The following is a 71,840-nucleotide window of genomic DNA, read 5'->3' as shown; positions in this document are numbered from 1 at the left end:
ACCAGACACTGTCCGGTGGTGCACCGGACAGTCCGGTGATTTATAGCGAAGCGCCTCTGAGAATTCCCGAAGGTGAAGAGTTTTGCTTGGAGTCCCCTGGCGCACCGGACTGTCCGGTGTGCCACCGGACAGTGTCCGGTGCACCAGACCAGGGCACACTTCGGTTATCCCTTGCTCTCTTTGTTGAACCCTTTTCTTGGTCCTTTTATTGGCTTTTTTGTGAACCTTTGGCACCTGTAGAACTTATAGACTAGGGCAAACTAGTTAGTCCAATTATTTGTGTTGGGCAATTCAACCACCAAAATCAATTAGGAAATAGGTGTAAGCCTAATTCCCTTTCAACACTTCACGTGCACACGTGTGACTATATGAACGTAGCACATACAACATACTGGTCTTAAGGACAATGCAACCTAATACATATCCATTAAGCTATTGCTATGGACCTATCCTTAGGCCCTTGGATGTGGGGTTCATCTCCTAGGACCATACCGTCTTTGGTGGGACTAGACACATACTTGTCTTTGCGATAGGATTCAACTTAACTATCCTAAGTGCTTAGCTCCTTAGGGGGATCCAAACTCTAGAGAGCCCAAGTCCCGACCACTCTCGGAGTATGAGGTTGGAGACTCTTTATGGACCCTAGGGCTAGCGAAGGGCCTCATACGACTAAGTTTTGTTGGTGCTCAGGAGATGGATTGCCTTGAGCACCCATTACCATATTAACCTAGGACACTAAGGGCACCTGAGACTTGGGATTATAGTGCCCCTAAACATAAGGAGCCCCGAAGACTTACGCTTATAAGTGATCTAGGACACGAGGCGCGGACTTATACTAATAAGTGTCTCGAGACATGAAAGACCCTGAAGACTTATACTTATAAGTGCCTCGGGACATAGGATGCCTCGAGGACTTAGTCCCATGGTGCCCTAGGGCATGGTGCCCCGAGCACTTGATCTCTAGTCAGTGCCCTATGGATTAAGGTGCCTTGGGGACTTAAATATTTTACCCTTAGAGTTTCTAGAGCACTAGGGGTCGAGGCCTCAAAGTATCTAGGCAGCCCGAAAGGCCACCGGACCCTTTTGCAACTGAGGAGTCATTCCATCTGAACATTTTTATATTATGTCATTTAGTATCAGGACTCCCATTTGGCAAAGGCCAGGGGAGGTTTCTAGGACTCAAGGCCGATCTAGGAGCGGTGGTCTTGTTATGATGGGATCTCAAAGTTAGTCTCTCGGATTAAACTACTTAAATGTGTTTTGACAACAACTAGGGGTATAACTTTCTTCGAGCGCTAACAATTATGGTGCCACTAATTTATCAATGACACTAGAAACCAAATAAAGGAAAGCATATTGTCATATCAACTCAAAGATCACCTAAAAAGGTCGATGGGTCAAAGTCAAATGGCTATGATAGTTAGGTGCTAAATTTGGATAGAATTAGAGCCAAGGTTCAAAACTAGACAATTACGTATGAAATGCACTTAATTCCTAATGCTTATGTCTATAATAAACTAAGAACCCCAACTCGTTTAAAATCAATACGGTTGGCAACTAATCCGCAAAATCCAACTTATATCACAATATGAACTCGACAACTCGGCAAGCATGATGCTTGATAGACTACAAAGCGCACCTCTTATGTCGCTTCATGCCGTGCTCAATTGCTTTCAATTCCGAGCAGTATATTACATCTAGCGGCGGTTGTTGGAACGAAAAACCGTGAGAAAAACACGGGAGCATTGAGACATGTGGCACGACAAAACAGTAAGCTGTAAGCGCAAATGCCGTGTCAAGTGTGTCATATGCGGTTACAGGACGAGGTATTTATAGGGGTAGACGGGGGTTGGTGGACCTAAGTACAGTAACGCCCTTGGATACCAACTATATTTCCGACATATACTGTACAACGAAGTAATTGAAGGATTGTAAGTACAAGTCTTCCTATTACACCAGAATTGGTACCCTCTCTAAACCCGGAGTGGTTGAGTGCCATTACTCTGTGATTGCACGATGCGAGGACCTAGCGGCCTGTTACTCTTGTTAACCCATGAAGCCGATCACCTTCGACTTTGTAAAACCTTTGTATGGTACTCAAAGGCTGACCTCTTCGTAGGTGAGTTCGTCCGATTGGCTTCGCCACTAGGGCGGTGGGGACGGATCCTATTGTCTTTGGGATCTTTTGCTAGGCCTTCGCTTCTTCCCTATTTGAATGGCCCTACGCCTAACAACTGTTCAGGAGATTAATGTGCAGAATAAAGAGATCGAGTGGTCGTTCTGTCTTCGCTCCAACAACTGTTCTGCTGAAATCCGCGAGCAATAATGCACCATCACCATGGATGGACATCTTGAACAGTTAACACGGGCTGGTCGTCGTTTCCTCAGGATCTGCTCGGGTTTCCAATGGAAGCGATATGGAACGTAAACAACAAGCAGCTGACATGGATGAAGACGCCATGCACTCAGATGCACCAAAGTTTACAATGCAAGGAAAGGAGAGTATACAATCTCCAAATTGGCAAACAATAGGGACTCGATACCATCCAGTAGCACTTAAAGTAAGGTACACAACAGGATAAGATGATCACTGCACATTAATCTGTGAGTCGTGTCACGTCAGCTTGCTGTTAGATTATAGTAGTTGGGAACCGAAGCTTGGACGAGCTCCATGGACATATAGTAGTGCACGAATCGCTGGCAGGGCTCGCATATTCGGATCTCTGCACATTATTCTCGCGTTGACAACTATGTGTATAGGATTATATATCTGTAAGCTGCCTGTAACGATCTCAGGCGTACTACTAACGCCGCAAATCAGTTGAGTTGTGATTTCGCCAGACGGATTGCAGCTCCAAAGTGGAAGTCAATGGCCAATTTTAGCTAGCTGCTGAAGATGTCAAATAGCATAAAGCAATTATTAGCTGACTATTAGAGATGATAATGGATCGCGATCTAAATATTTCTTCACAATTTGTTAAGTCCTAAATTAATTTTAGTTCAAAATTAAATAGAAACATAGTCCAATACTAATCCGATTCGATCCTTAAATTTTATAGCGTAAAGTTTAGAGCTTATTATCACCCCTACTAACTATACTACTGGTTTTCTGTATTGATTGTGTTTGTTGAAATTATCTGATATATTTCATGCAAAGTGAAATGGGCTATCCGAAATTACCTTACCTCTATTTTTCGTTTCTGATACTCACTTTTTCTTCGTTTTAAAAGAAATAGGATTATCAGGAATAAAAAAATAATATAAGTAACGTACAGACACCACGTCCCCGGTATCGAATTGATGTGAGAAAGCACCATGTATCAAATTTTGAGCTCGATCTCGTCGTTGTTATTTTCTGTGAGTTGCTCGTTTTCTACTGATATATGTTTGACAAATAAAGCTGTTGCTCTTGCCTGCCCCCCCCCCCCCCCCCCCCCCAACCCCCACCCCACACACACACACCAACCATTGCAACTTTGGAAGCCTAAAAATACCGTAGAAATTTCAAATACTTTTTTTGCATCAATATATGCTGCGTTCAGAACGCGGTTGCTTGCTGGCACTACAACAATGGGTAATGACCACAAAGTTCACCGCATCGGTTCTTGTGCCACCGGTTCAATGTCTATTTTGAAAGTCAAATCTTATAAACTCTCAACGATTTAACTAGGTGATAATATAAGCACCCTAACTAGTAGGAGCTAGTTTAATACTCACGCGGTCACACCGTCCTAAAATATAATTCGTTTTAGGTTAAACCTGCATTCATTAATTATCTTATAAATATAGTTTGTATGTATATCTATATTCATTATTATTCAAATGGAGACAAAAAGTTAAAAAGAATTACATTTTAAAATGGAATAAGTAATATTTATTCAATAATATTAACTTTTAGCAAAATAGCTCGTACCATTAATAATCTTACGAGATATTCTTACATAGTATGTGTTGGCGTCGATCTAGGCGCTAAACACTGAAACGAACTATCTGGCGGTGCTATCTGGGAGGCGCAAACGGTTCGCGACGCAGGGTTGGACGTTCCGGGACCTAGTGTGGGAGCAACTTCTTCTCTGCTTACGTCCGGACGGTCCGCGATGGCACAGAGGGTCGTTTTCTTCACAACATACATAGATCTCGTCTCCCGGGAGGGACCCTGTCGAGGAGGAGAGATTTTAGGGTGTGTCTTGGCGTCGGCATACCACTCAAGATGTCTCTAGTCGATGTAGAGTCAAAGAGGGGTAGAGATTCTAGGTAGAGGGAGGCTAAATTAGTGCTACTCCTAATGCATAAGGTAAAAACGATAAGTAGTGTTGATATGATCGATTGTGGGGGTTCAATCGACTGTAACCCTTCGTCTATATAAAGGGAGGAGGTCTGGACCCGTTACAAGTCGGTTCCCGAGTCAACCTCGCAGGTTTTGCTAACAAACCCCGGTAGAAATCTGGAACCTTAACTGATTCTACACATGTGTGGACCGTTCGCGTTACCACCACAGACCGTTCGGACCACGAACTATCCGGCCTATAGGGCCGGGCCGTCCGGTGTACATGTTTTAGTACTCGACATATACCCCCTGCCTTTTGGTGGAGGTTGACGAACCAAAAACATATGAGCTATTAGCACCCTTCGAGAAACAATATATCTCACAGGTCACTTTGATCTAGAAGTAAGAACTAAGCTCGATGCAGGTCACCGACTCTTCACTCTAATAGGGTGATTATTCAATATATTTCTAATGTATAAAGGCCATTTCATATTGCTTCTTTCTTGGCCATGGCCATCCCATCAATGGATCAAAAGGTATAAAATGGAGGTGCCCCCCACTTGAATAGGCAAAGAGACTATGTATGTATCATGGGTTCATCGTCGTACCATTTCATATTTGAATAGGACAATATATTGACGATGAGTAGGTAGGTGGGAAGTATCCTGGCATCACTGTATGAATAGGCGATGCTTGTTGCGTTGCCCTTTGGGCCGTTTTGTATTGGCGGGTGACCGGGGTTTCTTTGTTGGTTGATCGTGTAGAACGACTTTCTTGCTAGCATATTTGGAGAACAATTGATCAAAAGTAGGGCCGACCTTGATCAGTCGACCATGTGTGTTATATGTGCTTTGCTCCTATATCTCCTTTCTTGTTTTGTGTGGAGGCCAACGCCTCTGGCCATGGGCGGAGTGTCCGGCTGAGTCAGCTGGACCGTCTGTTTTACCACTGGACCGTCTGCTCATAGCTTTAGGACCATCCGTGATGCTCGAGTCATGGAGATTTGCCTGGCTGCTCAATTGGGACTGCCGCTGGTGCCTCCAGACTTGTGAGTCTTCCTGTCCAGAGCTTTTCGAGCAATCCCTCCTCGGCGTGCGAGGATCACCAATGACGATGTTTTTGCCTTTGCCTTTATCGACCACTTCCGTCTGAACCAAGACTTTTTTGCTCGTTAGTTCTATTACATTGATAGGAAATGGTTGTATGTCCACTTGCATCTCCTGAAAACTTAACCTCCCTCATTTATGGTTGATTGTATCTGTCGACAAAACGTTACAATCATTGGTGGCATGGGAAAAAGAATTATGCCACTTGCAATAAGCATGTATCTTTAATTCATCTAGAGGAGAAAGTGTATGATTTACTTTAATGTTACCACTTTTCACTAGTTCGTCAAATATTTTATCACACTTAGCAACATTAAAAGTAAATTTAACTTATTGCTGATTCCTTAGAATTAGCTGTGAAGAACAAGGTGAAGGTTTGGCCTTGGTTGGCCAAACAAGTTCAGCAGTATATATATATCTGTGGATTCGTCATCCGAATTATCGCGCTCCACTAGATGTATAGTACAACCGACCGATTTTGATGTCTCTTTACATCGGCTTTCACAGGCCAAAGCTCGCTGATGTAGCTGAGCTACTGAAAAGAATCGAGTGCCATCCAATTTATCTCTTAAGTAGGATAGCAACCCGTTAAAAGCGAGCCTTGCTAGCTCTTTGCTTGCGACATGAATTTGACCACTTCGGTTTCTAGTGTCTCGGAATCTCCGGATATAATCATTAACTAGTTCTTCACATCCTTGTCGAACTAAGGCCAAATCAGCCAACCCTAATTCATATTCCCTAGAAAAGAAATGCTTATAAAACTTACTTTCTAAATTATTCTAGGAATTAATGGAATTAGGAGGCAGAGTGACGTAACATGCAAAAGCGGTACCAGTAAGTGATAAAGAAAATAAACGAATATGAAAGGCTTCTCTATCGGCCAATTCACCTAAGTGTGCTAGGAACTGACCTACATGTTCGTATGTGCTTCTACCACTTTCACCAGAAAATTTGGAAAACTACGGTATTCTTTCCCCTTCCGGGTATGGGACAGTGCTGAACCAATGATCGTATGGTTTTTGATATGATTGCTCTACTTTGGCTACACTAACTCCGAGTCTACCCCGAAATAGTTCAGCCATCTCTTCCCTAATTTTCTCCATTGCGCCCGGTGGCAGAGCACCGAACCCTGGGCTGTGGGGCTCACTCGGTTGGGCGTTGCTATGCTGACCTCCTCGCCATGATCGATCGATAACATTGATTTACCTATGATCATATGGTGCATTATGGTTTAAATATGTAGGGGACGAAAGATACTACTGCTGTAATGTGTAATAAATTGATGTATTGTGCGCAACAGTAGGTTTTGCGTATGCATATACGGACTGTTCGACACAGGAGGTTGTACGGTCCGACGCAATGCCGGACTGTCCGATGGTAAATCTGAACTATCAGGTTGTGTTTGCCATTATCGATGCGCCATGTGGTGGACCTAGTGAAGCCCCAGACTGTTCGGCAGGAAAAGCCGGATGGTCCGCATAAGGGCCAGACTGTCTGGGCAAAGGCTCGGACGGTCCGACCGTGTCCATGGGCGCCGATCTATCAAGTAGGAATGACGGTGGTGATATTTACCCTAGATATGAGTTCATCAGCATACCATATTATGGCTGGGGCTGCAAATCCCCATTTGTTGCCGATGTATTAGACATATATATCGTGTTACTACTTTCAAATGATGGAAAACTAGGAGCAACAGATTTCTCCAACGAACGTGTTAATTTTCAAATTGATTCTTCTAACCCTCCAATCTATCGTTTATTTGATTCTGCTGCTGATCTACATATTGTTTAATAGATCAGATGTCGTCGGGTTTACTTACATTGGGATTTGAAGCGAAGATAGAAGAGATGCGACATCGGTCTCTCCATGTTTGATAACCTTCCGGTGGCGATCCACCGTGTATTGTGATAATAATTTCTCCTTCGCTTGATGCATGTAGTCTTCATATTGCTAATGCTCATCGACTCTCAAGCTTTCAATAGCTGGCTTCAGGATATTGTCTAGAGAGATATCAGTGTGATCTTTAGAATCAGCCATTTAAGGGCCAGATTTTTAGTAGATCTACCTGGCTCCCTAGTTGAGTCGCCAAAAAGTGGGTTGGCGCCAATCAAGGCGCCATACACTGGAATGAACCACATGGCAATGCTCTCCGCGGAGGCCTGAACGGTCCACGGCACAGGGTCGGACAGTCCGCGACCTGGTGCAAAAGCGGCTTCTTCTCTGGGTACGTCTGAATGGTCCGCGCCTAGGACCTGAACTGTCTGCGATGGCGCAGAGGGTCGTCTTATTTGCAGCAGACCTAGATCTCGCCTCCCGAGAGGGACCCTGTCGGGGAGGAGATATTCTAGGGTGTGTCTTGGCATCATCAGACCACCTAAGACGTCTCTCGTCGACGTAGAGCCAAAAAGAGGTGGAGATTCTAGGTAGAGAGATAGAGGCTAAACTATAGCTAAACTAGGACTACTCCTAATGCATATGGTAAAAACGATAAGTAGAGTTGATTGAATCGGTTGTGGGGGTTCAATCGGTCGTAACCTTCATCTGTATAAAGAGAGGAGATTTGGATCCGTTACAAGTCGGTTCCCGACTTAACCCGACAGGTTTTGTTAACAAATTTCGCTAGAAATTCAAAATCCTAACTGATTCTGTACACACATGGACCGTCTGTGTTACCACCGTGGACGGTCCAAACCGCGGAATGTCTGGCAATAGGGCTGGACCGTGCGGTGAACCCCTTTTGGTACTCAACAATATGTATATGAGACTAGCTTTTGATTAAAATAGTTTTTATTTTTAAATATATTAAAATATGCTTAGATAAGTATTTGACTTTCGAACACGCCAATCTTTTTTAGTACCAACATGTCAGCTTATCAGGGACCATTTTCGGTAATGTACGGAGCCATGCCAGACGCTATGCATGCAGCCCATATACAGGAGGTATTTTATACGTGCAACAAGCCAATGTGAGATTGGCGTCCTAGTTCGTTGTGTGCATCTTGCCAGTCTCGTTGCCTATATATACGAGACAACGATGATCAGTAAGCCGACCAAAGCAAGCAGTCACACCCATTTCTTGTGTCAGTCTCCCTCTCCCTCTCTCCGATCCTCTCTACTAGCAGAGAGGCAAGTTCAATCTTCTAGCTAGCAGCATCGGAGAAGGCAGAGCTCGACTGACACAATGGCGGGAGGCCAGCTCAACGTGCTGACCACACTCGACCAGGCCAAGACACAATGGTACCATTTCATGGCGATCGTCATCGCCGGCATGGGGTTCTTCACCGACGCATACGATTTGTTCTGTATCGCGCTCGTGACCAAGCTCCTCGGCCGCATCTACTACTCCGACCCCACCTCCAAGGACCCCGGCAGCCTCCCGCCCAACGTGTCGGCCGCCGTGACCGGCGTCGCCCTCTGCGGCACGCTGGCGGGACAGCTCTTCTTCGGCTGGCTCGGCGACAAGCTCGGCCGCAAGAGCGTCTACGGCTTCACCCTCATCCTCATGGTGCTCTGCTCCGTCGCGTCCGGCCTCTCGTTCGGGCATACGCCCAAGGGCGTCATCGCCACGCTCTGCTTCTTCCGCTTCTGGCTCGGCTTCGGCATCGGCGGCGACTACCCGCTGAGCGCCACCATCATGTCCGAGTACGCCAACAAGAAGACCCGCGGCGCCTTCATCGCCGCCGTGTTCGCCATGCAGGGGTTCGGCATCCTCTTCGGCACCATCGTGGCGCTCGCCGTCTCGGCGGCGTTCCGGAACGCGTTCCCGGCCCCGCCCTACTTCGTGGACGCCCAGGCGTCGCTCGTCCCGGAGGCCGACTATGTCTGGCGCGTCATCCTCATGTTCGGCACCGTCCCGGCCGCGCTCACCTACTACTGGCGCATGAAGATGCCCGAGACGGCGCGGTACACGGCGCTCATCGCCCGCAACACGAAGCAGGCCACGGCCGACATGGCCAAGGTGCTCAAGAAGGAGATCGAGAAAGAGGATGAGCAGGTGGAGCGCCAGGTGGTCGGCGCCGACACATGGGGCCTCTTCTCGGCGCAGTTCCTCCGGCGCCATGGCCTCCACCTGTTGGCCACCAGCAGCACGTGGTTCCTGCTGGACATCGCCTTCTACAGCCAGAACCTCTTCCAGAAGGACATCTTCACCAAGGTCGGGTGGATACCGCCGGCGAGGACCATGAACGCCATCGAGGAGGTGTACCGCATCTCGCGCGCCCAGGCGCTGATCGCGCTCTGCGGCACCATCCCGGGCTACTGGTTCACCGTCGGCCTCATCGACATCGTGGGCAGGTTCTGGATCCAGATCATGGGCTTCTTCATGATGACCGTGTTCATGCTCGCGCTCGGGGTGCCGTACGAGCACTGGACCAAGGCGTCCAACCACACCGGCTTCGTCGTCCTCTACGGGCTCACCTTCTTCTTCGCAAACTTCGGGCCCAACAGCACCACCTTCATCGTGCCGGCCGAGATCTTCCCGGCGAGGCTCCGGTCCACGTGCCACGGCATATCGGCAGCGGCCGGCAAGGCCGGCGCCATCATCGGCGCGTTCGGGTTCCTGTACGCGGCGCAGGACCCCAAGAAGCCCGACCATGGCTACTCGCCGGGCATCGGCATCCGCAACACGCTCTTCGTGCTCGCCGGAACCAACTTCCTGGGCATGCTCATGTCGGTGTTCGTGCCGGAGTCCAAGGGCATGTCGCTTGAGGAGATCTCCAAGGAGAACGTGGATGATGAAGCTGAGGCCGAAGTGTAGAGAGACCGTCTGCACCTCTGCGTGCAGATGCACATGTGAATTGTGTTGTGATGCACCGATGGTGTTGTGTGGTTTTGCTTGTGTCACTGTATCTGCGCATACGCTACGAATAACCGTATCTGGCTGGCTGGCTGGCCATGCTCGCGCGTGCGTGTCTGGGTGCTCGTGTGCAGCAAATCAATCAGCCGCTGTGTGATTTGCTACCTTTTGATATTGTTGCTGATTATGTAATAATTCAAAACTATTATGGGTAATTTCTCGATTTTGTGTGTTTGGTTGGTTAACACTCTCATCCGTCCTTGAGTGATGGTGATGGCCATCGGTCGCATACCATACACACGATCATACACATTACATAAGCAAGTTCAAGCTCAACATTACGTTATACTTCATATGTCGCAAATTAAATTTCGTTTGTCTTTCTAATGGATTCATCAATAATAAATGCATGTGTTTTATATATATGTCTAGATTCATCATTATTTATTTAAATATAAACATACAAATCGAGAACTAAAACTAATACTAATTTAGAAAGAAGTGAGTAGTTCTAACTTTTGCAGAAAAAAACATTCTAACACTTTAGGCATATAGGCGGGTTTATCCGTAAACCTGCAAATAGTCTCAATTCAACGAGTTAGTCATATAACCTGTTTAAAAAATTAAGCATATTTGTGTGTTTGCAGATAAAATCGGTTACACCCCTATCTCTAATTTTATATTAGTAGTGTATCTGTACTAAGGCCACAGTAAAAACAAATGGACAATATATATATATTTCTTGAAAATGAAGAAAATAGTGAGATAGATTAAGGTTCCAATCTAATATTTTTGGAACCCATGTTAGCAACTACGTACTAGCCTAATGTATTTGGAACCCATATATAGGCTTCGGGTCTATTACACGATATTTCTAGACTCCATATTAAGCATGAATAATGTAAAGTGATTCGGAAAAGAGTACGACAATAAAATCTGCACACAAACTATATATGTAAGGGCAACAAAATCTAAGATTTATAAAGGACAAAGGAATATAGCTCACATTGCTGCAACGTAAAATATCATACTTCATGCTAGACCAACATTCAAACAATTTTGCCAAATGCTTGATTTCTCGCTTCACACGATAGTGTGGGCCTCGTGCTTTTATTAGTAAAATAATAAGTATTATAATGAGTTGATTCACACTGAAACAATGAATGCTTGATGGGTTACTAATTTATTCTGACATCAACGATCAAACTAAAGTAAGAAACATTAAAAAATATTCCTTCACAGGACAAAAAAAAGAGCATATGCTAGCAATTTTAGAAGAAGATAGTAAAAATGAAATCAATAATGTGAAGGCATAGCCAAAAGTATCTCAACAAGTCAAAAAAAGTATTGTTAGATCCATTGGTTAGAGCTAGTTTGGAAACCACATTTTTTCAAGGGTTTTTCGTTTTCCCAAAAAAATTAGTTTATTTTCTCTTGGGAAATTGAAAATCACATGGAAAAATGTGGTTGCCAAACTAGCCCTTAGAAAAAACAATTACAATCGAGAAAACACTTTCAGCTTAAGAAAAGAAAAACCTCATTCAATTCCTTCGAAGCAACAAAAATGTTTGTACATGGTCTTCAAACGATCTGAGAGGAATCAACAAAAACATCATCGAGCACAAGCTAAACATTGGCTCATCTTTCAAGCCAAAAAGCAAAAAAAAAAAGAATGCTATCTGAATAAATAATATAAGTAGCAAAATCCAAAGTTCCAAGGGTGTTAGATGCCAAAGTCGTCATAAGAGAGGTTTAATTTATAACATGTCTAGCAAATATAGTCATGGTTAAGAAAAAGAATGGAAAATAGTGTGTTTATGCATAGGCTCTAGTGATTTAAACAACTTTCTTCTATTTTTTTTTTGACTGTAACTTTCTTCTATTAAGAAATGATATATTAGTCGATTCAGCAGCAGTGATCAGTCAAATGATTATCTTGACTGGTTCTCGGAGGATGAGAAAAGCACAAACTATTCAAGTAGCCGCATAAAAAGAAAATGCATTCCTTCACGTCGTGCTTTATTTTAGCTCTTATAGCACTAATGCTGAACTGTCAATAAGGGTTGTATCATTGATGATAAGTCATCGAGCCGAGCGCCATGTGAAATTGGCAGGCAGTTCTACATCTTAAGAAAGAAACACCAGTTAGCTGCAATGAAATTAACCAATGATATCGTATTTAAAAGCAAAGAGTGCTTAGGTACAGCTCTTTTAAAAATAACTCTGATTCCGACTTCTTTTCAAGAGCAACTCCTTTATAAGATCTAGTGGTTTTAACAAATCGTTTAGCAAACGGCTTCTCACGGCGCAAAAGAAGGGCGAGCTAGGAAGTGGAGGAGGAGCCAGTATTTTTGGCTCCGACTTATCCCTATAAAAATGGATCCGACTTCTTAGTGTTTTTTGTTAGAAGCTTTTTTTTTTAAGACCGTTGGCAAGGGATCTTGCTGGAGCCGGTTCGGCCCTCCCATGCTCTCCAAAGTCTCCAATGCACCTTTCTCGGTATTTGCTTCTTCACCCAGGTCACTTGGAATGATGCAGATATCGATCATATATATATATATATATATATATATATATATATATATATATATATATATATATATATATATATATATATATATATATATATATATATATATATATATATATAGCCCAGCTCAGCTGGTAAATCTGAAAAATGCAGATGCTAGGGAGGGATACGAAATAAAAAATGCAAAACAAGAGAAAAAAGCTGAGCAAATTGTCGTAGTCCAGAGAAAAAAACATGCTTGGAAGAAGTAAATACAATGCATATACATTCCTTGATTCCTAGACATAAGTTACTTCAGTGCATTTTCTAAATCTATAGATAGCAGTCAAGAGGTCCACGAGGGTGTATGGACCCATCGCAGACCTCACCTCGGACGGAGGCGTCGATGGAGACGGCAGAGCAGGAGCGATGTACAGGAGCGTGACGGTGCTCTGCGAACTACGACAGGAAAGGCCACGTGGTCGCCCAGCAGTCCACCACTTGCAGTTGCCATCTCTAACAAGGGTCTCAAATCAGGTTCTATTTTTGAATTATACGGCTCAAGGAGAAAAACAGCCTCCAACAGATGTCTTATTCTATCAAATTTCATCAAACCATAGGACCCCAAGACTTGATTCTAAATATAGTACCAGCTATCCGAGCTCTATTCCTTTCTCCCACGTCGCAGAAATTTCACATACACCGTCAGGTCCCGTCTCATCTTCCACACGCTGCCCCCTTCATCCACGCTCGTTGCCGCATAAGTATAGGTGAGACTTCCACTCTATCACAGTCACCAACTAGAGATCCACCGCCGTCGTAGCCTACGGAACATACATCTAGGGCGTCATAATGGACTCTAAATTTTATACTATAAAATTTAAGTATCGGATCATATTAGAATCAGACTCTATTTCTATTCATTTTTAAACTAAAATTAATTATGTTAATAACTTGTGGAAAATATTTGGATTTTGATTCATTGCCACCCCTACATGCACTTGCCTGCTAGGGACTGGGAGGTCAGAAGGGCTCGGAGGGAGGGAGAGAGGCAGAGAGTAATCGTTATGTATACAAAGTTAGCCTCCATCACCTCCATATCGAGGATGCAAGCTCTATGGCAGGCTTCCTTTGACGCCACAAAGAGAGGTAGCTTCTTCCCACAAGTCAGGCCCTTTGATGTGCTCTTTATCAAAGTTTGGTTCATTTCCTCGATGAAACACTTGATATGCCGCCCATAGATGTACCAACTAGATGGAAAACCAAATCAATAACTAGACTAGCAAGTACACATACAAATATCTGTAGTGTGAGAGTGCCCTGTTGAAACTATAGTGGAAATCCTGAACCTGCTCCCTGTGAAGTTGCTGCTTTTCCTTATAAATATCTGGGTCTTTCTCTATCTTTACACAAGTTGACTAAGTAGCAACTCTAACCTTTTGTTGAAAGAATTACTATTCAACTTCCTAATTGGAAAGTTTATTTGATGACTACAGCAGGAAGAAGAGTTTAAGTGCAACATGTGCTTACATGTATGACTGTGTACCTTGCAATGGCAATTGGCATACCCTATTGGGCCTTGGGTGTAATATAAAAAATAAGAAAGGGCTTTCTATGGAGGGGAAGAAAGGAAGTTAGAGGGGGACACTGTTTGTTAGCTTGGGGAAAAGTCTGTAGACCCCTACAATTGGGGGAGCTGGGAATCTCAAGTTTTTCTGAGTTGGATTTGGCCCTTCGAATGAGATGGCTTTGGCTCCAAAAAAACAAACTCTGGAAGGCCTTAGGCTGGGCTTCCTATCTAGGTTCCTAGCAAAGCCAGAGCTTTCTTTTCTAAGGTTCTTATCTCTGGTGGGGAATAGATCAAACACTCTTTTCTAGACTGATAACTAGTTGCAGGGTAGGAGCATCTCTACCTTGGCCCATAGATTGTTCTCCATAATCCCAAAGAGAATTTCTAAAAGGAGAACAATCCAAGAGGCCTTATTGAACAGAAGCTGGATAGCTGACATTAAAGGTGCACTCATGGTTGGAGTTCTCGCAGATTATCTGAAGCTTTGGGAATGCCTTTCTGAAATTGAGCTGCAACCAAATATTGAGGATAGACATATCTTCAGTGTTGCACCTGATGAAAAATACTCAACAAAAGCTGCTTACAATGGTATATTCTAGGTTCCTATATTTTTGGTTACTACAAGAGGGTGTGGAAAACCTGGGCTCCGCCGAAGTGTCATTTTTCATTTGGTTGGCTGCACAATACAGATGCTGGACTGATGGTAGACTGACCAAGAGGGGGCTGAGTCATCTTAACAGATGTCCATTGTGCGACCAGGAGCCTGAAACTCGTAACCAACTGCTGGTTTCATGTGTATTTACAAGGATTTACTAGAATTAGTTGATGAGAAAGTTTGGGTTACATAGTTTGACCTATGAGCCAGGACATACATCCTTCCTAGACTGGTGAGAGGGGTCTTATGATAAAGTTCATGGGATCGTTAAGAAAGGTCTGAACTCCCTTATCATCTTGGGGGCCTTGATGATCTAGAATCATCGAAATCGATGTGTCTTTGATGTACTGGCTCTTAGTCTTTCCTCAATCCTTGTGCAGACCGATGATGAGAGAAGATTATGGAAATTAGCTAGGACCAAGGGTCTTTCCTTTTTAGCAGAGCCCCTTCTTGAGGCTTGACTCCCATGACTCTTTAGTGGGTAATGTGTGAGTGTTTTTACATGGATCCTTTCATTTATGCGTGTTGTTGGGTCTCCATAGGGGAGTTTTCTTGTAACCTAGGTCTTCTTAGACCTTCTCTTTCTTCTTAATATAATTTAAAGTGCAGTTCTCCTACGCTTCCGAGAAAAAAAAAGAATGAGAGATTCAGATTTTTGCCATTACAAAGAATGAGCTTCGCAAAATTTCAATTAGGCCCATATTTAATGGACTCAGTTGGAACAACCTCTCATATTCTCACGCTATGGTTCCTCTTGTGCAGCATGATTTTTTTATACCGCAACGGATTTGAACCAATAACCAAAAAATTGTTTTACAAAGTTTCGGTCTAGACAAATTCATGTGTGCGAAAGATTTCAACGCTCTAAAACTTATTACACAATTGTTACTTGAAAGTTTGTCGACACCGATAATGAGAAGGATCTATTTGAATGTACTAGAGTTAATAACCAAAATTTTGTTTTACAAAGTTTCGGTCTAGACAAATTCATGTGTGCGAAAGATTCCAACGCTCTAAAACTTATTACACAATTGTTACTTGAAAGTTTGTCGACACCGATAATGAGAAGGATCTATTTGAATGTACTAGAGTTAGTTGGCTAACAAATTATACTAGTGAAATTAACTAGCTAAGAACATCTCCAAGAGTCTTTCTTAAATTTCACTATATAAATTATTATTTGAAAACTCATTAAAAATCGCCTAGAGGGGGTGGATAGGCGAAATCTGAAATTTACAACTTTAAACACACTACAAGCCGGGGTTAGCATTAGAACAAATGTCAAGTCCGGGAGAGAGGGGGAAAATAAATCAACCAAGAAATAAAGCGGATGAACACGATGATTTGTTTTACTGAGGTTCGGTTCTAAAGAACCTAGTCCCCGTTGAGGTGGTCACAAAGACCGGGTCTCTTTCAACCCTTTCCCTCTCTCAAACGGTCACTTAGACCGAGTGAGGCTTCTTCCTTAATCTCACGGGTCACTTAGACCCCGCAAGGATCACCACACAATTGGTGTCTATTGCCTCGCTTACAAAGCACTTGAGAGTAAGAAGTGAGAAAGAAAAGAAAGCCAAGCCAAGCAAACAAGAGCAACAAAGAAACACAAATGATCCCTTCACAAGTTCTAATGCGCTAGAGTTGAATCAAGAACTTTGAGTGGATCGATCACTTGAATTGTGTCTTTGAAGTGGAGTCTATTGCTCTTGTATTGAATGCAATGTGTTGAATGCTTGGATGGTTGGAGTGGAGGTGGTTGGGGGGGTATTTATAGCCCCCAACCACCAAACAACCATTGGGGAGAGGCTGCGGTCGATGGGCGCACCGGACGCTGTCCGGTGCGCCAGCCACATCACCTAACCGTTAGGGTTCGGATGCAGACGACCGTTGGAGCTTTGTCTTCTAGTGGCACCGGACAGTCCGGTGCGCCTCTGGCGGCTGCTCTGACTTCTGCGCGCACTGTCCGCGCACTATAGCGTTTGCAGGTGTCTGTTGCAGTCGACCGTTGCGCTGGTAGTCGTTGCTGCGCTGAGGCACCGGACAGTCCGGTGGCACACCGAACAGTTCGGTGAATTATAGCGGAGCACGACCAGAAAAACCCGAAGGTGAAGAGTTCGGAGTTGTATGGTCCTGGTGCACCAGACACTGTCCGGTGGCACACCGGACAGTCCGGTGCGCCAGACCAGGGCACCCTTCGGTTTCTTTTGCTCCTTTCTTTTTGAACCCTAACTTGATCTTTTTATTGGTTTGTGTTGAACCTTTATGCACCTGTAGAATATATAATCTAGAGCAAACTAGTTAGTCCAATTATTTGTGTTGGTCATTCAACCACCAAAATTATTTATAGGAAAAGGTTAAACCCTATTTCCCTTTCACTCATTTACATAAAACCATTTTTTATATCTTCTCAATTTCTAACAACTTTTATATATCTTGTTTGCACTCTAGAGAATCATTCACGTTTTTTTAAACCTGAGTTTGAATCAGGTGAAAGAAGCAAATTAAGCTAAAAAACTAGAGTCCAAATCAAGGAAGAGCCCAAATTTTGTTTAGACTTGTTTCACACAATAATCTCCCAGGGCCAAGAGTCATGACCCCCCTTCCATCAAAGACCATAGCGGCACAAGGGCGGCTGCCGCACCTGAACTGTAGTTGCCGCCAGATTCGCCTCCTCTCAATTTATGCACCATGGGGTTTGGGGAGCAGCTGACCAGAGATTAGTGATAGCTTCCTTGACTAGAGGATCCTCAAAAGGGCTTGTGTTTATAAAACTCGGCAAGATCCTCTGTCGTAACGTCTACAGATGTAGTCGCCGTCGGTGGCTGACATGTGGGCTCGATTATGGCCTAGCCCTGTCCGGCAATGGCGGGACATTACGGCAAGAGGAGCCACTTGCTGGTAAAACCATTTTTTGTATTTTAGCCTTTTTGAAAAAAAATTTAATGTTTAGATCCCTGAAGACTTCTTGTCGTTTTTGTACCATTTGCTCGGTGCCATAGGCCATGGCGCCGAGGTAACACTACTCGGCGCCACAACCTATGGCGTCGAGGTACCTATCGCGCTGGCACACAAGGGCTGACGAGGTGCTGATGTGCCCTTCTAGGTCAGTGCCACAGATCTTGGCGCCGAGCTAGGATTTAGGATCAGGCGGCGTCTCTCCTTTCTCCATTCTCTGCTCTCTCTATCCGAGCCTACGCTGCCCCGCTTCCCCCCTGACAGCTCGTCGCCCGCCCCACCGACCGGTCACGCCCCATCGGTCAGACCGCCTCATTGGTGCTGCCCGCCCCACCTAGCCCCGCCAGCGCCCGACCACCGCACCACCAGCGCCCCGACAGTGTCCGACCGCCGCCCCGCCAGCTCGCTGCGCCCAAAAGCCAGAGTCCGGCCGCCCGCCGCCCTGCCAGTTCGCCGCCCACCGCTCCACATTCGGTATTTAATATATTTTTATTAATAAATTAATATTTATTAGCGAAAAGTAGATATCGAGGGTCAAACTTATCAGGACCATCAATCCACTGGAAAAAACACCTCAAGTGATCCTACAGGAATGGAACGAACCATTAGTGCACATCTAGTAAACATCAATGACACACAAGTCATAAACTACGTACGTTAAAACCGCCACAAGTGTAGAAGCAGCGAGTAGCCATGTTTGGATGTTTGGATTGACATACCCAAGCGAGTTTGCCACAATCACAATTAGGCATAGGAAGATCAGGAGGAACAGAAGCATCCGTACTAGATACATTCAAATATAACTCCCAAGGATGACCTCTCTTCCGCCACAACGACTCCTGATACATGTCTTCCATCTAAGAAACGACTATATATTAACACAACTATAGAAAAATAGCAAAACTAATTTTAACTTATAAATAACATGGTATTCATAGTTTCATAACACTCAAGATTTTATAAACTTAAGATTCAAAACCTATCTAACAAACTGTAGCCGTCATATCAACCATATATTTTAGAAATCATAACTAATACCAATATGTGCACAAATGAAAACTAATTGATCAAAACCATACTAAGCAATATATGTAACAAACGAATCAGTGAGACACCATACCTTGGTCTTAAGCTATATGAATCAAATTAAAGTTTTCCAAATTGAATACGAAGATTGGAGCACCTCTCGACGGTATGGAAGAAGATGGAAACGAGAGTCAAATGACCAGGCATAGCTCTCGGCCAGGAAATGACCGATTTATAGGACTTCCTAGCTCGGCACCAAGATCTATGGCGCCCAGCTAGGGACCACGTCGTCACCGTGTCGGCCTTTTCGCTCGCCAACGAGGCAGGTACCTCGGTGCCACAGCCTGTGACACCGAGTAGAGGGTCCAAAAAAGGAATTGTCATCCAGGGGTCTAGACGTGAGAATTTTTCGGAAGAAGGGCTAAAATACAAAAAAAATTGGCTGATAAAACATATGGTATGGTTCTTTGATGGTGGATGGTGGTGATATCATAGGAGCTACCTGGTGAATGTTAACTAGAGAAACCTGGGACATGCTAAGTGGCAGGTACAACTTAAAAAGTTGAATATTGTTGGTCACTAGTTTTCAATTGTTGTATGGAACCAAAAACAAGACAACACAATGTTAAAAAGTAAAGACCTTCATCTTTCAAATGTTATCCCCTCGGGGTAACACCTCAATGACGAAGGTAAAGTGTAATCAAATAGAATACACGAAGTATAACAGAGGTATGAGAACTCATCTCATGTGCCTAGCATCACATTTCTCTCATACAAAGTAAGTTTTACAATCATACCTTTTGCTTCTTGATGCAAGATAGCATGAAGGAGTTTTGGAGGCTGAGCTATACGAAGTTGTAGCACCTGGCTAAAGGTACTTTATGCAGGGTACTGTTCATCTATTTATAGGGAGACAAACCGACCTAATATGGCATTACAACAATGCCCATCCATATTTACATAAGTAATTTACAAACGGTATCAGGGCAATAATGTACGTTTCTTCGTTCTCGCCTTCACGAGTTCCAGCCTTCGTTGCCTAGCTGCTTCATCCTTTCAGCTTGTGACCGAAGCTGCTATCTTCTGCTACTGTCTTTACCACTTGCACATAGATGAAGTGTTTCTGTATGCCGCTCTTTATCGCAGCTTAGCTTCGTACTCCTGTAGGAACATCCCTGAAATGCACTCGTTAATCTTTGTGTTTCAAGTGATTGTCTTGTGCGAAGGTACTCTGCACGCCTTCCCAGCCGAAGGTTGGCTTCGTCCATCAGTATAGATATTCCTGAAACATACTAGCTTGTGCTGAAGTAAAAAGGTTAAGCAAGTGATCTTCGGCATAGAAGGCCCCCAAAACAGTACCCCCTTATTGTATGAGTTTGTTTTCTTCGCAAACGAGCTTAGATCACAAAAATTATAACTTGGAGGTCTTATGCCGAAGATCCGAAAACACCTTCTGAAGCTCGTTTAAGAAGAAGGTGACACATTTGAAGTAAAATCAGGTGACCGAGAAGTTAAATCGACGGGGGGACTTGGGACGCTGCGTGGGAACAATTTTCATGACCCACGCTGCTTCGCGCGCATTTTCAGTATAAAAGCGGCTGAGGGAACGATGGCAGGTCACATTTACTGCCCTCACCTTTCTACTGCCAAAATTCGATGTGCCTCTGAAGCTCTTTGTCTAGGAGCCCTTCGAGAGTTAGCTTCGGCAGCATCATCCTTAGTGAAACATCATTGCCTCCACTCAGATGGCCTACATTTGTGGCACCAAGGAGTCGATTAGCCCCACCTCCTCAGAGGCGCAATAGGGCACCTTGCCCGCTGCTGAGGCAACAAAGGCCACATCGTCGAAGGCAGCTACGGAAATGCCGAAGGACCGACTTTCAAAGCCGAGTTATATTGAGATTGGTCGGTCTGCTCTGAAGGAGAAAGACCTACAAACAATGAAGAGACTTGGGTATTTTGACAGCAATGTGAATGTGTGCCTCTCTAGGGAGGAGAGAACACCAAAGCCGAAGAAAGACGAAGTTGTTGTTTACAAGAGCTTTTTCAAAGTGGGGCTTCGGCTTCATATGTACAAAATGATTGTGAAGGTACTGCAGCGGTATTAGGTATACATGCATCAGGTTACTCCAAATGCAATGGTTCACCTTAGCATTTTTATTTGGGCGGTACGAAGCCAGGGGTCACACTATTACCGATGCATTTTGCAAAGTTTATGATTTACACTATTAGACAAAGGCTAAGAACGGAATAGGTCTTCACAATAACTTCAGATGCTACAACTTCGCATACCGTATGGAGACAACTGATCCAGTTCTTGCATATTGAACCAAATGGCACGGAGATTGGATGAAGGAATGGTTTTATGCCGAAGTTAGCTCGGACAAACATGAGGATTTCAAGGGTATATTGATGATCCCTTTAAGGATTAACTTTGTGTTGAAGCGACCGAAGTTTGAGATGAACAAAAATGCTGATGAATGCTACGAAGCCTTCAATGATGTTGTTGAGAAGATTGGATCTCGGGATTTGATTTAGGAGGCACTTGCTTACAACATCTACCCAACCCAAACTGGGTGGAAATTACCGAAGGAAGTAAATCAAAAGATGGAGAACTTGTTACACTAGCTTTTCTATTTAAAAGACAATCTTCATATAAAGCTCCTTTGGCTGAATGGCTACGTCTAATAGAGGAAAAGTGTAACAAGATTTGCAGAAACTATCTTACAAGGCAACATGAAGATATGAAAACTCTCTTCGAGAGTAGAGGAAAACTTTCGGATGAATAGTGTAATGGATGCCATTGGGTTTGAATACCTAGATTACGAGGATCCCTCAGCCAACACTAGGGTCGTGGGAAAGAGGAAGAGAGTTACGGAGAAAGAAGTTGAAGAGCCTTCTACATGACAAGTGAAAAAGAAAGCCAAAGTTATTCAGAAGGACATAGCCACAAAAAAGGCTTTAACCCCAACAAAAGCTGCTGCTACACAGGAACTAGGGAAAGGGAGCACAACCACAACCTCGTCATTAAACTGCACCCGGATCCTTGAGGTAATGACTCGACCTCTGTCATTTCCCCTTGAGTCCCTTAGGTCCTTCGTTGACTCGGTTTATGCCGACCTCGAAGGGTTCGGACGAAGAGGTGGAGAGCCCACACATTGTGGAACCCAACAGTGCTGCCTTCGGCGGCTCATCCTCTTCTGGCAAGAATGGTGTCGAAGGTGGCAGATCTTCAGAATAGGAGAAGGTAAATTAAAAAGAGCAAGAAACTGTGCTTGGAGCGTAGGTGGCCGAAGCTAAGCAGACCACCGGATATGATGAGGAGTTAGGCTTCTTCATGAGACATACCAGTGGCGAAGAGCTAGATGAAGAAGTTTCGAAGCTAGGGGACAAAGGGGAAGCCCTGGGGTACTGCCCTGGTGCTTTGTTGTTTGGTGGGGAGGACCAGATGCTAATGTGCATACCGGATGGTCGCTCCATGTTCCAATTAACACAATGATCTTGTCTTGAACAATAATAAACCAGCAATAATAGTGAAACATGGTCATAATTTAATATATCATTAATCCCAAAACCAGGTAGAGCAATAGCAATACTACTGTAAGGGAAATGTGCCTTGGGCCATTTCTAAGTATTTTGGTGATTTAGTGTCAAACACAAGTGCTTAAGTGTAAAATGGTGGACAAAGTACAAACCAAGGATAAAGGTATGTTTCTCAGACTTAGTACATTGTTTTATGGACTAATGTATTGTGTCTAAGTGCTGGAAACAGGAAAAATCCAATTGGGAATGTCTTGGCTCGAGCAGCCAAGAATCTGCTAAGTCTGGGAGCACCGGACTGTCCGGTGGTGCACCGGACAGTGTCCGGTGCGCCAGGCTGATTCGAGCGAAGTGGCCGCTCTCGGGAATTCACCGGCGACGTACGGCTATAATTCACCGGACTGTCCGGTGAGCCAACGGTCGGCCGGGCCAACGGTCGGCCGCGCGATCTGCGCGGGACACGTGGCCAAGCCAACGGATAGAAGGGGGCACCGGACTGTCCGGTGTGCACCGGACATGTCCGGTGCGCCAACGGCTCCAAGTCTGCCAACGGTCGGCTTCGCCATTTAAGGAAAGAAATCAGGCACCGGACACTGTCCGGTGTGCACCGGACTGTCCGGTGCGCCACGCGACAGAAGGCAAGAATTGTCTTCCTGGATTGCTCTCAACGGCTCCTAGCTGCCTTGGGGCTATAAAAGGGACCCCTAGGCGCATGGAGGAGAACACCAAGCATTCCTAAGCAATCTTGATCACTCACACTCCATTCCTACGCACTTGTTTGATATTCTAGTGATTTGAGCTCCGTTCTAGTGTGCTAGTCTCTTGAGCTCAAGTCTGGATCTTGCGTGTGCGTATTTGCTGTGATCTTTGTGTCTTGTGTGAGTTGCTAATCCCTCCCTTGCTCCGTGCTTCTTTGTGAACTTCAAGTGTAAGGGCGAGAGGCTCCAAGTTGTGGAGATTCCTCGCAAACGGGATTAAGAAAAGCAAAGCAAAACACTGTGGTATTCAATTGGGTCTTTGGACCGCTTGAGAGGGGTTGATTGTAACCCTCGTCCGTTGGGACGCCACAACGTGGAGTAGGCAAGCGTTGGTCTTGGCCGAACCACGGGATAACCACCGTGCCATCTCTGTGATTGATCTCTTATGGTTATTGTGTTATGTTGAGACTCCTCTCTAGCCACTTGGCAATATTTGTGCTAACGCTTAACCAAGTTTTTGTGGCTTAAGTTTAAAGTTTTACAGGATCACCTATTCACCCCCCCTCTAGGTGCTCTCAATTTGTATCAGAGCCGTTCTCTTCACGAAGGGACTAATCGCCCGAAGAGATGGATCCTAAGGGGAAGGGAATCGTGATCAACGATAAGGAGAAGGAGTCCTTCGTCAACGAGCCGAAGGATGACAAGCCTACCGACTCGGGCTCGGGCCACAGACGCAAAGATGGGAAGAAGAAGAAGACAAGACGCATTAAGGAGATTGTCTACTACGACGACAGCGATGAGTCCACTTCTTCCCAAAAGGACAACGACGACAACGACTACGAGAGAAGGAAACCGATTAATTCGAACTTTTCTTTTGACTACTCTCGTATTCCGCAAAGTACAAATGCTCATTTACTCTCCATTCCATTTGGCAAACCTCCTCACTTTGATGGAGAGGACTACAGATTTTGGAGCCACAAAATGCGTAGTCACCTGTTCTCTCTCCATCCAAGCATATGGGAGATTGTGGAAAGTGGAATGAAATTTGATAGCTCGGATAGTCCTATGTTTATCAATGAACAGATTCATAGAAATGCACAAGCTACTACTGTGTTGCTAGCCTCTTTGTGCAGGGACGAGTACCATAAGGTGAGCGGCTTGGACAATGCCAAGCAGATCTGGGACACCCTCAAGATCTCATGAGGGGAATGACGTCACCTTACTCACCAAAATAGAGTTGGTGGAGGGCGAGCTTGGAAGATTTGCAATGATAAGGGGCGAGGAGCCAACCCAAACATACAACCGGCTCAAGACCCTTATCAACAAAATAAGGAGCTACGGAAGCACGCGATGGACGGATCACGACGTCGTCCGCCTAATGCTAAGGTCTTTTACTGTACTTGATCCACATTTGGTGAACAATATTCGTGAAAATCCTAGGTACACCAAGATGTCGCCCGAAGAAGTCCTTGGAAAATTCGTAAGCGGACGAATGATGATCAAGGAGGCAAGGTACGTGGACGACGCGTTGAACAGTCCAACCCATGAGCCTCAACCCATTGCTCTCAAGGCAACAAGGAGCAAGGAGGCACTACCTAGCAAGGTGGCGCAAGTTGAGGCGGCCGGGCTCAATGATGAAGAGATGGCCCTCATCATCAAGCGCTTCAAGACGGCGCTAAAGGGTCGCAAGGGACAGCCAAGCAAGACCAAGACAAAGGGGAAGCGTTCATGCTTCAAATGCGGTAAGATTGGTCATTTTATTGCTAACTGTCCCGATAATGAAAGTGACCAGGAACAAGGGAGCAAGAGGGAGAAAAAGAAGGCATACAAGAAGGCTAAGGGCGAGGCACACCTTGGCAAGGAGTGGGACTCGGATTGTTCGTCATCCGACTCCGAAAATGAAGGACTCGCCGCCACCGCCTTCAATAAGTCATCCCTCTTCCCCAACGAGCGTCACACATGCCTCATGGCAAAGGAGAAGAAGGTATGTACTCGAGACAATACTACTTATGATTCTTCTAGTGATAATGAATCTAGTGACGAAGAAATAGATTACTCTAGTTTGTTCAAGGGATTGGATAGAACTAAAGTAGATAAGATTAATGAATTGATTGATGCTTTGAATGAAAAGGATAGACTCTTAGAAAAAACAAGAGGACCTTTTATATGAAGAGCATGACAAATTTGTAGAAGCACAAAAATCTTATGCTTTAGAAGTTAAAAGAAATGAAATGCTTTCTTGTGAACTATCTTCTTGCCATGAAACAATCTCTAGCTTAAGGAGCATGAATGATGATTTGAATGCTAAGTTAGAGATAGCTAGTAAATCTAACTCTTGTGTAGAACATGTTATGATTTGCAAGAGGTGTAAAGATTTTGACATTGATGCTTGTAGTGAACACCTAGTGTCAATTTCTAAATTAAATGATGAAGTAGCTAGTCTTAGTGCCCAACTTAAGACTAGCAAAAACGAATTTGATAAGTTAAAATTTGCAAGGGATGCCTACATGATTGGTAGACACCCCTCAATTAAGGATGGACTTGGTTTCAAGAGGGAAGCCAAGAACTTAACAAGCCATAAGGCTCCCATCTCCGCCAAGGAGAAAGGGAAGGCCCCTATGGCTAGTAGTGTGCAAAAGAACCATGCTTTCATGTATCATGGTAGGAGACATTCTAAGAATGCCTTTAGAAGTTATGACGCTTTTGACTTTCATGCTATGACTGCTTCTAGTTCCCATGTTATGCATGATAGAAATGTTGCTAGGAGAAATGTTGTTCATAATATGCATAGGAGAAATGTTGTTAATGTTCCTAGGAAAGTTAATGAACCTTCTACAATATATCATGCTTTAAATGCTTCCTTTGCTATTTGTAGAAAGGATAGGAAGATAGTTGCTAGAAAATTAGGGGCAAAATGCAAGGGAGATAAAACTTGCATTTGGGTCCCTAAGACAATTGTGACTAACTGTCGGGGACCATAATTAGGGGTACCCTCAAGACGCCTAATTCTCAGCTGGTAACCCCCATCAGCATAAAGCTGCAAAGGCCTGATGGGTACGATTAAGTCAGGGATCAGTCCGCACGAGTGACTCGATCACGCTTCACCCGAGCCTAGCCTCGGCCAAGGGCAGCCGACCTCGAGAGACTTCCGTCTCGCCCGAGGCCCCCCTTTTTACGGCGGACACATCACCGGCTCGCCCGAGGCCTTGGCTTCGCTCAGAAGCAACCCTGACTAAATCGCCACACCGACTGACCGAGTTGCAGGAGCATTTAACACAAAGGTGGCCTGACACCTTTATCCTGACACGCGCCCCCCCCGGCAGAGCCGACGTGACCGCCGTCACTCCACCGCTCCACTAACCAGTCTGACAGAAGGACAGCGCCGCCTGCGCCACTCCGACTGCGGTGCCACTCGACAGAGTGAGTCTGACAGACAGTCAGGCCTTGCCAAAGGCGCCACGGCGAACTCCGCTCCGCCCGACCCCAGGGCTCGGACTCGGGCTAAGACCCGGAAGACGGCGAACTCCGCTCCGCCCGACCCCAGGGCTCGGACTCGGGCTAAGACCCGGAAGACGGCGAACTCCGCTCCGCCCGACCCCAGGGCTCGGACTCGGGCTAAGACCCGGAAGACGACGAACTCCGCTCCGCCCGACCCCAGGGCTCGGACTCGGGCTAAGACCCGGAAGACGGCGAACTCCGCTCCGCCCGACCCCAGGGCTCAGACTCGGGCTAAGACCCGGAAGACAACGAAACTCCGCCTCGCCCGACCCCAGGGCTCGGACTCCGCCCTGGTCTCGGCCGAACGACCTCCGCCTCGCCCGACCCCATGGCTCGGACTCGGCCTCGGCAACAGAAGACAGACTCAACCTCGGCTTCGGAGGAGCCCCCACGTCACCCTGCCTAGGGCACAGACCCGCCACATCAACAGGAAGCGCCATCATCGTCCTACCCCGAATCGACTCGGGTCACGGAGAACAAGACCAGCGTCCCATCCGGCCAGCTCCGCCGGATGGGCAATGATGGCGCTCCACAAGCTCTGTGACGACGGCGGCCCCCAGCTCTCTTACGGAAGCAGGGCGACGTCAGCAAGGACTCGACCGCTCCAACAGCTGTCCCTCCGCCAGGCTCCGTCGCACCTCCGACAGCCACGACATCACGCCAGCAAGGTGCCAAGACCTCTCCGGCTGCCACATTGGCATGTACCTAGGGCGCTAGCTCTCTCTCCGCTAGACACGTAGCACTCTGCTACACCCCCCATTGTACACCTGGATCCTCTCCTTACGACTATAAAAGGGAGGACCAGGGCCTTCTTAGAGAGGGTTGGCCGCGCGGGACCGAGGACGGGACAGGCGCTCTCTTGGGGCCGCTCGCTTCCCTCACCCGCGTGGACGCTTGTAACCCCCCTACTGCAAGCGCACCCGACCTGGGCGCGGGACGAACACGAAGGCCGCGGGACTTCCACCTCTCTCACGCTCGACTCCGGCCACCTCGCCTCTCCCCCCTTCGCGCTCGCCCACGCGCTCAACCCATCTGGGCTGGGGCACGCAGCACACTCACTCGTCGGCTTTGGGACCCCCCTGTCTCGAAACGCCGACAGTTGGCGCGCCAGGTAGGGGCCTGCTGCGTGCTGACGAACAGCTCCCCGTCAAGCTTCAGATGGGCAGTCTCCAGCAACCTCTCCGGCCCGGGGCGGTGCTTCGTTTCAGGACTCTTGAGTTCATGTCCTTCGACGGCAGCTACGACATGATACTTCTTCCACCGCCGCGCGACAACGACAATGGCGGCCGACAACCCGCTCGCCGGCGGCGGAATCGACGACACCTTTCCCGCGTGGTGGAAGAACAACATTCGAGCTCGCTCCGTTCTCTCCCCCGCCAACGGAGGAGGAGGCGGGGCCATCAAGGCCAGGCGGGAGGCCGCGCTTCTTTGGCCGTCGAACGAATCGATGCCCCCGGCGCCCCGACGGAAGGCACGCCGGACGTCGACCTCGCGTTCAAGACGAAGGCAAGCGCCGTCCCCCCGCGACACGCTGACCCCGAGCAAGAAGACGACGCCGGCGCGCTCGAGGAAAGCCTGCAGGACGTCGCCCTCGTACCTGAGATGACGGTGCAACCAGTCCCCGATGTGACTACGTCGCTCCTCGTCGACCAAAAGGTACCGACTGACTCCCATCTTACGTCATTTCGACTCGGCCTCAACCCACCAAACGACCTCGCTTTGGCGGGCGCTCTCATTGAGGCGAGTGCAACCCCACTGGGGTTTCGTATACGGTCGCCTTGGGACCGGCTGACGGACGTCTCGACCTACGGGCCCTCTGGGTCCGAGGAAGATGACGATCCCAGCGTCTGTTGGGATTTCTCCGGACTTGGCAACCCCAGTGCCATGCGGGACTTCATGACCGCATGTGACTACTGCCTATCCGACTGTTCCGACGGAAGCCGCAGCCTTGGCGACGAGAGCTGCGGCCCAAGCCGCGAATGTTTCCACATCGAGCTAGGGGATCCCTCCGAAGGCAACCATCTCGGCATGCCGGAGGACGGTGATCTTCCTAGGCCGGTGCCTCGCGCCGACATCCCACGGGAGCTAGCTATGGTCCCCGCTCCGGCGGGGGGTTACGACCCACAACTCGAGCAAGTCCGCGAGGCGCAGGCCAGGCTCAACGAGGGAACAGGAGCGCTTGAGCCGATCCGTCGGGACGTCGGGCAGGTATGGGCGGGCCAACCCCTGGCCGGAGAAATACGTCACCTGCCCCAAGGTCTCCAGCACCGCGTCACCAACGATGTCAGGGTCAGGCCGCCGCCCGCATCCAGCGGGGTTGGTCAGAACCTGGCAACCGCAGCGATGCTCCTCCGCGCGATGCCGGAGCCATCAACCACCGAGGGTCGGCGAATCCAGGGAGAGCTCAAGAATCTCCTGGAAGGCGCTGTGGCCCGACGGGCCGAGAGCACTGCCTCCCGAAGGCAAGGATATCCCTCGGAACCTCATGCCGCGGCTTCCCGATTCATGCGGGAAGCCTCGATCTACACCGGGCGCACGCGCAACACCGCGCCTGCGGCCCCGGGCCACCTCGGCAACGAGCACCATCGACGCGACCGTCGGGCCCACCTCGACGAAAGGGTGCGCCGAGGCTACCACCCCAGGCATGGGGGGCGCTACGACAGCGGGGAGGATCGGAGTCCCTCGCCCGAACCACCCGGTCCGCAGGCCTTCAGTCGGGCCATCCGACGGGCGCCATTCCCGACCCGGTTCCGACCCCCGACTACTATCACGAAGTACTCGGGGGAAACGAGACCGGAACTGTGGCTCGCGGACTACCGCCTTGCCTGCCAACTGGGTGGGACGGACGACGACAACCTCATCATCCGTAACCTCCCCCTGTTCCTCTCCGACACTGCTCGCGCCTGGTTGGAGCACCTGCCTCCGGGGCAGATCTCCAACTGGGACGACTTGGTCCAAGCCTTCGCTGGCAATTTCCAGGGCACATACGTGCGCCCCGGGAATTCCTGGGACCTTTGAAGCTGCCGGCAACAGCCGGGGGAGTCGCTCCGGGACTACATCCGGCGATTCTCGAAGCAGCGCACCGAGCTGCCCAACATCACCGACTCGGATGTCATCGGCGCGTTCCTCGCCGGCACCACTTGCCGCGACCTGGTGAGCAAGCTGGGTCGCAAGACCCCCACCAGGGCGAGCGAGCTGATGGATATCGCCACCAAGTTCGCCTCTGGCCAGGAGGCGGTCGAGGCTATCTTCCGAAAGGACAAGCAGCCCCAGGGCCGCCCATCGGAAGAGGCTCCCGAGGCGTCTACTCCGCGCGGCGCCAAGAAGAAAGGCAAGAGGAAGTCGCAATCGAAACGCGACGCCGCTGACGCGGACCTTGTCGCCGCCGCCGAGCACAAGAACCCTCGGAAGTCCCCCGGAGGTGCAAACCTCTTCGACAAGATGCTCAAGGAGCCGTGCCCCTACCATCAGGGGCCCGTCAAGCACACCCTCGAGGAGTGCGTTATGCTTCGGCGTCACTTCCACAGGGCCGGGCCACCCGCCGAGGGTGGCAGGGCCCGCGACGACGACAAGAACGAAGATCACCAAGCAGGAGAGTTCCCCGAGGTCCGCGACTGCTTCATGATCTATGGAGGGCATGCGGCGAATGCCTCGGCTCGGCATCGCAAGCAAGAGCGCCGGGAGGTCTGCTCGGTGAAGGTGGCGGCGCCAGTCTACCTAGACTGGTCCGACAAGCCCATCACCTTCGACCAGGCCGACCACCCCGACCATGTGCCGAGCCCGGGGAAATACCCGCTCGTCGTCGACCCCGTTGTCGGCAATGTCAGGCTCACCAAGGTCCTGATGGATGGGGGCAGCTGCCTCAACATCATCTACGCCGAGACCCTCAAGCTCACTGCGCGTCGATCTGTCCTCCGTCCGAGCAGGCGCTGCGCCCTTCCAAGGGATCATCCCTGGGAAGCGCGTCCAGCCCCTCGGGCGACTCGACCTCCCCGTCTGCTTCGGGACGCCCTCCAACTTCCGAAGGGAGACCCTGACGTTCGAGGTGGTCGGGTTCCGAGGAACCTACCACGCCGTACTAGGGAGGCCATGCTACGCGAAGTTCATGGCCGTCCCCAACTACACCTACCTGAAGCTCAAGATGCCGGGCCCCAACGGGGTCATCACTGTCGGCCCCACGTACAAACACGCGTTCGAATGCGACGTGGAGTGCGTGGAGTACGCCGAGGCCCTCGCCGAGTCCGAGGCCCTCATCGCCGACCTGGAGAACCTCTCCAAGGAGGTGCCAGACGTGAAGCGCCATGCCGGCAACTTCGAGCCAGCAGAGACGGTTAAGGCCGTCCCTCTTGACCCCAGTGGCGACACCACCAAGCAGATCCGGATCGGTTCCGGGCTCGACCCCAAATAGGAAGCAGTGCTCGTCGACTTTCTCCGCACAAACGCCGACGTCCTTGCGCGGAGTCCCTCGGACATGCCCGGCATACCGAGGGATGTCGCCAAACACTCGCTGGATATCCGGGCCGGAGCCCGATCCGTCAGACAGCCTCTGCGCCTCGGTCATCAAGGAAGGGTCGGCCTCGCCTTGGCAGAGCCCGACCCTCCCTCGGGGGCTAAAAAGGGGGAACCCCTCTGCGTCAAGATCGGGCATACTTCTCCGTGTCAAAAATTTTCAATCAAAAAAGGGGCCTCTTGCGTCCTCCCGGCTACGTTCTCCCGGCTATGTCAGAAGCAGGGTCTCGAGGAGCGAACGCGGGTACATGTAAATGGCAAGGCCGACTGAGCCGAGGAGCTCCTGTGCCTCCGGGTTAGGGATACCTCACTCATCACCTGCCACGAAGAATGGCCCGACTCGAGAAGCCACCCTATTATTGACAAGCCAGGACGAACATGCAGATGGAAAGAAAGGAGAGTACGACTCCATGCAAGAAAGACAAAGTGTTCAGGCCTCAGCAGCCGCGGTGAGACGCACATCCAACAAGAAACTGTTCAAACAAGAATTAGGCGCCGCCTTGGGAAGGAGCCGCGCCCTCAGCTCCATCCCCGCCGTCGGTGGGGTCCATCTCGGCCTCCGGTAACGTCGCAGGGGGAAGGATCTCCGCCTCAAAGGTGGTCGCCAGCACCGCGCTCGGACCCGCGGCGACCGCGTTGAGCCGTTGGACCTCCGCTAGGGCAGCATCGTCTTCGTCAGGAAGACAGTACCCCTCACTAACCCGCTCCAGGTCCACAACGTAGTGGGAAGCAAGCACGGCGAAGGCCCGCCTGACGCCGTGGTGTAGCGCTTCGCGGACTCTGCCGCGCGCGTGATCACCCAAGGCTCGAAGGCGGCTCTGAGGGGAGCTTCCTGAAGGGACGTCGCCGGAGCCGAGGACACGATAAAAGTCCGAGACGACCTCGGACATGGCCGCAAGGTCCGCATCCCTCTGCTCGGCAGCTCCGGCAAGCGCCTCAGCAAGCGCCTTGGCGGACTCGTCAAGGGCGGACTCAAGCTCTGCAAGCAACCAGGAGAAATACCTCAAGCACAAGCAAAGGAAACAGACAAGAAAGAGAACCAGGGAGGACCAAGACGTACCTCCGGCTCGGGCACGATGCTCCGAGGCCGCGACCTGGGTCGCGGCTAAGTCAGCCGCAAGGGTCTCGGCACGGCTTTCGGCCTCGGCAGCCCGGCCCTGAGATCGGTCCCGTTCCTCGACGACCTGGGCGAGCTCCGATCGCTGCCGTTGCGCCTCCGCACGCGCTGTAGCCGCCTCGGCTCTCAGGTCGGCGCAGAGCAGCTGGAGGTCCGCCACCTTGGCATCCTGCTGAGAAAGGCGCGCGGTAGCCCCGGCGAGCGAGGACCTCAGGGATCACAGCGAGCCCCAGACATCAACCTCGCGGCGGATGAACGACGACTTGGCGGCGCTCCGGTCTGACAGATCCTGGGGAAAGGAAACAGGGTGTCACGACGAGTGTCTCGCCCACAGAAGGAAAAAAGGTATGCCCGAAACCGCTACCTGGAGGATTTTGGGGACGTCTCTGCAGAAAACCTCCAGCGACGACCGGAGCGACCCCACCGTTGCCTCTGCGCACTCGCGGAGCTCACCCCAGGACTGGTCCTCCTGCTCATCATCGAGAACGAAGACGGGGTCCGAGGCCTCGCGGGTCCGGAATCGGAGCAACGGGCGCCGGGCCTCGGGGCTCCGCCGCACAGCGATGAGGCTGCCGCCCGGCTGGACGGATTGCGCGTCCATGCCCACCTCTTCTGAAGTCTTGGGCGCCGACGCATCAGCCATCCCGACGCTGGCGGCAACTGGACGCCCTTCGACAGGGACGGCGGCAACCTCGGCGGTGGCAGGCGCCGGCATGACCGGCACGACAGGCGAACTCAGGGCCGCGTGGGCGTCAGCCGCCTCCTCAACCACGATAGCCGCCTCGGCTGAAGAGCCGGCCTCGGGAGCCCGCTCCTCAGAGATTGGCGACGCCCGAGCCCCCGGTGGTGAAGTACCCCGCGAAAGGGTCGGTGGAATGGCGCTGGCCACACAGTTCGGCGCCGTCTTGAGGGCCTTCCGGGGTGCCAGGTCGGTCTGGCCATGACTTCGCTCGCTGGATATAAAAAAAAGAGAGGAGGAAAGAAAGATCACGACCGAGACATATGAATGGGAAGCCAAGACGAAGACATTCCGAGATACTCACCCACTTCGGGCCATGATCCACCGCGCCTGGGGGGAGCCTTCTTGGATCCCGGCTCCCGAAACAGCCGCCGAGGTCCGCTTCGCCGGCACCTTCGGCACCACCCTTGCTTGGGGCGCCCGGGAAGCGGATTCCCCGGGCACGGCCGCGACGACTTGAGGGTCACCCCCATGCGCCACCGACACGAGCGGCGGCCCCTGGGGAACAGACGCCTTGGCCTGGACCACCGGAGCTGCCTCAGCTCCTCCGGTTGAGGGGTCAGGTGACCTCTCGGTTCGCCCCCGTGCCTCGGGTCGGGAGCCCGACGCCCCGACTTCGGGGGCTGACAGAGTCGGCCCGCTCGGGGGCTGGCTCGACGGCTCCTGGCCACACCCCAAGCTGGGGCTGAGGCCGAGACGGGCGGCCATGTCATCCTCTTCATCATCATCATCATCGTCATCATCGTCGTCGGGCGTCTCCGGCGACGGCTCCCTCGGGAGTCCGTCCCTCTCCTGCTGGCGACGGCGCTTCTCCAAGGCGTCCCGATCCCGCCTCCGCTCGCGGGCCCGGGCCTTCTCCGCGTCCTTCTTTTTCTTCTTCTCCTCCGCGGCGACCCGCCGCGCTGCACGGTCCACCGCGTCCTCCGGGACCCGTGGCTGGGAGGGTTTGTGCCACCCCACATCCTAAAAGGAGGGGAGAAAGGAACCCGATCATAAGGACCCGGAGCGACCCGATATACGAAGAAGGAAGGAGCGAACACTCACCAAAGTCACACACCCCTGGTCGGGGCGCATCCGAAGCTGGGAGTATGCGTGGGGGTTCGGCTTCCCCATCGCAGCCGACACCCGCCATTGGAGGGCGTTGAAGGGGAGAGGATCAGGGGACATTCGTGAGCCCTCCCAGTCAGCTTCCGGGGTCATCTCCCAGAGCGGCAGTCGTCGCTCCGCCAATGGAAGCACCCTCCGACGGTGGATAGCGGCGATCACTCCCGCAGCGGTAAGTCCCCCTCCCGCAACTCCTTCAGGGCCTGGAAAAGGGGTTCGAGATTCTTCTGCCTCTCGTGCGGGGTCCCGTGGCGCCAGGCGTCGGTGGCAGCCGTAACTACTCGCTGGGAAAACGGTGGGAGCAACTCACCGTCATTCCGGAGGTAGAACCACCGGCGCTGCCACCCCTTGTTCGAAGACGCAAGAATGGCAGGAATGTACTGCAGCGCCCGCGACTGCCTCAACAAGAGAATGCAGCCGCCGGCCCGCACCGCTGCACGGATCTTCCTCTCCCCCATCGACAAGGCGAAAGGCTCGGCGAGGAAGAGATGAGTCCACAAATCCCAATGAGGAGCGATCCCCAAGTATCCTTCGTATACCGCTACGAAGATAGCGGCCTGCGAGATGGAGTTGGGGGAGAGGTTGTGCAACTCCACCCCGTAGTGGAATAGGATGGCCCGCATAAAGCGGCCCGTCGGCACACCAAATCCCCGCTCATGGAAGGAGACGAAGCTCATGACATACCCCGGCGGTGGGGACGGAGCGGCTCCGCCCACGGGAGGAATCCACTCTGGCCACTGCTTGTCGGTGAGGGGGCGGAGCAAACCTTCGCCGACCAGCTCCTCCAGATCACTCGCCGTCACCGTGGAGAAGGGCCACGGATCGCGCGGGGGGATTATGGTCACTCGATCCGCCATCACCAAAATGGAGAAGATGGCGGCGCGGGGGGCAGGGAGAGCGGTTTCTCTCTTCTCCGACTAAAGTTTCCCGGGTTGCGAAAACCTAATGGGAAAAGAAGGGAGCAGAGCGAAGAACCGTCACCGGACCCCCTCTCAAGTATATGAAGGCCAGGGCGAAACCGTTTCCAGCACACCGCCTGGACCGGACGCGGGATTCAAAAAGCGCGAAGCGGTACAGCCGTTCCTCAAACGGCTCGCGCACGCGTAACGGCCACCCCGCCAACCACTCGCCCCGTCGCATTAACTCCGCGGCGGGACACGCGGCGCCTCTGGCGGGAGAAGCGCGCGACGCTTCGCCTTCGCCGTAATAACCGCGTCAAAAAGAGGTACGCCACGTCGTTCGATTTCGTATCCCTTTCCTTTTTTCTCTTTCTCTATCTCTTGCAACAGGGACCGGGAAAGGGGGATACCCCGAAAAGGATCCTTCTCCGCGAAGGAACCGGGCTCTGAGCCCCCCCCTACTGATCAGGGGTTCGAAGACTGGCCCTCCGAAGGGTTCAACAGTCGCCTCAGATCGCGTGGGCCCGACACCCACTACTGGTCAGGGGTTCGAAGGCCAGCCCCCCGAAGGGTTCCATGGCCGCCTCAGGCTACTCGGGCTCCGCGCCCATTACTGATCAGGGGTTCGAAGGCTGGCCCCCGAAGGGTTCACAGTCGCCTCAGACACCGAGCGAGGGATGACCAGGGGTACGTTCGATACATAACCGAGGCTCGGGCTGCGCTCCCGAGGTACCCTAGGACATTTCCGAGACCAGCGGGAACGATCTTGTAACGGAATCCCATCGGAGGGAGGCATCGAGCCCTCGGACCCCGTCGCCAGGGGACCGGGTCCGGCAAATCACCCGCAGGTACTTTTGGGCGTGCCTCTGGGCCCCTAGCCGACCCCCAACGAACGGGGCACGGACGTCCACTCGGATTACCCGCTTGCAGCTCACCGGAGACACCATGTTCGGTGCCCATCGAGGGTAACATGGCGCACTCCCCCCTCCTCCTTGCGGAAAGGCGACGTAGGGGCGTATGTAAAAAGTCGAGTCTGTCCCTGATCGTCCTCTCACCCTGTGCAGAGGCTCGGGGGCTGCTCTCGCAAAAACCGGCTCCGGCCAAACCGTTGACAGCGTCAACATACCAGCCCGAGAGCTTGGGCCCCGACCGTGCACCCGGGCTACGGCCAGTTCGCATGAGGGAACGACCAGACCAGCCGAAGCATTACGCAAGGTATTAAGACCTCGAAGGAGTGTAACCACTCCTCCGAGGCCTCGGGGGCTACACCCGGCGGGTGCGCTCGCGCGCACCCACCGGAACAAAATGCAACCGAGAAAGGCTGGTCCCCTTGCAAAAAAGTGCGACGAAAGCCTCCAAGCGAGTGCTAACACTCCCTTCGAGGCTCGGGGGCTACTGTCGGGGACCATAATTAGGGGTACCCTCAAGACGCCTAATTCTCAGCTGGTAACCCCCATCAGCATAAAGCTGCAAAGGCCTGATGGGTACGATTAAGTCAGGGATCAGTCCGCACGAGTGACTCGATCACGCTTCACCCGAGCCTAGCCTCGGCCAAGGGCAGCCGACCTCGAGAGACTTCCGTCTCGCCCGAGGCCCCCCTTTTTACGGCGGACACATCACCGGCTCGCCCGAGGCCTTGGCTTCGCTCAGAAGCAACCCTGACTAAATCGCCACACCGACTGACCGAATTGCAGGAGCATTTAACGCAAAGGTGGCCTGACACCTTTATCCTGACACGCGCCCCCCCCCCGGCAGAGCCGACGTGACCGCCGTCACTCCACCGCTCCACTAACCAGTCTGACAGAAGGACAGCGCCGCCTGCGCCACTCCGACTGCGGTGCCACTCGACAGAGTGAGTCTGACAGACAGTCAGGCCTTGCCAAAGGCGCCACGGCGAACTCCGCTCCGCCCGACCCCAGGGCTCGGACTCGGGCTAAGACCCGGAAGACGGCGAACTCCGCTCCGCCCGACCCCAGGGCTCGGACTCGGGCTAAGACCCGGAAGACGGCGAACTCCGCTCCGCCCGACCCCAGGGCTCGAACTCGGGCTAAGACCCGGAAGACGGCGAACTCCGCTCCGCCCGACCCCAGGGCTCGGACTCGGGCTAAGACCCGGAAGACGGCGAACTCCGCTCCGCCCGACCCCAGGGCTCGGACTCGGGCTAAGACCCGGAAGACAACGAAACTCCGCCTCGCCCGACCCCAGGGCTCGGACTCCGCCCTGGCCTCGGCCGAACGACCTCCGCCTCGCCCGACCCCATGGCTCGGACTCGGCCTCGGCAACAGAAGACAGACTCAACCTCGGCTTCGGAGGAGCCCCCACGTCACCCTGCCTAGGGCACAGACCCGCCACGTCAACAGGAAGCGCCATCATCGTCCTACCCCGAATCGACTCGGGTCACGGAGAACAAGACCGGCGTCCCATCCGGCCAGCTCCGCCGGATGGGCAATGATGGCGCTCCACAAGCTCTGTGACGACGGCGGCCCCCAGCTCTCTTACGGAAGCAGGGCGACGTCAGCAAGGACTCGACCGCTCCAACAGCTGTCCCTCCACCAGGCTCCGTCGCACCTCCGACAGCCACGACATCACGCCAGCAAGGTGTCAAGACCTCTCCGGCTGCCACATTGGCATGTACCTAGGGCGCTAGCTCTCTCTCCGCTAGACACGTAGCACTCTGCTACACCCCCCATTGTACACCTGGATCCTCTCCTTACGACTATAAAAGGGAGGACCAGGGCCTTCTTAGAGAGGGTTGGTCGCGCGGGACCGAGGACGGGACAGGCGCTCTCTTGGGGCCGCTCGCTTCCCTCACCCGCGTGGACGCTTGTAACCCCCCTACTGCAAGCGCACCCGACCTGGGCGCGGGACGAACACGAAGGCCGCGGGACTTCCACCTCTCTCACGCTCGACTCCGGCCACCTCGCCTCTCCCCCCTTCGCGCTCGCCCACGCGCTCGACCCATCTGGGCTGGGGCACGCAGCACACTCACTCGTCGGCTTTGGGACCCCCCTGTCTCGAAACGCCGATGCAGGACCCAACAAGAGTTGGGTACCTAAGACCCAAGCCTAAATTTGCCTTGCAGGTTTATGCATCCGGGGGTTCAAGCTGGATTATCGACAGCGGATGCACAAACCACATGACGGGGGAGAAGAAGATGTTTACCTCCTACGTCAAGAACAAGGATCCCCAAGATTCAATTATATTCGGTGATGGGAATCAAGGCAAGGTGAAAGGATTAGGCAAAATTGCAATATCAAATGAGCACTCTATATCTAATGTGTTTTTAGTTGAGTCTCTTGGATATAATTTGTTATCTGTTAGTCAATTATGCAATATGGGATATAATTGTCTATTCACAAATGTAGATGTGTTTGTCTTTAGAAGAAGTGATGGTTCACTAGCTTTTAAGGGTGTATTAGACGGCAAACTCTACTTAGTTGATTTTGCAAAAGAGGAGGCCGATCTAGATGCATGTTTAATTGCTAAGACTAGCATGGGCTGGCTGTGGCATCGCCGCTTAGCACATGTAGGGATGAAGAACCTTCACAAGCTTCTAAAGGGAGAACACGTGATAGGTCTAACCAATGTAACTTTCAAAAAAGATAGACCTTGTGCAGCTTGTCAAGCAGGTAAACAAGTAGGAGGAGCACATCACACCAAAAATGTGATGACCACATCAAGACCTTTAGAGATGCTTCACAGGGACCTCTTCGGACCCGTCGCCTATCTAAGTATAGGAGGAAGTAAGTATGGCCTTGTTATAGTTGATGATTTTTCCTGCTTCACTTGGGTATTCTTTTTGCAGGATAAATCTGAAACCCAAGGGACCCTCAAGCGCTTCCTAAGGAGAGCTCAAAACAAGTTTGAGCTCAAGGTGAAGAAGATAAGGAGCGACAACGGGTCCGAGTTCAAGAACCTTCAAGTGGAGGAGTTCCTTGAGGATGAAGGGATCAAGCACGAGTTCTCCGCTCCCTACACACCACAACAAAATGGTGTTGTAGAGAGGAAGAACAGGACGCTCATCGATATGGCGAGGACGATGCTTGGAGAGTTCAAGACCCCCGAGCGATTTTGGTCGGAAGCCGTGAACACGGCTTGCCACGCCATCAACAGGGTCTACCTTCACCGCCTCCTCAAGAAGACGTCGTATGAGCTGCTAACTGGTAACAAACCCAATGTGTCTTATTTTCGTGTATTTGGGAGCAAGTGTTATATCCTTGTGAAGAAAGGTAGAACTTCTAAATTTGCTCCCAAAGTTGTAGAAGGGTTTTTATTAGGTTATGACTCAAATACAAAGGTGTATAGGGTCTTCAACAAATCATCGGGTTTGGTTGAAGTCTCTAGCGATGTTGTATTTGATGAGACTAATGGCTCTCCAAGAGAGCAAGTTGTTGATCTTGATGATGTAGATGAAGAAGACGTTCCAACGGCCGCTATGCACACCATGGCAATTGGCGATGTGCGACCACAGGAACATTTGGAGCAAGGTCAACCTTCTTCCTCAACAATGGTGCATCCCCCAACCCAAGATGACGAACAGGTACCTCAAGTGGAGGCGCATGATCAAGGGGGAGCACAGGATGTTCAAGTTGAAGAGGAAGAAGCACCTCAGGCACCTCCAACCCAAGTTCGAGCGACGATTCAAAGGAATCATCCCGTCGACCAAATCTTGGGTGATATTAGCAAGGGAGTAACTACTCGCTCTAGATTGGTGAATTTTTGTGAGCATTACTCTTTTGTCTCTTCTATTGAGCCTTTCAGGGTAGAAGAGACCTTGCTAGATCCGGACTGGGTGTTGGCCATGCAGGAGGAGCTCAACAACTTCAAAAGAAATGAAGTTTGGACACTGGTGCCTCGTCCCAAGCAAAATGTTGTGGGAACCAAGTGGGTGTTCCGCAACAAGCAAGACGAGCACGGGGTGGTGACAAGGAACAAGGCACGACTTGTGGCAAAAGGTTATGCCCAAGTCGCAGGTTTGGACTTTGAGGAGACTTTTGCTCTTGTGGCTAGGCTAGAGTCCATTCGTATTTTGCTAGCATATGCCGCTCACCATTCCTTCAGGTTGTTCCAAATGGATGTGAAGAGCGCTTTCCTCAACGGGCCAATCAAGGAGGAGGTGTACGTGGAGCAACCCCCTGGATTCGAGGATGAACGGTACCCCGACCACGTGTGTAAGCTCTCTAAGGCGCTCTATGGACTTAAGCAAGCCCCAAGAGCATGGTATGAATGCCTTAGAGACTTTTTAATTGCTAATGCTTTCAAGGTTGGGAAAGCTGATCCAACTCTTTTTACTAAGACTTGTGATGGTGATCTTTTTGTGTGCCAAATTTATGTCGATGACATAATATTTGGTTCAACTAACCAAAAGTCTTGTGAAGAGTTTAGCAGGGTGATGACTCAGAAATTCGAGATGTCGATGATGGGCGAGTTAAGCTACTTCCTTGGGTTCCAAGTGAAGCAACTCAAGGACAGCACCTTCATCTCCCAAACGAAGTACACGCAAGACTTGATCAAGAGGTTTGGGATGAAGGACGCCAAGCCCGCAAAGACTCCGATGGGAACCGACGGACACACCGACCTCAACAAAGGAGGTAAGTCCGTTGATCAAAAAGCATACCGGTCTATGATAGGGTCTTTACTTTATTTATGTGCTAGTAGACCGGATATTATGCTTAGTGTATGCATGTGTGCTAGATTTCAATCTGATCCAAGGGAGTGCCACTTAGTGGCTGTGAAGCAAATTCTTAGATATTTAGTCGCTACGCCTTGTTTCGGGATCTGGTATCCAAAGGGTTCTACCTTTGACTTGATTGGATACTTAGACTCCGACTATGCTGGATGTAAGGTCGATAGGAAGAGTACATCGGGGACGTGCCAATTCTTAGGAAGGTCCCTGGTGTCATGGAGTTCTAAGAAACAAACCTCCATTGCCCTATCCACCGCTGAGGCCGAGTATGTTGCCGCAGGACAGTGTTGCGCGCAACTACTTTGGATGAGGCAAACCCTCAGGGACTTTGGCTACAATCTGAGCAAAGTCCCACTCCTATGTGATAATGAGAGTGCTATCCGCATGGCGGATAATCCTGTTGAACACAGCCGCACAAAGCACATAGACATCCGGCATCACTTTCTAAGAGACCACCAGCAAAAGGGAGATATCGAAGTGTTTCATGTTAGCTCCGAGAACCAGCTAGCCGATATCTTTACCAAGCCTTTAGATGAGCAGACCTTTTGCAAGCTGCGTAGTGAGCTAAATGTCTTAGATTCACGGAACTTGGATTGATTTATAGCATACATGTGTTTATGCCTTTGATCATGTTCATTCTGCATTTTGTTGCTTATTATGGTGCTCAAGTTGTACAAGCACTCCCCGGACCTCACAAGTCCTTGTGCAAGTGATGCACATATTTAGGGGGAGGTGTGTTGCAACTTGACCCTTTGAGACTAACCATGTGCTTGAGTTTGCTTGATTTAGTCTCGAAGGAGAATTGAAAGGGAAAAGGTGGACTTGGACCATGCAAGACTTCCACTGCACTCCGATGAAAAGAGTAACCTTTTCAAGTTCATCTTTATACTCTTATTGCCTTTTTACTCTTAGTTGAGGATTTTGGTGAGGCAATGGGGTTAAAGGGCCAAGATTGATCCCGTTTTGGTGCTTGATTCCAAAGGGGGAGAAAATAAAGGCCAAAGCGATAAATGGATCAGCTACCACTTGAGAGATTTTGGAAATAGTAGAATAGAGCTTTTGGTTTGTCAAAACTCTTTTATTGTCTCTCTTGTCAGATTTTGAAAATAGTAGAATAGAGCTTTTGGGTTGTCAAAACTCTTTTATTGTCTCTCTTGTCAAAAGTTGGTTTCTTGTGGGGGAGTTTTTGAAAATGTTGATTATAAAAAAAGGGGGAGTTTTTGAAATCTTGAATCAATTTCTCTTGTAATGACTCTCTTTATGGTTCAACATGTGTGTTTGACTTAGAGATAGGAAATTGAGGTTGATTTGCAAAAACAAACCAAGTGGTGGCAAAGGATGATGCCAAAATTGAATCAAAACAAATTTGAGTTCTTATTTGAATTGATTTTGTGCTTGTTCTACTTGCTTTATATTGTGTTGGCATAAATCACCAAAAAGGGGGAGATTGTAAGGGAAATGTGCCTTGGGCCATTTCTAAGTATTTTGGTGATTTAGTGTCAAACACAAGTGCTTAAGTGTAAAATGGTGGACAAAGTACAAACCAAGGATAAAGGTATGTTTCTCAGACTTAGTACATTGTTTTATGGACTAATGTATTGTGTCTAAGTGCTGGAAACAGGAAAAATCCAATTGGGAATGTCTTGGCTCGAGCAGCCAAGAATCTGCTAAGTCTGGGAGCACCGGACTGTCCGGTGGTGCACCGGACAGTGTACGGTTGAAAGCACCTAGAGGGGGGGGTGAATAGGTGATCCTGTAAAAACTTCAAAACTTAAGCCACAAAAACTTGTTAAGTGTTAGCACAGTTTATGCCAAGTGGCTAGAGAGGAGTCAAAACACAATAACCACAAGAATCCAATCACAGAGATGACACAGTGGTTATCCCGTGGTTCGGCCAAGTACAAAACTTGCCTACTCCACGTTGTGGCGTCCCAACGGACGAGAGTTGCACTCAACTCCTCTCAAGTGATCCAATGATCAACTTGAATACCACGGTGTTCTTGCTTTTCTTTTCTTAATCCCGTTTGCGAGGAATCTCCACAACTTGGAGCCTCTCGCCCTTACAAAAGATGTTCACAGAGAATCACAGAGCAAGGGAGGGATTAGCAACTCACACACGACACAAAGATCACAGCGAATACGCACACACAAGACCCAGACTTGAGCTCAAAAGACTAGCACACTAGAACGGAGCTCAAATCACTAGAATGTCGAACAAGTGCGCGAGATTAATGTGTGAGTGATCAAGAGTGCTCAAGGAATGCTTGGTGTGTTCCTCCATGCGCCTAGGGGTCCCTTTTATAGCCCCAAGGCAGCTAGGAGCCGTTGGGAACAAATCTGGAAGGCCATCTTTGCCTTCTGTCTCGTGGCGCACCGGACAGTCCGGTGCACACCGGACACTGTCCGGTGCCCGATTTGTTTCCTTAAATGGCGAAGCCGACCGTTGCCGACCGTTGCAGATCTGGCGCACCGGACAGTCCGGTGCACACCGGACAGTCCGGTGCTTCCTTCCGACCGTTGGCTCGGCCACGTGTCGCGCGCCGATCGCGCGGCCGACCGTTGGCCCGGCCGACCGTTGGCTCACCGGACAGTCCGGTGCACACCGGACAGTCCGGTGAATTTTAGCCGAAGTCGCCGGAGAAAAACCCGAGAGCGGCCTCTTCGGCCGAGGCAGCCTGGCGCACCGGACACTGTCCGGTGCACCACCGGACAGTCCGGTGCCCCAGACCGAAGCAGCCCCTTGGCTGTACACAGCCAAGTCTTCTCTTCTCTTCTTCTATCTGTTTCTAACACTTAGACAAATATATTAGTACACAAAACCAATGTACTAAGGCTTAGAAACATACCTTAACTTGTGATTTGCACTTTGTTCATCCTTGGGCATATTTTCACATTTAAGCACTTGTGTTTGCACTCAATCACCAAAATACTTAGAAATGGCCCAAAGGCACATTTCCCTTTCAATCTCCCCCTTTTTGGTGATTTATGCCAACACAACATAAAGTAGATAGCACAAGTGCAAAATCACTTCAAATAAAAACTCAAATTGGTTTTATTCAATTTTGACATATATGGATCATCCTTTGCCACCACTTGGTTTGTTTTTGCAAATCAAACTCAAATCTCTATCTCTAAGTCAAACACACATGTTGAAGTATAAAGAGAGTCATTCCAAAAGAGATTGATCAAAGATTTCAAAAACTCCCCCTATTTCCCATACTCAATACTTCTCCCCACAAGAAGCCAACTTTTGACAATAGAGACAATAAGAGACAATAAAAGCTTTTGACAAAACAAAAACTCTATCCTACTATTTTCAAAATCTCTCAAGTGGTAGCTGATCCATTTATCGCTTTGGCCTTTATTTTCTCCCCCTTTGGCATCAAGCACCAAAACGGGATCAATCTTGGCCTTTTAACCCCATTGCCTCACCAAAGTCTTCAATTAAGAGCAAATGGCAATAAGATTTCATGAGATGAACTTGGAATTAGTTACCCTCTCATCGGAGTGCAGTGGAAGTCTTTCATGGTCCAAGTCCACCTTTTCCCTTTCAATCCTCCTTCGAGACTAAATCAAGCAAACTCAAGCAAATGGTTAGTCTCAAAGGGTCAAGTTGTAACACATCTCCCCCTAAACATGTGCATCACTTTGCAACGGACTTGTGAGGTCCAGGGAGTGTTGGTACAACTTGAGCACCACAATAAGCAACAAAATGCAGAATGAACCTGATCAAATGCATAAACACATGTATGCTACAATTCAATCCAAGTTCCGCGAATCTAAGACATTTAGCTCACTACGCAGCCTGCAAAAGGTCTTCTCATCTAGAGGCTTGGTAAAGATATCGGCTAGCTGGTTCTCGGTGCTAACATGAAACACTTCGATATCTCCCTTTTGCTGGTGGTCTCTCAAAAAGTGATGCCGGATGTCTATGTGCTTTGTGCGGCTGTGTTCAACAGGATTTTCCGCCATGCGGATAGCACTCTCATTGTCACATAGGAGTGGGACTTTGCTCAGATTGTAGCCAAAGTCCCTGAGGGTTTGCCTCATCCAAAGTAGTTGCGCGCAACACTGTCCTGCGGCAACATACTCGGCCTCAGCGGTGGATAGGGCAACGGAGGTTTGTTTCTTAGAGTTCCATGACACCAGGGACCTTCCTAAGAATTGGCACGTCCCCGATGTACTCTTCCTATCGACCTTACATCCAGCATAGTCGGAGTCTGAGTATCCAACTAAGTCAAAGGTAGACCCCTTTGGATACCAGAGCCCGAAGCAAGGCGTAGCAACTAAATATCTAAGAATTCGCTTCACCGCCACTAAGTGACATTCCTTAGGATCGGATTGAAATCTAGCACACATGCATACGCTAAGCATAATATCCGGTCTACTAGCACATAAGTAAAGCAAAGAACCTATCATTGACCGGTATGCTTTTTGATCAACGGACTTACCTCCTTTGTTGAGGTCGGTGTGTCCGTCGGTCCCCATCGGAGTCTTTGCGGGCTTGGCGTCCTTCATCCCAAACCGCTTTAGCAGATCTTGCGTGTACTTCGTTTGGGAGATGAAGGTGCCGTCCTTGAGTTGCTTCACTTGGAACCCAAGGAAGTAGTTCAACTCGCCCATCATCGACATCTCGAATTTCTGCGTCATCACCCTGCTAAACTCTTCACAAGACTTTTGGTTAGTAGAACCAAATATTATGTCATCGACATAAATTTGGCACACAAACAAATCACCATCACATGTCTTTGTAAAAAGAGTTGGATCGGCTTTCCCAACCTTGAAAGCATTAGCAATTAAAAAGTCTCTAAGGCATTCATACCATGCTCTTGGGGCTTGCTTAAGTCCATAGAGCGCCTTAGAGAGCTTACACACATGGTCGGGGTACCGTTCATCCTCGAAGCCAGGGGGTTGCTCCACGTACACCTCCTCCTTGATTGGCCCGTTGAGGAAAGCGCTCTTCACATCCATTTGAAACAACCTGAAAGAATGGTGAGCGGCATATGCTAGCAAGATTCGAATTGACTCTAGCCTAGCCACAGGAGCAAAGGTCTCCTCGAAATCCAAACCTGCGACTTGGGCATAACCTTTTGCCACAAGTCGAGCCTTGTTCCTCGTCACCACCCCGTGCTCGTCCTGTTTGTTGCGGAACACCCACTTGGTTCCCACAACATTTTGCTTCGGACGAGGCACCAGTGTCCAAACTTCATTGCGCTTGAAGTTGTTTAACTCCTCTTGCATGGCCAACACCCAGTCCGGATCTAGCAAGGCCTCTTCTACCCTGAAAGGCTCAATAGAAGAGACAAAGGAGTAATGCTCACAAAAATTAACTAATCGAGATCGAGTAGTTACTCCCTTGCTAATGTCACCCAGAATTTGGTCGACGGGATGATCCCTTTGAATCATCGCTCGAACTTGGGTTGGAGGTGCCGGTTGCGCTTCTTCCTCCATTACGTTATCATCTTGTGCTCCCCCTTGATCACACGCCTCCTTATGATGAACCTGTTCATCGTCTTGAGTCGGGGGATGCACCATAATTGAGGAAGAGGGTTGATCTTGCTCATCTTGTTCCTGTGGCCGCACTTCTCCAATCGCCATGGTTCGTATAGCGGCTGTCGGAACATCTTCTTCATCTACATCATCACAATCAACAACTTGCTCTCTTGAAGAGCCATTAGTCTCATCAAATACAACGTCGCTAGAGACTTCAACCAAACCCGATGATTTGTTGAAGACTCTATACGCCTTTGTATTTGAGTCATAACCTACTAAAAACCCTTCTACAGCTTTGGGAGCAAACTTAGAATTTCTACCCTTCTTCACTAGAATGTAGCATTTACTCCCAAATACACGAAAGTACGATACATTGGGTTTGTTACCGGTTAGTAGCTCATACGACGTCTTCTTGAGGAGGCGATGAAGGTAGACCCTGTTGATGGCGTGGCAAGCAGTGTTAACGGCTTCCGTCCAAAAGCACTCGGGGGTCTTGAACTCTCCTAGCATCGTCCTCGCCATGTCGATGAGCGTCCTGTTCTTCCTCTCTACCACACCATTTTGCTGTGGTGTGTAGGGAGCGGAGAACTCGTGCTTGATTCCTTCATCTTCAAGGAACTCCTCCACTTGAAGGTTCTTGAACTCGGACCCGTTGTCGCTCCTTATCTTCTTCACCTTGAGTTCAAACTCATTTTGAGCTCTCCTGAGAAAGCGCTTGAGGGTCCCTTGGGTTTCAGACTTATCCTGCAAAAAGAACACCCAAGTGAAGCGGGAAAAGTCATCAACAATAACTAAACCATACTTACTCCCTCCTATGCTCAGATAGGCGACGGGTCCGAAGAGGTCCATATGCAGCAGCTCCAGGGGTCTTGAAGTGGTCATCACATTCTTGCTGTGATGTGCTCCTCCCACCTGTTTCCCTGCTTGACAAGCTGCACAAGGTCTATCTTTTTCGAAATGAACATTGGTTAGACCTATCACATGTTCTCCCTTTAGAAGTTTGTGGAGGTTCTTCATCCCCACATGTGCTAAGCGGCGATGCCACAGCCAGCCCATGCTAGTCTTAGCTATTAAGCATGCATCTAGACCGGCCTCTTCTTTTGCAAAATCAACTAAATAAAGTTTGCCGTCTAATACACCCTTAAAAGCTAGTGAACCATCACTTCTTCTAAAGACAGACACATCTACATTTGTAAATAGACAGTTATACCCCATATGACATAATTGACTAACAGATAGCAAATTATATCCAAGACTCTCTACTAAAAATACATTAGATATGGAGTGCTCATTAGAAATTGCAATTTTACCTAAACCTTTTACCTTGCCTTGATTCCCATCACCGAATACAATTGAATCTTGGGAATCTTTATTCTTGACGTAGGAGGTGAACATCTTCTTCTCCCCCGTCATATGGTTTGTGCATCCGCTGTCGATAATCCAGCTTGAACCCCCGGATGCATAAACCTGCAAGGCAAATTTAGGCTTGGGACTTAGGTACCCAACTCTTGTTGGGTCCTACAAGGTTAGTCACAATTTCCTTAGGGACCCAAATGCAAGTTTTATCACCTTTGCATTTTGCCCCTAACTTTCTAGCAACAATTTTCTTATCCTTTCTACAAATTTCAAAGGAAGCATTCAAAGCACAATAAATTGTAGAAGGTTCATTCACTACTTTCCTAACAACATTTCTTCTAGGCATTTGATGAACAACATTTCTTCTAAGCCCATTTCTACCATGCATAACATGAGAGCTAGAAGCAGTCATAGCATAAGAGTCATAAGCATGTGAATCAAAAACATCATGACCTCTAAAAGCATTTCTAGAATATCTCCTATCATAGTACATGAAAGCATGATTCTTCTTAACACTATTAGCCATAGGAGCCTTCCCTTTCTCCTTGGTGGAGATGGGAGTCTTATGGCTTGTTAAGTTCTTGGCTTCCCTCTTGAAGCCAAGCCCATCCTTAATTGAGGGATGTCTTCCTATTGTGTAAGCATCCATTGCAAATTTTAACTTATCAAATTCACTTTTGCTAGTCTTAAGTTGGTCATTAAGACTAGCCACTTCATTATTTAACCTTGCAATAGAGGCTATGTGTTCACTACAAGCATCAATATCAAATTCTTTACATCTATTGCAAATAGCAACATTTTCTACACAAGTTGTTGATTTACTAGCTATTTCTATCTTAACATTCAACTCATCGTTAATGCTCTTTAATTTAGAAATTGTTTCATGGCATGAAGATAATTCACAAGTAAGCATCTCATTTCTTTTAACTTCTAGAGCATGAGATTTTTGAGCTTCTAAAAATTTATCATGCTCTTCATACAATAAATCCTCTTGTTTCTCTAAGAGTTTATCCTTCTCATTCAATGCATCAATTAATTCATTAATTTTGCCAATTGTAATTCTATCTAGACCTTTAAATACACTAGAATAGTCTATTTCATCATCGTCACTGGAATCATTATCACTAGAAGAAGCATAAGTAGAGTTTCGAGTACTTACTTTCTTCTCCTTAGCCATGAGACACGTGTGACGCTCGTTGGGGAAGAGGGCCGATTTGTTGAAGGCGGTGGCGGCGAGTCCCTCATTGTCGGAGTCGGAGGAGGAGCAATCCGAATCCCACTCCTTGCCTAGATGCGCCTCGCCCTTGGCTTTCTTGTAGTGCTTCTTCTTCTCCCTTTTGTTCCCCTTTTCCTGGTCACTTTCATTATCAGGACAGTTAGCAATAAAATGACCAAGCTTACCGCATTTGAAGCATGATCGCTTCCCCTTGGTCTTAGTCTTGCTCGGCTGTCCATTGCGACCCTTTAGCACCGTCTTGAATCTCTTGATGATGAGGGCCATTTCTTCATCATTAAGACCGGCTGCCTCAATTTGCGCCACCTTGCTGGGTAGTGCCTCCTTGCTCCTTGTGGCTTTGAGAGCAAAAGGTTGCGGTTCGTTGATCACAATTCCCTTCCCCTTAGGATCCATCTCTTCGGGCGGTTAGTCCCTTTCTTGAAGAGAACGGCTCCGATACCAATTGAAAGCACCTAGAGGGGGGGTGAATAGGTGATCCTGTAAAAACTTCAAAACTTAAGCCACAAAAACTTGTTAAGTGTTAGCACAGTTTATGCCAAGTGGCTAGAGAGGAGTCAAAACACAATAACCACAAGAATCCAATCACAGAGATGACACAGTGGTTATCCCGTGGTTCGGCCAAGTACAAAACTTGCCTACTCCACGTTGTGGCGTCCCAACGGACGAGAGTTGCACTCAACTCCTCTCAAGTGATCCAATGATCAACTTGAATACCACGGTGTTCTTGCTTTTCTTTTCTTAATCCCGTTTGCGAGGAATCTCCACAACTTGGAGCCTCTCGCCCTTACAAAAGATGTTCACAGAGAATCACAGAGCAAGGGAGGGATTAGCAACTCACACACGACACAAAGATCACAGCGAATACGCACACACAAGACCCAGACTTGAGCTCAAAAGACTAGCACACTAGAACGGAGCTCAAATCACTAGAATGTCGAACAAGTGCGCGAGATTAATGTGTGAGTGATCAAGAGTGCTCAAGGAATGCTTGGTGTGTTCCTCCATGCGCCTAGGGGTCCCTTTTATAGCCCCAAGGCAGCTAGGAGCCGTTGGGAACAAATCTGGAAGGCCATCTTTGCCTTCTGTCTCGTGGCGCACCGGACAGTCCGGTGCACACCGGACACTGTCCGGTGCCCGATTTGTTTCCTTAAATGGCGAAGCCGACCGTTGCCGACCGTTGCAGATCTGGCGCACCGGACAGTCCGGTGCACACCGGACAGTCCGGTGCTTCCTTCCGACCGTTGGCTCGGCCACGTGTCGCGCGCCGATCGCGCGGCCGACCGTTGGCCCGGCCGACCGTTGGCTCACCGGACAGTCCGGTGCACACCGGACAGTCCGGTGAATTTTAGCCGAAGTCGCCGGAGAAAAACCCGAGAGCGGCCTCTTCGGCCGAGGCAGCCTGGCGCACCGGACACTGTCCGGTGCACCACCGGACAGTCCGGTGCCCCAGACCGAAGCAGCCCCTTGGCTGTACACAGCCAAGTCTTCTCTTCTCTTCTTCTATCTGTTTCTAACACTTAGACAAATATATTAGTACACAAAACCAATGTACTAAGGCTTAGAAACATACCTTAACTTGTGATTTGCACTTTGTTCATCCTTGGGCATATTTTCACATTTAAGCACTTGTGTTTGCACTCAATCACCAAAATACTTAGAAATGGCCCAAAGGCACATTTCCCTTTCAACGGTGCGCCAGGCTGATTCGAGCGAAGTGGCCGCTCTCGGGAATTCACCGGCGACGTACGGCTATAATTCATCGGACTGTCCGGTGAGCCAACGGTCGGCCGGGCCAATGGTCGGCCGCGCGATCTGCGTGGGACACGTGGCCAAGCCAACGGATAGAAGGGGGCACCGGACTGTCCGGTGTGCACCGAACATGTCCGGTGCGCCAACGGCTCCAAGTCTGCCAACGGTCGGCTTCGCCATTTAAGGAAAGAAATCAGGCACCGGACACTGTCCGGTGCGCCACGCGACAGAAGGCAAGAATTGCCTTCCTGGATTGCTCTCAACGGCTCCTAGCTGCCTTGGGGCTATAAAAGGGACCCCTAGGCGCATGGAGGAGAACACCAAGCATTCCTAAGCAATCTTGATCACTCACACTCCATTCCTACGCACTTGTTTGATATTCTAGTGATTTGAGCTCCGTTCTAGTGTGCTAGTCTCTTGAGCTCAAGTATGGATCTTGTGTGTGCGTATTTACTGTGATCTTTGTGTCTTTTGTGAGTTGCTAATCCCTCCCTTGCTCCGTGCTTCTTTGTGAACTTCAAGTGTAAGGGCGAGAGGCTCCAAGTTGTGGAGATTCCTCGCAAACGGGATTAAGAAAAGCAAAGCAAAACACCGTGGTATTCAAGTGGGTCTTTGGACCGCTTGAGAGGGGTTGATTGTAACCCTCGTCCGTTGGGACGCCACAACGTGGAGTAGGCAAGCGTTGGTCTTGGCCGAACCACGGGATAACCACCGTGCCATCTCTGTGATTGATCTCTTGTGGTTATTGTGTTCTGTTGAGACTCCTCTCTAGCCACTTGGCAATATTTGTGCTAACGCTTAACCAAATTTTTGTGGCTTAAGTTTAAAGTTTTACAGGATCACCTATTCACCCCCCCTCTAGGTGCTCTCAACTACCCAATAGTTCATTTGTTTGCAAGGTGTAGGATAAACAATACTAGAGAAACCTATTAGGTCCCATCAAATTAACCTGTGCATGTCACAGTGATTAACATGATCATTATTAGGTACAGAAAAGTGATCAAGGGCACAACTTGCCTTAGACTTGAGATTCTCAGGTACTTCACCAACTTGGTCTTCAAGTAACTTGTAACCTCGCTGCTACTCATAGCAATACAAATAAACATAGTATAGGCAAAATTAACATCACACCAATCATGAGAACATATTGCATAATAATGATCTACGTATCGTAACGAGATCGTAAGTTCGAGAACCACTAAACTCAGAGTTATGGTTAAAAAGGTATGGTTTCCTAAAGTTATAATATCTTCTATGTTATAAATCATGTGAGAAAATATTACAAATAAATAACCAATTCAACTTTAATAAAGGTTATAACTTGATTAGATATCATATTTTAGTTATGTTATCATTATAGATATGTTACTTTGATTAGCTAGCTTAATCTGCTAAACCTAGGTTTACACAATTTCCAATTATAAAGCTATATGATAGGCCACAAATATTGTTGCTGCTGCATAGAAAATATTTTTATGAAGTCAACGCAATTTGAACGAGTCAAATTGGATTTAAAATGAGCAAGTTATGGAATAAACAAGTTTTAGGGTTCACTTTGTATTAAAATAATGTTCCCAGGGGTTATTTTGCAAATTCCAGGGACCTGGACGCAATTCCTTCCCATAACTAAGGGATGGCGGGTTGATATGCACTACCTTGAGGGGCTCTTATGCAAAATTGCTCGACCGAATGGGTATCTTAACCTCCGGGCCACGAGATTGGATAGCGACGGTCTAGATTAGATGCACATGGGTGCGAATCGGTATGCGATCACATTCATCTGATCCAAGATCAGCCGCCCAGGTTTAATTAAGGCGAGATCCAGCTATGGCCCTTAGTTTCAGATCGGATGGACCACGCGCTCCCTGACCGAAACGTTATTCCCCACCTAATCCCCACCACTTGTCCACGATCCGACGGCTGCAACACATCTCCCTTGACTCCGACGATGCCAGCCGGCGGCGCCATGGCCAGCGCGGAGGAAATGACGTCGTATGCGCGCACTGGCAACACGACCCCAATTCTCAGATCTAAATCTTTATAAATAATGCAGAGATCATGGTGGATTCTATGGCATGCTCCTTACCTTGAGGTATGCAGTCGAACGTCGAGTCATCGATGAAGGGCGGATCCCCGATGGCAAGTCTCAATCTCTGTGCTTAATCCTTCTGCTTCTGCAGTGGTGACTCAGAACCAAAGGACCTGCAGCGTTTTGATGAGGCTATAGCCTATAGGGGTCACGACTTTCTTTTATAGGGCTAGGTCTCGGCGTTTCGGGGATTGGCCGGTGAGGCACCCCGGCAATCATGCGATAGTGGTTGAGGTGAGTTCGGTGGAGAAGAATCCGCGGGAGCGGGGCCCCCATGTTGGCGCTACCACGGCGAGTCCGCCCTTGCGGCGATGAGCGAGGACCTGGCGCTCGGCCCCCCGCGTCAGCAGTCCAGCGAGCGCCAGTGCCCAGCGACGAGGACTGCGCAGAGAGGTTGACCCATGGGCCCAAGGTGTCAGCGCTGGTACAGATGGGTTGGGCTGAGTGGGCGAAGAAAGAGTAGATGGGCCGAAAACGGGGGTTCTAGGTCCGACCAGGCTTGCTTTTATTTTTTTCCTTTACTTTTTTCATTTTACTTCCTTCAATTCAAATTTGAATTCTAATTTGTTTTAAATTTAAGTTCAAGTTTTAATGCACCTGCCAGAAACTCTAGTATAATAATATTCAAGTATTTTTTATTATTTATTTATTTCTTTTATTTTCTTATTATTATATTCCTTCAAATAATTACTCCCAAAACATGACATGCACACATATTCTTTCATCTTTAAGGAAATATAATTTCTACTATAGACTAGGTATTGGGAAATATTTTAACAAGATTCTCTTATGAATATATCTATATACTTCAACTAGGGATAATAAGTCTCTTTTGTTTTAATTTTATATAGATAGTATCGGCATCTTGGGAAGAGTGACTTCAAAGGTAAAAAAATTCCTTAGTCAATATGTCTTAATTCAAAACCTTTGGAGAGTATTACTAAATTCTCAAAGTAAGATTTTAAGGTGTTACATTTCAGCTTGTGGACGGAGCTGCTATCTTTGGCTACTGTCTTGTCTTTACCGCTTGCACATAGATGTTGCACATAGATGAATGTTTTTGTATACCGCTCTTAATCAAAGCTTAGCTTCGTACTCAACATCCCTGAAATAGCTTAGCTTCTTACTCAACATCCCTGAAATGCACTCGTTAATCTTCAAGTTTCAAGTGATCGTCATGTGCAAAGCTACTCTGCACCCGGCCGAAGATTAGCTTCGTCCATCAATAGAGATATTCTTAAATCACACCAGCTTGTGCGGAGGTAAAAAGGTTAGGCAAGTGATTTTCGGCATCGAATGCCCCAACAAATACTACAACAGCTGAACAAAGGATGAGGTGCTCCTCTTATTCGCAAAACTGTCACAGAAAGGTGTAGAATCATTAACATTAACAACACACTACCTTAGAAACATACATTTGCAGAGAAATAAACCCAAAAAAGGGCTCAGATTGAGGCATTTACAAGGCAACTAAACGTCACTCCATAAGGTGACTCATTTTCCCTGAAATTTCGACGACAAAAAGTTCTGGAACTTAGAAAATCCATCCATCGCATCCTGCGGAAGAGGGAGCGTGAAGGGAGGAAGAACACTTTGTCCAGCCTTTTGATCCTTAATCTCTGTAGCCAGTGGTAGCGCCAGTGCGGGCTGCTGCTTGTTTAGCGTCTCTATGATGTACGAGAAAGTCCCAAAGGTCAGGCAGCTCTGAATCAGAGTTTGCGGTGCACCTGAATTCAAAAAGATAACGAGATATTGATTTCGCACAACAATTAGTACACAATCATGGAACAGTACTGGATCATCATACCACAAGTCCACAACAATGAAAATAATAAGTGAGCAAAATGGAACAGCAGAACAGAGATAGCTCATGTATGCCATGAACATCAGCATAAACATTGGTTCCATAATTCAGAGGAAACAAATTCAATTGATTATGGAGAAGTTTGAAGGAGACTTCAAAGTGCACAATAGTTAACCATGACAACCATCAAGCTTGCAACTCGTGACACTTAGATATCATATAAGGCTGCATTTCTCCTCAACCATTGAATGTACAGAAACATCTAGCACAAGTTTACAACCAACTTCCTCTGGTCCATGGCATGCGACGTTTCTAATATTATAGCCCTAAAACTTAGTTATATACAGGGTTGCAATAAAAGATGTAAGTTATCATCGTTTTTTTAATAATATATTAGGCACTTTCACTTTTCATCAACGAACAAACTTGGAACTACAAAGAGCAAATGTTAAGAAAATGCGGAGAGCAAGTGCCTCCTAGCTGTAGCTCAGCATAAAAGCTATGACAATTGTAATCCTAGTCCTAGTCAGGATATGCATGAAGAGTGATTGGGGTTTTTTTCGTCACCGAACGCTGCCGGGTCAAGTAGGCGTAAAAAGGGAAATGGGGTGCGGAGGCGCCGAGGACAAGTCGCCTGTATTGTGTGTGTGAGAATGCGCAGTGGGGGTCACGATAACCACTGGCTGCCACACTGACACACTGTACATTAAAACAGTTCAAAGATATTAATTGCACTACTTCCCGTAACTTTACCTGGAAAGCTCAGCGCAAGGCCAGTGCAACAGCCTGCCACTCCTGCATTGATACCTGGAAATAAATGATTCACAAGTAAATGATCATCCTTTAGCATTTTATTGATCCGGAGGAATAGAAAGAAAACGAAAAAAACATTGACAAATACGGACCATCATCTTTTCCACGTAGTTTTCGCAAAGAGCAGGCTACCAAACTTTGTACGCCAGCAAGGACAGCAAATATCTAGAGCAACAAGTCCGATGTTCAACGTGAGATGTTGGTAAACAATAGGCTAACAGTGATAACCACTCATGAAAATGCATATCCTTATACCTTAGCAGACGAAGCAGCATCAGGAAATGATCCTTTAAAACCCTTCCTCATGACCAGACCTTTACCTGAATAGTTACCACAAATAGCAAAGCGGAGTGAGCTATGGGGTTAGCTAGACTTCACAGCAAATGATCAAGAAATGAAAACAAGGAAAACACAATCTGGCGCTAGAAACAGACACCAGCCCAGCAAGCACTTCTTAGAATACATGGTAGGTTAAAAGGTCCAGAATCCAGTAAGTCATGCAGACAGGAGCGGATCCACATCCCAGGGAGTGACTCATGTATCTCCATTTGCTCCAGCCCGAAATAGATAAGATAAAAGGGAAGAGAGTGACATCCGGTAGACTCAGCCCAGAACATGAGAAGATTCTAGATCTGCCCCTGCATAGTGCATACCATTTCTATTTTTTTTAATGTCTTCAAGAAAGAACATAAAATATCTTGATATAAGTATAATAAATTTTCTCCCTCCTAAGCACCCACAGGATCTAACATATACAGCAGAGAATATGTGGTTTAAGAAGAGGGATACAGATCCACTACCAGTACTAACACTAAAAAAGGCAAAAAGGGAGATTCATGGTCAAAGTTTCATCCAATGTGGTGATATACTTATCCACAGTCCACTACCAGTACTAACACTAACACAGATAAAAGCAAGACCATTTTGTGGACAGAAATTTATGGTCGGTTTCATCCAATGTGGTGATGACTGTAACATCAGGTAAAGGTCAAGGCCGGACCTTCGAGCGCGATGACGAAAGATTTGACCATTGTGGCGTCATCCCCTCCGGACGATGCGACGACAACTTGGTAGCTCATGATGTATTGTGTTGGGTCAGTGCTGCCGTTGTATTTGGGGTAGGTGCCTGCCCTGAAGTTGGCGGGCCAAGGTGATGCCTGGAGTTGCGGAGCCAGGGGGCTTCGCTCATCGAGGTAGTTGATCCCTTGGAAAGTGCGGAATGAAGGGCCCGCGCTGTGGTATGAATAGATCTCCGGCTGGGACGCGCTGCTGGAGGGGCGGTCCATGCTGCAAATTGTGCTGGCCTTCGCCCTGCATGAGCGCGATTTCTTGCTCGAGCTCCCGAGCTCTCTGCTCCTCGTCTCGTATCATCTGGCGCACCTTGGCCTGCGCGGTGACACGTTGGCGCTTGGCCTCGAGGATGTCTTTTTGCTTTTGGAGGTTGTGGTTCTTGATGCGCAGGGCCCGCAGCTGTAGCTGGTCTTCAGCTGAGATGCCGATGACTTCGTCGTCCTCTATTGCGTCTTCGCCTTCTGGTGGAGCGAAACCTGGTGGTGGTGCTTGCGGCACGCCTTCGGAGCTGCAGGTGCGTAAGGTGCCTTCGGGGGTGGGGTGCTCTTGGCGCTGTCTTTTGCTGACAGCTTCATCTTCGAAGGCCTCTTGGGGGGTGTTGTCCGCGAGGGCCTTGCCTTTTTTCTCAGCCAGCAGCGCTGCCTTTGCTGCTTCGTTGATGGATGGGGCTGCCTTCGAACTAGCTCGCTTGGGGGCCATCGCGGGTTGTTTTTCGTAGCACGAACGGTGGGCGCCAAATGTTGGAACTTGCTCTCCTGGGCAAGTAGATCCAACGGGAAAGTGGTAAGAGTACTGGCAAAGTTCGTCACGGGATGGCAATAGCTTTGTTAATCTGGCCTTACAAGGGCACTGTACGGGGGTATTTATAGGCACTCGAGTGACCACCCGTCCCTTATCAAGGACGTTTATGCCCTCGAGTACCCGGTTTATCCCCAGCATATTCTCGCGAGAGGAGGCTACAGACAATCATTACAGTAAAGGCCATTACAGACGCGGCTCGTAATACGCTTATCCGCGCGGGGCCCGTTACAATGGGCCGAATCTCGCATGGGCCTCCCGGTGCGATGAGGACGTGAGACTAGTAGACTTCGATAGAGCCTTCGTCTTGCAACGGAGAGGACGAAGGGGGTCCGCGCCGGTCTTCATCCAATCAACGCCTTCGGCTTGCTTGGGCGTGCTCTGTGGATAAGTCTTCGTCGAGTGACGAGGCGACGAAGGCATCGAGCGAAGGGTAGCGTGTTCGCCTTCGCCCCAACACAGTTGAAGGGTTAAGATCTTTATATATCAACATCTTTTTTTCTCATTTTTAAATCACAAGGTAACACTTATTTACCAGTCACTCTAAGCCCGACAGTCTCAAGAACAATGTTTTTCCGTTGCTTGCGTGATGATTTCAATTGTGCCTGCATGGCACATGTTGAACCATGTATGCATCTGAGGAGCCAAGGCAGGTTTGCTACAACTTTGCTAGCTGTTGCTACAACTTTGCACTACTATGCCATGGCTTAGGCTCCTGTATACCTATATTCAGAAATTTGCGGGGGGGGGGGGGGGGGGGGAGGTTGGCCTATATGTGGCTTCTGCACTGTGGGCTACACCTACAGATCGACCGAACACGTAATCAAGATAATTTATGGATTATTCAAGTGAATTATACCTCTGGTAGTATTTATTACAACCATTTATGTGGCTTAATATTATGGTCTAAAGAACAACTGCCTTTAAAATTCTATTAGTAAGCTGTGAGCTGGTGACTCAGATAAAAAAAATAAAAAAGTCCAAATTACTCCCCTCACCTATGGACAATGTTCACATAACCCTAAAGTATTTTTTTTGTTTATTTTACCCCTCCACTCCTTTGAGTTGGTTCACTTTACCCCTTAACAAACTTTGATTTTTTTTATTTCTTTATGTACAAACTGAGTTTTCGGTTCGAATTTTGTTGGCTAGTAGATAATACCATAATTTAACCTAAAAAATATTATTATTGTTTATAATTATTTTGATAGGTTAGGGATTAGATAAGATAATAACTTTAATGGTACCGAAAAAAATATAAAATAATGATAAAAAAAATCTTAACAATTTTTTTTCTAACATAAGTTATGATGTCCTCAATGACCTCAGAAAATATGAATTTGAATTTCAACTTGTACATGGAGAAATGAAAAGGACAAATTTTGTTAAAGGGTAAACTGAACCAACTCAAAGAAGTGAAGGGATAAAATAAACCAAAAAAATACTTTAGGGGGCTATATGAACTTTTATCCACAGGTGGGAAGTAATTTGGACTTTTTCCAATAAAAACTCAAAAGTGTCCAAATTGGTTTAGACAAGAGAATACAAATCAAGGTTTTGTTCGATTAGCTCTGTGTTGTGGTGATGCAGGCTAAGATACGAACAAAAGATATTGTCTGATTGGCATGAATTATGGTGTATGCTGTAGATAGATGGTGATATCATGGAAATCTGGCCTGCAATACACATCCACAACTGAATCCTCACGCTGCTGGACATAGCCATATGAAGCCTTAATTCATGTTTATGATTCATATTTATCCAACCTGATCATTAGCGTAGGCCCTCCACCCCCAATTGCTTAGGGCTGCAAGGAGACCCATTCTCGCAGACACAGCTAATTCTCCACCATGTAGGGCAGGTAGAATGACAAAGCAGCACCTAAAACACACTTACAGACATTCTTTCATTCAAAAATAGATCTAGCATATGAAACCTGTGCTAGAAGGAACCCACCAACTAAGTGTTCAATTATGAATTATGCACATACAATAAGTTGAAAACATATTGAATACAGATTGTCTGTATTTTGGGATTCTTCACTCTTTCAGATAGCACAAACGCCCATGCAACGCTCAAAGTCTCTGCCCAAGAGAGCAGATCAGCAGTTAAGTAATATCTTCCAGTAAGGGAAAAACTGACTCTGGAACAGTATTTCTTCATTTACAGAGTTGATATTACATTAATACATTTATTTGTAGTCCTTACCTGATTTGTGAATACAACCAACAGTAAACCACTGTACAGTTACATGGTCAGGACTCAGGAACTAGATCAAGTGAATAAAAACAGAGGATGATTTTTTACCCTGCATTTCCAAGTAAATTTACACATTCACTAAAACCAAATGGTTAAATTTCACATGGTTAGCCAAAAGAGTTCAAGAGGCATGTGCTGGCATGGGTGTAACTTAGGGTCCGTTTGGTTGGGAGCCACGGGAGCGAAGCCGTCCATTCCAGATTTCGAGAGTGGAGCGGCTCCATTCCACATTCTAAGAGTGGATTGGAATCGTTCCATTTTCTGGTTGGGCCCACTGTAAAGAGAGAGGGAGAAGTAGAACGGTGAGATTCCACCAATCTTTTCGAGCGAGCTCGTCCCGAATCTGATGAAAATATTCCCGATTTAGAATCGCTCCGCTCCATCCCGCTCCGTTCACTAAAATAGAGCGGCTCCATTCCACCTTGCTCCCCAACCAAACGGACCTTTAAAGTGTCCCGCTGGAGTCAAATCTCCTCTAAAATCTCTAGAAACTCTGACAGCATAGCATTAATCTAACAAGAGAAAAATCTAAAAGGTGAACTGTAGATAAATGTAAGCAATCCTAAGCAGAATTGTAAACTAAAGAGCACCACAGCACAAATATCTATCTGTCTACCCGCAGGGTGAACAATGTCCATAATAAACAACACTGCCAACTCCATTCGGGGGCCTAGAGTCGGGGAAACGTAACCAAATCCACACCAAAATCCTCATTCTTCTAGGTACGTACATGAGGCCTCGAAATGGCGCCACGACCACAAACTACCTCGCGATCCCTGATCTATAAACCCTAGCGCGAGATTCCATTCAAACGGGGCAAGCAAAGAGTGCAGACGACAAGCGCGTGGGTTTACCGTATCCGACAACGGCGCCGACGAGGGATCCCGCGGCGGACTCCCAGGCGAAGCGGAGGAGGCACACCCCGGGGGCCGCGGTGGCCGCGGCCAGCGGGCTCGGGTTCCGCGACACCGCGAGGCGAGTCAGGATCGGGTTAGTGGTGGCGCCGGGGCGGCGAGCACTAATCCCCTGCGGAGGAGACTCGTCGGTGTCCGACTCCGTGGCGTCTCCGTCGGAGAAGGGCTCGTCCTCCGGCCTTGGGTCGCCGCCGCCGCCCACCATGGCCGCCGCGTTATGGTGTTCGTGTTCGTGTTCGCGCTCGTGCGCCTAGCGCGCGGCTCGTCACGATGGCCTGGTGCCCTGGTGGGTGGCTGGGTGCACGGCCACCGCGCACTGTCCGTGTGCCGCACAGCCTGCGTGCGAGTGAGGTGGGCCACTAGCGACACGTGCACTAGTAGGATCCTCTGTGACTAACCGTCTAATTGGTTGCCCGTATCATCACATCTTGGACTACCACGTGTATCTGATATTAGGCTGTCTTCAACAGTTATCATATCTCATCTCTTATTTTAAAATTCACTCTATAAATAGTGTAATTTACAGTAAAAATATATTATTTTACACGATCTTTTGTGGACAGCCTTATTTTAGACTGTGTATTTAGTTTCTAGAAGTAGAATCCCAAAATCCAAAGTGGGATAGATATTAAGAGACATATAGATACGAGCATTTGTTGAAACTAAACCCAGGTTCAACAATGTTACACTCAGCTTTTTTGGTGTAGTTGTGGCTACGGCTGAATTTTTTTAACCTAACGTTGCTATAGGTTGAACTGCAATACAGACAGTTGCAGTCGTTTTTAGCTAAAACGACCAACTTCACTATTTCCAACAGTGTCCTCCTAAATTTTATCCTTTACCCAAATATTCTCCATTATTTATAGTATCCTCTAAAAAATTCCATCCTCTATATATTCAATATCTCCAACTATGCACTCTAAATTTCGTCATACCATACAATGGATGAGACTGAGAAGGCTCATTTATTGCCGATGTGCTTAATGATTTCGTCCCTGTTGCAGCCTCGTGAAACGTAAAACTAGGGGCGCTCGATTTCTTGAAAGCGCGTGTGAGTTTTTTTAACGATTCTTCCATCCCCTTAGGTATTGGTTTAAGTCGCCCCTCTATTAATTTATATACTTTCTAAAGGATTAGACGTCCCCCGTGGTACTTACAGCTATGGCTTGAGGCGAAGGCACTAGGGAAAGCAAGGCTTATCTCCCCTCTTGTCTTGCGATCTTTTGGTGGCGGTTCACTGTGAGGCCTTGTTCGCTTAGGCTGGGAACAGTCTGGATTGGAAAGAAACCCACTTGGATTGGACCCCCATGGATGAAATCCCGGCCCACCTAGTAGCAGTGTTCGTTTAAACCCGCTCGGGCGTGAACCCCAGCCCACCCCGGCCGTTTCCACCTCAGCCCGACCGGGATACAGACCTCGTCCCTTCGGTGTGGAAAGAACCCTCGCCTCTCGTTGGCGGCGCGCGAGGCAGCTCCAGCGGGCTTCGAGACGGATCTGCAGCGGGCTTCGAGACGGAGGCGCTCCGGCAGCTGCAGCGGGCTTCGAGACGGAGGCGCTCCGGTAGCTATGGCGACGTAGACGGAGGCGCTCCGGAAGCTGGTACGGGACGAAGGCGACTACGACACGATCTGGCGGTGGCTTCTTCACCTGCTGACCAGCGTCTCGTGGATCCCTTCGGTGGCTACTTCTCGCCGGTACTCACGCCTTTCTCCTCCACCTCCTCATCAAACTCCTCTAATTCCTCTATCAATTTATCGATCTTCAATTTATCGATCTTCACAACAGTAGCTAGTATGGATCTGTCTGCCCATACAGATGGTTGCTACGATCTGCTGGGTCTATTGCCAACACGCAGGGCTCTGCATGTAGCTAGTATGGATCTTCACGAAGGGCTCTGCATGTATCAAGAGGATGGATGGCTCGCGAAGAAAAAAACACGCAGGGAACAGCTGGAACGCGCCATTTCGTGATAGCGCTTTCTGAACTTTTTGCAGGGAACAGGATGGCCTAAGTTTAGTCCGTGTCTTAATTAAATGTTTAAATATCAATTAAAAATATTAATGGGTTTGCTTTGCCAACAAACAATGGTCGTTTCGCTTTGATCTTGGATTAGAACACTTGTTCTTCAGTAGTAGTTATTTGATGATGACAGTAAATGCAGATCTGATATGAGAAGAAGGGATGACATAAATTTAAGATATTATGAATCGAACAGTAGTAGTTATTTGTTTGTATGGACAACGGCTTCAACGAGGCGGCACTGGAGAGCATCATTTAGGCTCTATTTGCTTTCAAGTTTCTGTTTTTGTCTAAATTTCTGCACTCCAAAACATTTTCTTCCAAGTTTCTGTTTGGGACCATCTGTTTTAAGAAGTGTTGGACCTTCAATTTATTATAACAAGTGTTGGACCTTCACTTCATACCATATATCACCATTGGTTTGTAAGACTGGGTAGCGAGTGAGGTTGTAGCTTGCTACCAATGCTCTCTTCTCATTGTAGTTAGCCTGATTGGTTTACTCGTGTATTTAGTAGCCTCCCCTGATTGGATTTGTTACTTGCACTGGAACTCTATGTAAGAGGGTAAATAAAGAAAGTCACATATTCACATGGCTGCATGTATTATATTTGTAGATGTATTTTTAACAAAAACCTATTATATTTCTAGATTATTCCTGCACCGGTTCGAGTTGGAGAAGACGAACTTCCACCGTCTTGGGATCCAATATCCTCTCCATTAGGTACTTGTTATATTCTAAATGTTTTTCTTACATCCTTTTTCGCTTATGTTGGTGTTTATTTTCTGCAATGAATTTCTTTTTAGTTAGCAATGGATGTGGCATTAAGTGATCACCTTAGGAAGAGGAGAGATGAGGATGATGATGATATGATGCTGTTTGTTTTACCTATGCTACATATGTTGGGTTCTAGTTCCAACACAGTAAGGAAAAAAATGCAAAGGAATACATCAAAATTAAGTGGCGAAGAACATGTTCAGGAGTTGCTGCAAGGTCATGTGAAGAACTGTCGGGTAGCGTTCAGGATGGAGCCTGAAATTTTCAAATCATTGGCGAATTATCTTAGAAGGGAGAGGCTAGTTCGTGATACCAGGATTAAGGTCGAGGAAAAGCTAGCATTCTTCTTATACATGCTCAGCCATAATGCCTCATTTGAAGACCTAATAGAAGAATTCGGGCATAGTGGTGATACATATCATCATCACATAAAGCATTTCTTTGACCTAGTTGTTCCTATCCTCTCCAAGCAATTCCTGAAGCCACCAAATCCTAATCATGTCCATCAACAAATTGAAAGGAATCCTAGGTTTTATCCCTACTTCAAGGTGATTACATGGACTATTCCATGTTGTGTCAATAATTATTATTTTCCTTCCAATGTTTAGAAATTCATGTGTAGTTTTTTCTATGCAGAATTGCATTGGCGCAATCGATGGCACTCATGTGCCTATATCGATATCACCAGACAAAGCCGCTCCATTTAGGAATAGAAAGGGCAGTCTTACTCAAAATGTAATGGTAGCATGTGATTTTGATCTCAATGTAACTTTCATATCTACTGGGTGGGAGGGGTCTGCGACAGATGCTAGAGTTCTTAGAGCTGCAATGAACAGTGGCTTCCAAGTACCCCCGGGGAAGTTTTATTTAGTAGATGGTGGTTATGCCAACACACCATCTTTTCTTGCCCCATATCGTGGAGTCAGGTATCATTTGAAGGAATATGGTGCAGGTCGCCGAAGACCTCAGAACTACAAGGAGATCTTCAACCATCGCCATGCAGTGTTGAGGAATCATATTGAGAGGGCCTTAGGAGTTATAAAGAAACGCTTCCCCATTCTTAAAGTTGCCACATTTCATAAAATAGAAAACCAAGTGAAGATACCGGTAGCCGCTGCCGTGTTGCACAACATTATTCGATCTCTCAAAGGAGATGAACAATGGTTAGAAGATCAACAAGAAAATGTTCAAGGCAATGTTGTTGACCTTCCAGATGGAGATCAAAGCAACGATCAGGGCAATGAACAAGGCAACAATCTTAGAGACACAATTGCACAACAAATGTGGACCGATTATCAACAACATAGAAATAATTAGTGGTGCATTCAAATAGGATTTAATGTTATAGGGATTGTAATAATTTATGTTTAAAATTTAGTATGCTTTAGCCTTATTAGTATCATGTTCTAATTATGCTCATGTTATAAGTTAACATGGTTGGAAGGGGGTCTCCAAGATTAAACATGTTTGGAAGAGGGTCACCGAGATTAAACATGCTCTTATCCAAAGGTGCACAAAAGAAAAAATCTCCTACAGTTGCTGCTTCAAAGACACATGGAGGCTCTCCGAAAGGTATACATGTTGGTTCTTTCTAATTTGTCTTGGTTCTTTCTTATGTTGCTTATGTGCTGATTTGTAGGGAAAACAAGAGCAAATTGGAATTCTATGTTAGAGAAGACCCTTGTTGACTTGTTACATGAACATAATACTCCTGAATATAAGGGTAACAATGGTTGGACACCTGATGCATGGAACAAGATTGCTAAGGAATTTCAAGAGAGGGAAAGATATGCAGGTTTCTCAAAAGTTCAAATTCAAGAAAAGGAAAAAGAGTTAAAGAGAGATTACAAGATGTTGAAAGATGCAAGAAAACAAAGCGGGGTTTCTTGGGATGAGAGGAGGTGTATGATTCAAGCTGATCCACAGATATGGGACAACATAATCAAAGTAAGTTTATTTCTCCAATGATCGTTACATTTCATAGTAGCGTATATGAAATAATTTCTTTTAGTAAATAAGTTGTTTGACTTTATTGTGCAGTCATTTCCAAAGGCTAAGAAATTTCGCAACAAATCTTTCCCTCTCTTTGAAGCTTTGGGAGACCTACATGATGGTTAGTTTCACCATGTCACATCTATGCTTGTTTACCATGTTGTACTATTCCTTGCACTAAAACTTCTATGTACAGGCAATACTGCTGAAGGGACCTACAACTTCACTTCTACTCAACCAAATGGTCCAGATCTCACACAAATTGGGACTGGAGATGTTCCTATCAACGTAGAAGACCATGAAGATGTGAGAGAGCTTCTAGCAGACCACGAACAAAATGAAGTAGAAGACAGAGTGTATGAAGTTGAAGGAGTGGATGTAAATGATGATAAACAAGATAAAAGACCAAAAAGGACTATTGTTGTTTCAAGGAATGAAGAAGAAAAAGGACCAAAGAGACAAAAGAAGAGTTCCAACATAGAGGTATTGATGGAGAGGTACCTAGACATTAGAAGCAAACAAGCTGAAGATGAAGCAACACTATTAGCAAGAGAAAGGGAGGCAAGAGGAGGTGATGACTTCTCAATTAAGAATTGCATATCAGTTCTAAACACATTGGAGGTCACCAAGGAGGAGAAGGTCAAAGCCTTTAAGGTGTTCAAGGACCCTGATAATCGCCAAATTTTCTTGAGTGCATGCAATGATGATAGAGAGGCTGCATTGATGTGGTTGAGGGACGAGATGGCTTAGCAGGTATACCTAAGGTTAATTGCATATCCTAACTCGATTTTGCATGATAAGGCCATGAATTCTGCACAATAAGTATACAGATGATATGATAGCTCATGAGTTGTCTAGTTTTATACCTTAGTCTCGTTGCATGATAAGGGCTTGTTTAGTTTTATCTTTCTTTGCAATTTGCACTCAACTAAGTGATTGTGCATAGTAAATTCAGAGAAGCAACCGAACAACTTCGAAGGATTGGCATCTTTCATATTTTGACCAAGCTCAGTCAAAGTTTCATGTTTCCATGATATAGTTGCATGAACTTCATTTTGCAGTACTGTTGTTTCATAACTTTTAACATTTCGAACCAGAATAGCATTCTTAGAATATATAAATGTTGCTTTATATGTCATGAGCTCACCTAATGTCATGAGATCGCGCCTAACTGCAAATATTCTTTTCCTGATGCCATTTTCTATAATAGCTAGTTAGCATTGTTTGTAGCATTGATCTTAAACATTAACTTGTCTTATCTGTTAGCTCGAAGTACACTATTATATGGTTTAAACTTGTCTTGTATATTACCTTAGCATTTTACATGTCTCATTTTTGAACTTTGTACTCTGAAGAACGATTACAATTTGGGATGCAAAAGCTAATTCATTGGTGTTTCTCACATACAGATCGTTGGTAAGATGATGGCTAGATGTGGCTGGAGTTGCTAGAGAGATGAGAAGGTCTAGACCAGTTGGACAACGATCTTATAGATGATGAAATGCCAAACTGTAACTGGTTTTGGTGCATGCCAAACTATAACCGGTTCTGCACGTTCTGGTGCATGTTAAACTGTGTGTGGCTAGTGGTTCTGGTGCATGTTAAACTGTACACGTTTTGCTTATATTCTAAACATTCTGGTGCATGAAGTGATATGAACGTTCTGGTGCATCTTAAACTCTATAAGTTACTGTTACTGTTATAATAAAATTATTCTGTTGACCTCTTGTACAAGTTACTGTTACTGTTATAATAAAATTATTATGTACAAGTTACTGTTACTGTTATAATAAAATTAAACTGCGTTCAAAATAATTTTGTTCTGGTGCATTAAGTTACTGTAACAAGTAATTTTGTTACTGTTGTTTACTGTATGGGCTAACCAAACAAGAAGTGTCATTGTTGTTTCCTGTATGGACTAACCGAACAAGTAAAAAGGAGACAGGGAATTAATGGACAGGGAATTAAACCACACAGGGGAAAAAATGACGGCAGGGGATCCACTCAATCCACGTCTGGATTAATTCCACTTGTGGATTATAACCACGACTACCGAACATAGCCTGAAGAGTGAAAGGAACTTCTGCTTCGCCTCACGAATCTGACGTGATGTCGTTGCATTTCCTCGTCTAATTAGTTCATGAGTTCCTTGAGTTGTTGCTGCTCGTCGGCCTAAGGATGTTGTCCTAAGAGATGTTGGTGCGATCCTTAAAACCAGCAATCGCAATCGATCTCATAGATTTGAAGCTTCTGTCTCCAGTAGAGTTGCCAAAAAATATGTTGACGCCTTCTAGGGCCAAATACCCTTAAACCCTAAGGCCCACGTGTGGCGCGCAGAAACCTTGGGGTTGGCATAGCTTTACTGAACTGTCCGGTGTGAAGTACTGCGTGGTGTGGTAATAAACTTTGGAAAAACCTAGATCCCGTCTCCCGAGAATTAAAGAGGGACCTTGTCGGGGAGGATAAATTCTAGGGTTGCTTTAGAGTCGGTATGCCACCCAAAATGTATATGTCGACGTAGAGCTAGAGAGAGGTGAAGATTAGAGTTTAGAAGACTAAAACTAGGGCTAAAACTAAAGAATGTTATAAATATAATATAAAAGAATTAATGTAGATTGATTTTGGTGCCCTCAATCTCCCTCCACCCTTCATATTTATATATGGGAAAGGTCTAGACCTTGTCCAGTTAAAATCCAACAAATCTCGTGAGAAATCAAGGAGTTTTCGGACTCATCTAACACTGGTGTCGATTGTTCGGGACATGGACATTTCGTTGCGTGTCCAACAACAGCAACAATGCTCACCTTGGTGGGTGCAACTTGGGTGCCCTACCAAATTAGGTGCTTAACAGAAAGCAAAGAAGTGAGAAGTCATAAGCAGATCACAGGTGCTGCTGTACATCCTAATCCCCTTCACGACTTCACGCAAACATTACAAGTTTAAGCACGTGATCTAATTTAAATGACATATTGTTTTCGAATATTTGTCGTCCGCTAGTTCATTTTTGAACTAAACCGCAAAAAATAAAAAAAAACGAAGAAACGAGAATCTTCAGCGTGACATAGCACTAGCACTGGATGGGTTTAGAAACTGACTTATGCCTGGTTGAGTACAAGCATACCAATTAAAAGCATATCGTTGTGATCGCTCCCTCCCAAATGGTCGTTCGATTTTTTGACACACGGTGACACTGTAAAGTTGTTTGCAGGTTGTCTATTGGTAATCATATATTCTATTATTTTTTATTTTAAAATAGTGTAGTTTACAGTTGTCGGGGACCATAATTAGGGGTACCCCCAAGACTCCTAATCTCAGCTGGTAACCCTCATCAGCACAAAGCTGCAAAGGCCTGATGTGTGCGATTAAGTCAAGGCTCGGTCCACTCAAGGACACGATCTCGTCTCGCCCGAGCCCAGCCTCGGGCAAGGGCAGCCAACCCCGCAGGATCTACATCTCGCCCGAGGGTCCCCTCAAGCAACGGACACACCTTCGGCTCGCCCGAGGCCCGGTCTTCGCCTAGAAGCAACCTTGGCCAAATCGCCACAACGACCGACCGTATCGCAGGAACATTTAATGCAAAGGTGGCCTGACACCTTATCCTGACGCACGTCCTTCAGTCGACTGAGCCAAAGTGACCGCAGTCACTTCGCCGCTCCACTGACCAGTCTGACAAGAAGATAGCGCCGCCCGCGTCGCTCCGACTGCTGTGCCACTCGACAGAGTGAGGCTGACAGCGGCCAAGTCCGGCCTCAGGCGCCATAGGAAGCTCCGCCCCGCCCGACCCAGGGCTCGGACTCGGGCTCGGCCCCGGAAGACGACGAACTCCGCCTCGCCCGACCCAGGGCTCGGACTCGGGCTCGGCCCCGGAAGACGACGAACTCCGCCTCGCCTGACCCAGGGCTCGGACTCGGCCTCGGCCCCGGAAGACGACGAACTCCGCCTCGCCCGACCCAGGGCTCGGACTCGGCCTCGGCCTCAGTCGACGGTCTCCGTCTCGCCCGACCCAAGGGCTCGGACTCGACCTCGACCTCGAAAGACAGACTCGACCTCGACCTCGGAGGAGCCTCCGCCTCGCCCTACCCAGGGCTCGGACCGACCATGTCACAGGAAGGGCCATCATTACCCTACCCCTAGCTAGCTCTGGCTACGGGGAACCAGACCGGTGTCCCATCTGGCTCGCCCCGGTAAAACAAATAATGATGGTGCCCCGCGTGCTCCATGACGACGGCGGCTCTCAGCCCTCTTACGGAAGCAAGGAGACGTTAGCAAGGACTCGACAGCCCCGACAGCTGTCCTTCCGCAAGGCTCCAGCGCTCCTCCGACGGCCACGACATCACACGAACAGGGTGCCAAAACCTCTCCGGCTGCCACGACAGCATGTACTTAGGGCACTAGCTCTTCTCTGCTAGACACGTTAGCACACTGCTACATCTCCCATTGTACACCTGGACCCTCTCCTTACGCCTATAAAAGGAAGGTCCAGGGCCCTCTGACAGAGGGTTGGCCGCGCGGGGAAGGACGGGACGGCGCGTGCGTAAGCCTCTCGCTCCCTCCCGCGCGGACGCTTGTAACCCCCTACTGCAAGCGCACCTGACCTGGACGCGGGACAAACACGAAGGCCGCAGGTTTCCCCTTTTGTGCCTGTCTCCCTCCGGCTTTTCCCCCCTTCGCGCTCCGTCTCGCGCCGACCCATCTGGGCTGGGGCACGCGGCGACAATTTACTCGTCGGTCCAGGGACCCCCCGGGGTCGAAACGCCGACAGTTGGCGCGCCAGGTAGGGGCCTGCTGCGTGTTGACGAACAGCTTCCCGTCAAGCTCCAGATGGGCAGTCTCCAACAACCTTTCTGGCCCGGGACGGTGCTCCGTTTCGGGAGTCTTGAGTTCATGTCCCTCGACGGCAGCTACGACATGATACTCCTTCCCCCACCGCGCGACAGCGACAATGGCGGCCGACAACCCGCTCGCCGACGGTGGAATCGACGACGTCTTCCCCACGTGGCGGAAGAACAACGTTCGGGTTTGTCCCGTCGCCTCCCCCGCCGACGGGGGAGGAGGCGGGGCAACCAAGGCCAAGCAGGAGGCGGCACCTCGTCGGCTGTCGAGCGAGTCGACGGCGCCGGTGCCCCAACGGGGAACACGTCGGGCATCGACTTCGCGTCTGAGACGAAGACGAGCACCGTCTCCCCGCAACACGCCAACTCCAAGCGGATGGATGACGCCAGCACACTCGCAAAAGACTTGCTGGGCGTCACCCTCGTACCTGAGACGACGGTGCAGTCTGCCCTTGACGTGACTTCGTCACCGCCCGTCGACCAAGAGGTACCGACCGATTCCCATCTCATGCCTTGTGGATTCAGCCTCGACCCACCAAGCGACTTCGCTTCGGTGGACGCTTTCATAGAGGCGAGTCCAAATCCTCCGGGGTACGGTATGCGGTCACCCTGGGACCGGCTGACAGCCGTCTCGACCTACAGGCCCTCGGGTTCCGAGGAAGATGACGAGCCCGACTTTTGTTGGGATTTCTCCGGACTTGGTAACCCCAGTGCCATGCGGGACTTCATGGCCGCATGCGACTACTGCCTTTCCGACTGTTCCGACGGTAGCCGCAGCTTCGGCGACGAGGACTACGGCCCAGGTCGTGAATGTTTCCACGTCGATCTAGGGGGTCCCGGTGAAGGCAACCATCTTGGTATACTGGAGAACGGTGATCCCCCTAGGCCTGCGCCTCGCGTTGACATCCTACGGGAGCTAGCTGTGGTCCCAGTCCCTGCGGGGAGTCAGGACTCACAACTCGAGCAAATCCGCGAGATGCAGGCCAGGCTCGATGGGGGAGCAGGAACACTTGAGCCGTTCCGCCGGGACCTCGGGCAGGAATGGGCAGGCCAACCTCCGGCCGGAGAAGCGCGTCATCTACCCCAGGGCATCCAGCACCGCATCGCCGACGATGTCAGGGCAAGGCCGCCACCGACTTCCAGTGGGGTCGACCAGAACCTGGCTGCAGCGGCAATACTTCTCCACGCGATGCCGGAGCCATCAACCACCGAGGGGCGGCGTATCCAGGGAGAGCTCAAGAATCTCCTGAAGGATGCCGCGGTCTGACGGGACGAAAGCTCTGCCTCCCGAAGGCAGGGGTACCCCTCGGAACATCACACCGCGACTTCCCGACTCATGCGGGAAGCCTCGGTCCACACCGGGCGCACGCGCAACACAGCGCCTGCGGCCCCGGGTCGCCTCGGCAACGAGCACCATCACCGCAACCGTCGAGCCCACCTCGACGAGAAGGTGCGCCGAGGCTACCACCCCAGGCGTGGGGGACGCTATGACAGCGGGGAAGATAGGAGTCCCTCGCCTGAACCACCCGGTCCGCAGGCTTTCAGCCGGGCCATACGACGTGCGCCGTTCCCGACCCGGTTCCGAACCCCGACTACTATCACAAAGTACTCGGGGGAGACGAGGTCGGAACTGTGGCTCGCGGACTACCGGCTGGCCTGCCACCTGGGTGGAACGGACGATGACAACCTCATCATCCGCATCCTCCCCCTGTTCCTCTCCGACACTGCTCGAGCCTGGCTGGAGCACCTGCCTCCGGGGCAGATCTCCAACTAGGACGACCTGGTCCAAGCCTTCGCCGGCAACTTCCAGGGCACGTACGTGCGCCCTGGGAACTTTTGGGATCTCCGAAGCTGCCGCCGCAGCCGAGAGAGTCTCTCCGGGACTACATCCGGCGATTCTCGAAGCAGCGCACCGAGCTGCCCAACGTCACCGACTCGGATGTCATCGTGAAAGTTGCCTAGAGGGGGG

General features: G+C 48.5%; 3 protein-coding genes across 3 annotated transcripts; 2 read left to right on the top strand and 1 right to left on the bottom strand.

Moving 5' to 3' along the window:
- The first annotated feature begins 8,435 nt into the window (after nt 1-8,435).
- pht9 (phosphate transporter protein9) lies at nt 8,436-10,402 on the top strand. The gene has a single exon (NM_001196972.2). It carries the CDS (start codon nt 8,555-8,557, stop codon nt 10,127-10,129), a length of 1,575 nt encoding a protein of 524 aa, NP_001183901.1. The 5' UTR covers nt 8,436-8,554; the 3' UTR covers nt 10,130-10,402.
- Nucleotides 10,403-53,915: 43,513 nt separating this feature from the next.
- On the bottom strand, nt 53,916-60,601 carry LOC100277440 (uncharacterized). Its single transcript, NM_001367325.1, has 5 exons — nt 60,194-60,601; nt 55,467-55,531; nt 55,304-55,376; nt 55,152-55,205; nt 53,916-54,321 (listed from the first exon to the last, which is right to left on the bottom strand). The coding sequence occupies exons 1-5, from the start codon at nt 60,456-60,458 to the stop codon at nt 54,089-54,091; spliced, it is 690 nt and encodes a 229-aa protein (NP_001354254.1). The 5' UTR covers nt 60,459-60,601; the 3' UTR covers nt 53,916-54,088.
- LOC103631732 (uncharacterized) lies at nt 60,471-65,789 on the top strand. Its single transcript, XM_020540804.1, has 4 exons — nt 60,471-60,599; nt 64,770-64,994; nt 65,088-65,160; nt 65,236-65,789. The coding sequence occupies exons 1-4, from the start codon at nt 60,471-60,473 to the stop codon at nt 65,787-65,789; spliced, it is 981 nt and encodes a 326-aa protein (XP_020396393.1).
- Nucleotides 65,790-71,840: the final 6,051 nt, after the last annotated feature.

The sequence above is a fragment of the Zea mays genome, chromosome 1 (genome assembly GCF_902167145.1).
Source record: "Zea mays cultivar B73 chromosome 1, Zm-B73-REFERENCE-NAM-5.0, whole genome shotgun sequence".
In the NCBI taxonomy this organism is placed as follows: Eukaryota; Viridiplantae; Streptophyta; class Magnoliopsida; order Poales; family Poaceae; genus Zea; species Zea mays.
Note: the sequence above shows the minus strand (reverse complement) of the source record. Positions and strands in the feature narration are given on the sequence as shown.

Coding starts and splice junctions, on each gene's coding strand:
- pht9 (NM_001196972.2), top strand. CDS start 8,555: ATGGCGGGAGGCCAGCTCAACGTGCTGACCACACTCGACCAGGCCAAG.
- LOC100277440 (NM_001367325.1), bottom strand. CDS start 60,458: ATGGTGGGCGGCGGCGGCGACCCAAGGCCGGAGGACGAGCCCTTCTCC. Junction 55,532..60,193: donor CGGCGCCGTTGTCGGATACG/GTAAACCCACGC, acceptor GTAACTATTCAG/GTAAAGGTCTGGTCATGAGG. Junction 55,377..55,466: donor ATGCTGCTTCGTCTGCTAAG/GTATAAGGATAT, acceptor TTGTTGCTCTAG/ATATTTGCTGTCCTTGCTGG.
- LOC103631732 (XM_020540804.1), top strand. CDS start 60,471: ATGGTGTTCGTGTTCGTGTTCGCGCTCGTGCGCCTAGCGCGCGGCTCG. Junction 60,600..64,769: donor GCCGCACAGCCTGCGTGCGA/GTGAGGTGGGCC, acceptor CCTGAATATAAG/GGTAACAATGGTTGGACACC. Junction 64,995..65,087: donor TATGGGACAACATAATCAAA/GTAAGTTTATTT, acceptor TTTATTGTGCAG/TCATTTCCAAAGGCTAAGAA.